The sequence below is a fragment of the Xenopus laevis genome, chromosome 9_10L (assembly GCF_017654675.1).
Source record: "Xenopus laevis strain J_2021 chromosome 9_10L, Xenopus_laevis_v10.1, whole genome shotgun sequence".
Classification (NCBI taxonomy): domain Eukaryota; kingdom Metazoa; phylum Chordata; class Amphibia; order Anura; family Pipidae; genus Xenopus; species Xenopus laevis.
The window spans coordinates 41,221,673-41,293,761 of record NC_054387.1 but is presented as its reverse complement, the minus strand read 5'-3'; positions in this window follow the sequence as shown (position 1 = coordinate 41,293,761).

The following is a 72,089-nucleotide window of genomic DNA, read 5'->3' as shown; positions in this document are numbered from 1 at the left end:
TATAGGACACATACACAAAGGCTACGACACATACACACATTATAGAACACATACAGTCATTATTGGATACATACACACATTATGGGACACATGCATACCCTCTAGGAAACATGCACACCCTCTAGGACACATGCACACCCTCTAGGACACATGCACACCCTCTAGGACACATGCACACCCTCTAGGACACATGCACACACTCTAGGACACATGCACACCCTCTAGGACACATGGACACCCTCTAGAACACATGGACACCCTCTAGGACACATGGACACCCTCTAGGACACAATCACACATTATAGGGCCCAGACACACATTATAGGGCCCAGACACACATTATAGGGCCCAGACACACATTATAGGGCCCAGACACACATTATAGGGCCCAGACACACACTATAGGGCCCAGACACACATTATAGGGCACATACACTCATCATAGGACACATCCACACATCATAGGACACATCCACACATTCTAGGACACATCCACATACTCTAGGACACACACATTATAGGACAGAAAAACACATTATAGGATAAAAACACACATTATTGGACACGCACATAATAGGACACATGCAATATAGGGCACATACACACATTATTGGCCCCTTATACACATTATTGGACCCATACACACTTTATTGGACACATGCACACATTATAGGACCCATACACACATTATAGGACACATACACAAAGTCTACGACACTTACACACATTATAGAACACATACAGTCATTATTGGATAAATACACACATTATGGGACACACTCATGGGACACATACACATACTATAGGACCCATACACACATTATTGGAACATACACTTTATTGGACACATACAGTTATGATTGGATACATACACACATTATGCGATACATACACACCCTCTAGGATACATAACACACATATGACACAGTTATTATTGGACACATACACACATTATGGGACACCTACACACCCTCTAGGACACATACACACATTATAGGACACACTCATTATAGGACACATACACACATTATTGACACATACACAGATTATTGGGCCCATACACAGATTATTGGACCCATACACACATTATTGGACACATACACACCCTTTAGGACACCTACACACATTATAGGACACCTACCTACACACATTATAGGGCACCTACACACATTATAGGGCACCTACACACATTATAGGGCACCTACACACATTATAGGGCACCTACACACATTATAGGGCACCTACACACATTATAGGGCGCCTACACACAGTATAGGGCGCCTACACACAGTATAGGGCGCCTACACACAGTATAGGGTGCCTACACACAGCATAGGGCGCCTACACACAGTATAGGGCGCCTACACACAGTATAGGGCGCCTACACACAGTATAGGGCGCCTACACACAGTATAGGGCGCCTACACACAGTATAGGGCGCCTACACACAGTATAGGGCGCCTACACACAGTATAGGGCGCCTACACACAGTATAGGGCGCCTACACACAGTATAGGGCGCCTACACACAGTATAGGGCGCCTACACACAGTATAGGGCGCCTACACACAGTATAGGGCGCCTACACACAGTATAGGGCGCCTACACACAGTATAGGGCGCCTACACACAGTATAGGGCGCCTACACACATTATAGAACACATACAGTTATTGTTGGATACATACAGTACACACATTATGGGACACATACATACCCTCTAGGACACATACACACATTATAGGACACGCACACACACGTTATAGTACACATACACCCTCTAGGACACATACACACATTATGGGACACACACATTATAGGACACATACACACATTATTGGCACATACACATTTTATTGGACACATACACACTTTATTGGACTATTACACACATTATTGGCACATACACACTTTATTGGACACATACACACTTTATTGGACACATACATACATTATTGACACATACACACTTTATGGGACTATTACACACATTATTGGCACATACACACTTTATTGGACACATACATACAGTACATTATTGACACATACACACATTATGGGACACCTACACACCCTCTAGGACACATACACATATTATTGACACATAAACAGATTATTGGGCCCATACACAGATTTTTGGACCCATACACCCATTATTGGACCCATACACACATTATTGGACACATACACACATTATTGGACACATACACACCCTTTAGGACACCTACACACATTATAGGACACCTACACACATAGGGCACCTACACACATTATAGGGCGCCTACACACATTATAGGGCGCCTACACACAGTATAGGGTGCCTACACACAGTATAGGGCACCTACACACGGTATAGGATACATAAACAAAGTCTACGACACATAAACATATTATAGAACACATACAGTTATTGTTGGATACATACACACATTATGGGACACATACATACCCTCTAGGACACATACACACATTATAGGACACGCACACACACACACACGTTATAGTACACATACACCATCTAGGACACATACACACATTATGGGACACACACATTATAGGACACACACATTATAGGACACATACACACATTATTGGCACATACACACTTTATTGGACACATACATACATTATTGACACATACACACTTTATTGGACACATACACACATTATTGGCACATACACACATTATTGGCACATACACACATTATAGGACACATACACACATTATAGGGCACATACACGCCCTCTACAACACATATACTCATTATAGGACACATACACATATTATAGGACACATACACACATTATGGGACACATACACACCCTCTAGGACACATGCACACCCTCTAGGACACTTGCACACATTATAGGACACACACTCACACACACACACATTATAGGACACACACACTTTATTGTACACATACAAACTTTATTGGACACGTGCACACATTATAGGACACGTGCACACATTATAGGACACGTACACACACACACATTATAGGACACACATTGTTGGACACATACACACATTATAGGACACCTACCCACATTATAGAACACATACACAAAGTCTACGACACGTACACACATTATAGAACACATACAGTTATTATTGGATATATACACACATTATAGGACACATACACACATTATTGGCACATACACACATTATTGGACACAATCAAACTTTATTGGACACATACACCCATTATAGGGCACATACACCCATTATAGGGCACATACACCCATTATAGGGCACATACACCCATTATAGGGCACACACATTATAGGACACTTACACACATTATTGGACACATACACACATTATAGGACACATACACACATTATAGGGCGCATACACACCATCAAGGACACATACATACATTATAGGACACACTCATTATAGGACACATACAGATATTATAGGACCCATACACACATTATTGGACACACGCACACATTATTGGACACATGCACTCCCTCTAGGACACATGCACTCCCTCTAGGACACATGCACTCCCTCTAGGACACATGCACACTCTCTAGGACACATACACACCCTCTAAGATACATACACTCTCTAGAACACATACAATATAGGGCAAATACACATATTATAGGACACCTACACACATTATAGGACACACACAGTCTAGGACACACACAAAGTCTAGGACACATACATACATTAGAGGAGATTTCAAATAAAGGAATGGGTGCGGCTCACCAAAAATCTTTGTTGGTTTAATTCCACGGGTTATCCTGTGTTCGATATCCCGAATCAATGCATCAATAATGCAGTTAGTTGTGGAACAAACCTAAGGCAGCAAGTTGACTGCAATACTCTTTATTGGGAGGTAGAGTTACACTATTAGAGGAGACACACCTACCTTCTAGTACACACACACTTTCTAGGGCAGATGCGCACTCCTGCGCAAGTTGGCGCTTCAGTACATGTGTAAAGTGGGACCCGAGCACGCATACCGTCATCGTCATGCATGCGCAGTAGCGCAATTAGTGTGAGAAATAACAGTAACAATCGTGGAGAGGAGGTGGACATCGGGTAGGCGCACATGCATAACCTATATAAAACATACACACCCTATATAACTTTCTAGGCCACATACACAACCTCTAGGACACATGAATACATTAAAGGACACATACACACATTATAGGACACACACACATAGGACACATACACACATAATAGGACACACACAAAGTCTAGGACACATACACACATTAGAGGAGACACACACACCTACCTTCTAGTACACACACACTTTCTAGGGCACATGCACACATTGTAGGACACATACCAGAGCCGGGGCTGGTGCCCTAGGCAACCTGGCGGTGGTGGTGCTGTTTGAGCGCGATCCTGTGCAAGTTGGCTTTCCAGTGCATGTGTGAAGTGGGACCCGAGTGTGCATACGCTAAACTCCACGCATGCACGGTAGCGCAATTAGTGTGAGAAATATAATCGGGTAGGCGCACATGCATACCCTATATAAAACATACACACCCTATATAACTCTCTAGGCCACATACACAACCTCTAGGACACATACACACATTATAGGACTGTCAGGCAACCAGTCTCTTTATTTATCGAGGAAATCTCCTCCACGATTTAATGCCACCTAGACTTATGAGATAAATCAGATAAGGTTTATTCGCGCGGGGAATGACACGTATGACACAAGAAGTACATAAGCATTCCAAATTGGTCTTCCAATACATGTCCTTTTATACCCCTTTGGAAGGGGGTTTCCACGGCTTGTTACTCTCAGTTCATGTTCTGTACAAACTTCTGTTCTTGGGCGATAGACAAGATTCAGACATGTCCCGAACAGCAAGATCGGGAAGGAATGATAAATGACTCAGCTAGTCCATCTTCTAGATATTGAGAATTGATAAACATACATCAGGGTACACTGCAAAGAAAACAAGTTGATTATAAGTTCATGATCCATGACATAAAATGCTCAGGCCTGAATCTTGTCTTCCCTATTAATGATAAACAATTTAAACCATAGTTAATACTTATTCTTATTCACACACTTGATATTTCTAACCTATCCTCACAGGACACATACACACAGTATAGGACAAGTACACACCCTCTAGGACACATACACACATTATAGGACACATACACACCCTCTAGGACACATACACACATTATAGGACACATACACACATAATAGGACACACACAGTCTAGGAAATGCACAAAGTCTAGGACACATACACACAGTAGAGGAGACACACACACCTACCTTCTAGGGCACACACACGTATGAAAAGTATTGGTGAGCACTCCGTATCCATCCATAAAGGTTAAAAACGTAACTTTATTTCAAACATGTTGAAATCATCTACATACAAAAGCAGCTAACGGCTTTTTAAACCAATCCACCGGACATGACTTCAGTGATTACATTAAAAACAACAACCTGGGTTATTAACCCTTGTGCTACAAACAGTATTTAAACAAGTGTAAAATAAAAGTTACTTCCGTAGATGCATTCTAGGACACATACACACAGTCTAGGACAAGTACACACATTATAGGACACATACACACCCTCTAGGACACATACACACCCTCTAGGACACACACACACCCTCTAGGACACACACACTCCATCTAGGACACACACACTCCATCTAGGACACACACACATTATAGGACACATACACACATAGGACATATACACACCCTCTAGAACATATAACCACATTATAGGACACATGCACACATTATAGGACACATGCACACCTTATATGACACCTAAACACCTTATAGGACACATACACACCCTCTGTGTGTGGGGGTGGGAGCATATGTAGAAGAGGGTGGGTGTGAATGTGTTAGCATATGTAGGGGTGTGGTAGCATATATAGAAATGTGTGGCTGGGTGTGAATGTGGGAGCATATAGAGAATTGTGTGGGAGCTTATGTAGAATTGTGTGGTGGGTGTGAGCATTGGAGCTTTTGTAGAAGTGTGTGGGTTTTTGTTAGTATGGGAATATATGTAGAAGTGGGTGTGTGAGAGCATATGTAGAAGTGTGTGGTGGGTGTAAATTTTTAAGTATACCGTATGTAGAAGTGTTGGAGTATACTGTATGTAGAAGTGTTGGAGTATACTGTATGTAGAAGTGTTGGAGTATACTGTATGTAGAAGTGTTGGAGCATACTGTATGTAGAAGTGAGAGTGTTGGAGAATATGTAGACGTGTGTGAGTATGGGAGAATATGTAGAAGTGGGTGGGTGTGAGCTTGGGAGAATACTGTATGTAGAAATGTTTGGGTGTGAGTGTTGGAGCTTATGTAGAAGTGTGTGGGTATTCGGGTTGCCACCTTCTCTGGAAAAAATACCGGCCTTCCTATAGATTTATCTTTTTTGGGATCAACATTAATTTATACCCAACAGGCCGGTAAAATACCAGCCAGGTGGCAACCATAGTGGGTATGAGTGTGGGAACATATGTAGAAATGTGGGGATAACTCAATCACCACACGATAAGCATGACTGCGCTCTGGAGGATAAGTTTTATTGGCTCTTCAATCTCAGTAAAACCCCCACCTCAGGTGTAGAATAATTCACAATAATACGGAGTTACTGAAAGAATCAGCCGACAATGCAGTACTTGCTGGTTTATCAAGTGTTATACCGTACAAGTGAAGACACAAACATTTATACGTTAGTGTGAAGAAGACCTCCCCCTATGGGGTTGTGCACCAGTCCATCATAGTCTGTTTAGTCCAATAAATTCCAGTGTGGTTGTGAAAAAAGTACAAAGTTGGAGTTTCAATCAATTAATTAAAAACCCTGGTACTGCCATTTTATTGGCCTACATTGTATATTCACACCTGAATACACATCAGTTATATTGTAAAATTAACAATTTTGCAACTAAACATTGTTGCACTCATAACATTGTTGCAATAGAACTTTATGCATTTTGTTGCCACCCTTCTGTTACAAATAACATTTTACATTCCAACTATCATTTATAACTAGTGGATGTAAGGTATCAAATTTTTTTAAAAACCCTTCTTTTTGTAGTAGGTATTGTCTCATGTTACCTCCTCTTTGTGGGGGCTGAATCACCTCTAAAACCATCCATTTCAACTGTGTTTGGTTATGGTTTGCATTGTTAAAGTGCCTTGATGCAGTAGTGTCTGTATAAGAGCCTTGCTTACAGTTACAGATGTTTCCCATATGTTCTTTAATCCTGGTTTTTATGCTCCTGCTTGTCTGCCCAACATATCCTTTGCCACATGGGGATTTTAAAAGAAATATAACATTCTCTGTATCGCATGTGGCGTAGTGTTTGATTTTTATGGGGGTACCCTGTGTCGGGTGTCTCACTGTTTCCCCTTTGATGATTGAGGAACAACAAACACATCCCATGCATGCGAATGTACCTTTCTTGGGTTTCCCTAAAAATCTTTGGGCACCTGGACGTTTCAGGGGGTATACTTCGGCTGGACATAGTGTATCTCTTATAGTTTTACCTTTGGTATAGCTAAACAATGGGGATGTGGGAATTTCTTGTTTCAATATTTTGTCTTGCATGAGTAGGGGCCAGTATTTGGATACAATACCTTCAATAACGGGCACATCAGCACCAGTTTGTTCAGAAAAGAAACAGAAACAATATTCTCTTGTCATCTACTTTTCACCCCCAAAGGGGTGAAAAGTAGATGGAATACAGAAAGGGCAATTTATACGAGCTCGGAAAATCTCATCAAATAAATCGAGCTACACAAAAGCAGCCAATATCCTAAAGACAAGGTTCCAAACCAGGGTTTACAGCAACTTTGAGATTGAAAATAGTGAGAAAACAGCTAAATCTATTAAAAGGGATGAATTGTTGAAATATATACCAATAGGGACAAACAAAAAAGAGTGCCTAACATGTGTGAGTCAATTGTGTGAAGTAAATGAATCAAAGGTATTGTATACAAATACTGGCCCCTACTCATGCAAGACAAAATATTGAAACAAGAAATTCCCACATCCCCATTGTTTAGCTATACCAAAGGTAAAACTATAAGTGATACACTATGTCCAGCAGAGGTATACCCCCCGAAATGCCCAGGTGCCTAAAGATTTTTTGGGGAACCCAAGAAAGGTACATTTGCATGCATGGGATGTGTTTGTTGTTCCTCAATCATCAAAGGGGAAACAGTGAGAAACCCGACACAGGGTACCCCCATAAAAATCAAACACTACGCCACATGCGATACAGAGAATGTTATATTTCTTTGAAAATGCCCATGTGGCAAGGGATATGTTGGGCAGACAAGCAGGAGCATAAAAACCAGGATTAAAGAACATATGGGAAACATCTGTAACTGTAAGCAAGGCTCTTATACAGACACTACTGCATCGAGGCACTTTAACAATGCAAACCAAACACAGTTGAAATGGATGGTTTTAGAGGTGATTCAGCCCCCACAAAGGGGAGGTAACATGAGACAATACCTACTACAAAAAGAAGGGTCTTGGATTAAAAAATTAGATACCTTACATCCACTAGGTATGAACGATAGTTGGAATGTAAAATATTATTTGTAACAGAAGGGTGGCAACAAAATGCATAAAGTTCTATTGCAACAATGTTATTAGTGCAACAATGTTTAGTTGCAGAAGTGTTAATTTTACAATATAACTGATGTGTCTCTGTTTCCGTTTTCAGATAACTAGCTTGCCCTTATTTAGAACACTATATTACTTCCCAAAGAATGCTAGAATACTACGTAATGGTAAGATGGGTAACTACATATAATTATATTTATATTGTAGCAATTAGACAGGGACCCGCACTCCAATGTTGAGTGAAGAAAATTCGTTTTTATTCAAACTTGAGCATTCAACGTTTCGGCCCATGCTTGGGCCTTTATCAAGGATAAATTGCAAGTGTTAGGGGTGCATATTTATACACATAGCCCATCCCAAAAAAAGGCTCCTAGTTATGACGTCATACATGTGAATCAAATCTCATTGAATTAATTATTATTGAACATATTACATCCAATGTGACACGTAATTAGCATTCTCACCACAAGATGCCACTAACGAGTGGGGTAAGTGAAAGTTCATAAAACAGTCCATGTGCTGAGATTCCTTCCATGAATACCCTGCAAATCCATACAAAGTATATGTTGTACTATTATCAGAAGCGACATACACAATAAAGAAGTTTTGCCATAAACAATGTGTCATTTTCGTACTAAAGACATTTCAATACTCATGTTACTTTGTTGCCTTTTCTGTCTACTTATATTTTTTATCTACTTATATTTTCTTACATCATGAAAAATGGTTGGTTTTGATTTTAATTTAAAAAGCAGCTCAACACCAACTGACCATATAACCCTTTCAGTGCCACACAGTCTAACTCATAGTTCCAATAGGCTTCCCTCTGGAGTAAAGCCTTATCAAAATCACCTCCCCGTATTCTCTCTGGAACATGCTCAATCGGCATGCATCTGAACGCTGCAGGACTATGTTAAGCCTCTGCTTCACCACCAGTTGCTGTGCTATATCTTGTTTTCTGCTCTTTTCTTTATTCTTATCCTCTCTCTCGGGGTCGAATGCAGCCCTTATGCTGGCTCTATACATTCCAATTCTCTCTTTAAGTTGACGTATCGTCTTCCCGCATTATAAAAGACCACATGGGCATTTTATGATATAGACTACCATAGTGGTGGTACATGTCATACGATGCTTTATCGCGGATTTTTTACCAGTGTGGGGGTGAGTGCAACTTGTACCCAAAATGAGACTGCTGCACATTATACAGCCAGTGCATTTAAACACGCCTGGACGCGGTGTTAGAAAATGCTGTTTCAGGAGCTCAGTATATTTAGTTACCGGGTAAGCAGAACTCAGATTTTCTTTCAAACTCTGGCCTCTTTTGTAACTAAATTTCGGTCTGAGGGGGAGCTTTTTAGCCAGCACCCCATCGCTTTGAACCAAAGGCCAGTGTTTCAATACGCACTTACGCCTGTCGCTTGCTGCTACATTATACCGACTCAAATAATACATATCGTCAGTATGGTTTTTTTCCAATTTTTTCATCTTTTCACTCAAGCAGCATTTCATCCCTATGCAAATCTAGGGCCCATTGCATTGTCTCTTGTATCAATTTTGGTGGATATCCCCTCTCTAGGAATTTCTTAGACATCACCATTAAATCATCTTTTCTTTTTTGCCAACTGCTGTCAATGCGGACCACCCTAAGCATCTGAGACTTCGGTAGGGAGGTACCATAGGGTGGTTGCTATGGTAGTGCAGGATGGTGTTTCTGTCTGTGGGCTTGACAAAAATGCACAAATTCAATTTGCTCCCTTCCTTGTATATTTTAACGTCAAGAAATTCAATACTGTCCGTATGATATTTCAAGGTAAATCTGACTGGACTGATTTCACTGTTCACTTGTTTAACAAATTTTTCCAAGTCCTCAGTCGTACCTAACCACAGAAAAAAGACCTCATCAATATAGCGCTAATAGAAAGCGCCAAATTGTCTAAACACAGGGTCACTCAATAACAATATACATGTAAGCATTTGCATAAATAGGGGCCACTTTCGAACCCATTGCTGTCCCTGTACATTGTACGTAAAATTGCTTTTCAAATTTGAAGTAATTTTTATATAGGATAAACCTCAACAAGGACAATGTAAATTCAATAGGCGGGCCTGTGTATAGCAAATTGTCGGTAATTAATTGCCTCACAGCCTCTATACCTGCTTCATGAGGAATGCAGGTATAGAGACTTTGCACATCCATAGTTACTAAAACCATATCAGACACTGGTAATTCAATACTCCGCAGTAGTCTTAAAAAATCATTTGTATCTTTAAGGTAAGTCCCAATTTCCTGCACACACGGCTGCAATAGTGAGTCTACGAACTCAGCAATACCCTTATTCAGGGACCCATTGGAAAAGATTATAGGTCTCCCTGGAGGCTTAGACAGGCTTTTATGTATTTTGGGCAGAGTATACATTACTGGTCTGACTGGGTATTTAGGCACAAAATAATCAAGCATTTCTTTCATCACCCAACCATTAGTAACAGCTGTACCCAATATGCCCTTCAGTTCCTCCTGGAATTTCTCCGTGGGATCAAAAGTCAATTTGCCATAATTGGTTACATCCTCCAATTGTGTCAGTATCTCCTGTCTATAGTAGCTGTAATCAAGGATGACAACCGCCTCTCCTTTGTCAGCTTTCCTAATAATTATTGCATTATTGTTCTTGAGGGACCGTATGGCTTCTCTCTCCACTGCCAACAATTTACCCCGCCATTTACTTTTTTTCTTATACCAGGTGGCCATATCTGCGTCCAACATGCAGTTAAATGTCTTGATGGAGGGGTTAATGCTAATGGGGTCGTAACTGCTTTTTAGTTTAAATTTGCTGTGGACTGTATCCATATTGTCAAAGACCTCCTCTGTTTCTGCCTCCTGTACACCCACGGAGCCCTCCATAATTGGCCCCCTATTTGGTCCAAAACGCTCTTTTAAGCGCAGTTGTCTGGAAAATTTAAAGTTGTCAACGACCTGATGAAATTGAATGTCACTCACAGAGGGCACGAATCCTAAGCCTTTCTGTAGCAGCGTCTCCTCTGCTGGATTCAGCTTGTAGGCAGAGAGCTTAAAGATCATATTCTCTTCTTCGGCTTGGCCTGCTGCCCCTGCGACTGAGTCTTTACAGAAGGGTGGCAACAAAATGCATAAAGTTCTATTGCAACAATGTTATTAGTGCAACAATGTTTAGCTGCAGAATTGTTAATTTTACAATATAACTGATGTGTCTCTCTGTTTCCGTTTTCAGATAACTAGCTTACCCTTATTTGGAACACTATATGACTTCCCAAAGAATGCTAGAATACTACGTAATGGTAAGATGGGCAACTACATATAATTATATTTATATTTACATATCTGGCTAGATGTATAAAAATAAGTTTGCTTGCTACAAAGGTATTGTTAAAAAAGCAACAATTTAAAGCAAATAATGCATTGTTTCAGGTGTGAATATAAAAGGTAGGCCAATAAAATGGCAGTACCGGGGTTTTTAATTAATTGATTGAAACTATTTTTCACAACCACACTGGAATTTATTGGACTAAACAGACTATGATGGACTGGTGCAAAACCCCCATAGGGGGAGGTCTTCTTCACATGACCGTATAAATGTTTGTGTCTTCACTTCTACGGTATAACACTTGATAAAGGACATTGAGCCCGAAACATGTTGTGGCAATAAAAAGCACATTTAGCAGCAAGTACTGCATTGTCGGCTGATTCTCTCAGTAACTCCGTATTAAGTGTGTGGGTACGTTTGGAAACATTTAGAAGTGTGTGATTGTGCATGCATACAGTATGTAGAAGTATGTGAGTGTGGGAGCATATGTAAAAGTGTGGGTGGGTGTGAGTGTGGGAGCATATGTAGAAGTTTGTGTGTAAGTAAATGTAGAAATGTGTGGGTGCGTTTGATGAAGTGCAGGGTTGCGTGTGAGTGCAAGCATTTGTAGTGTGGATTGTGTCGGTGTTGGATCATATGTAGATGTGTGAGTGCACATATGGACGTGTGATGGGGGTGTTTGTCAATTTTGGATGTTTGAAATAAACTGTTATCTTGTTGGGAAATTCATATTTGGAAAAGTGTACATTTTTCTTTTCATTCCTGTGAAAGATTGGAAAGAAATGTCAGTTTTGCAGAAATAGATTTGAGTTGGCATGAAAAGTAGCGAGTGTGTGTGTAAGTGGCTCAGAAACGGAACTAGAGGGGGGCGGGCCCTGGCGCAGGACGCGCAGCCGGGCCCCTGCCCCCCTTCGTAAACCCGGAACTGGCCGGGATATGCACGGCACGCGGACTGCCGGGGGGCCCTGAGGGGGTGCGGGCCCTGGCCCGCTCGCACCCCCTGCTCCCCCGGTAGTTCCGCCCTTGAAGTGGCTACAAAACGATTAGTGTGTGTTGGTGGGTGGAGTCATTGATGTCATATCGGCTAATCGGCTCTTGCGCAATCGCTCATTATAACCAGATATTTGGCGACAGCACAAGGACTGAATAGTGAAGATTAGAAGTCAGCAATCACCCATAGGGTATAATAGCCCGAGGTGCAAGTCTTTGGTGGCCGCTTCCACCTGTTCTGTAGACACGATCATCAAGCAGACAGCACCACACGTGAGTATTTTCTTAAAAGGCCTTTATTGCAAAAGGGCTTTTCTTTGGACAGAAATACAATAGCGATGTTTTAGGCTCACAATCCCCTTTCCTCAAGCTACTGAACTCGTGTTATTGAACATTTTATACCCTTTATCACAGTGCCATCTAATGGGCAATTAGTATACAAAACACAGCTGAATTTCCTTAAAAAAATAATAGTAGTGCACAATGTTGTAACATCAATATGTGACATATAAAACAAGTCTAACCATCCATAGATACTAGTGATGTGCTGGTCATGGTTTTCCTGACCAGCACCCGACCCTAACCCGCCCTGCTCCAGCCCGCGCCTGCCCGCACCTGTGCTTCCGGGGTCCTAATCAGGGATGTTCCGCCAATGAGGCGAGTTGAGGCACAAAAATGCCACTCCTGGTAACTAAGAGCCGTATTGAAGGTGAGTGCCGTGGGGAGGCAGGGGGGTGGCAAAAACAAAGGCCGCTTCAGGCGGCAAATTGGGCAGGATTGCCCCTGGTCCTTATATAGACCCGCACCAACCCACCCGCCAATGATGTCACAAAAGGGGTGGGGCGAGCAGACGCGGGACTATAAAACTGGAACCCAGAAGTAGGAAGCTGGCATTTGAAGCGGGGGAGAGAGCAAGAGAAGTGCTCCACCTGCACCCGGCTGCCACCCGCGAGGAGCAGTGCAAGGTCGACCGAACCCGCCCGACCCAGGGGTAAACCCGCGGGTATTGGGTCGGCCCGCACATCACTAATAAATACATCAATCCAAATACCTGAAACAAGAAATAATATAAGAACACTCTTTAAAATAATATACTATACAAAATAGATAAAATTATCGAAAAATGTTATGTAATTCATACTCCCCATAAGACCAGATAGTGTAAGTGTACCTAGCATCTGTATCCACATGGCTTCCCTTTTAAGCAGTTTTTTAGCCTATCTTCCCATCTGTGTAATATTGGGACCCCGTCAACCACTTGATATTTTAATTGCTGGACTCCATGTCCTTTCTCAATGAAATGACAGGCCACAGCTTGTTCTATCTTTTTGGTCTATCTTTAACCATGCGGGACGTCTGTCCCACATACTGCAAGCCGACACGGGCACTTTATCACATAGACAACAAATGTGGAAGAACAGGTAAAATGTCCCTTAATTTTTATCGGGGTGCCTTTATGTGAGTGATAAATCACCTCACCACGCTGGCAATTAGAGCAGCAATTGCATATGAGGCAAGGGAAGGTGCCATTTTTAGTTGGTCTTAGTACCTGCTGTGATTCCTTACTACCCCCTAGATCTGATCTTCCAGACACGACGCCACTGTCTTATTCTTTTTGAATGCCATCATTGGCGGTGACTTAAACTCCTGTACATTTGGAATGCCATCTCTGAGGAGCCCCCAGTGTTTATAGTTTAATTTTAGTAATACGTGAACTCAGGGAATTTAGACAAAAATTTTAATCGGCCACCCTCTCTTTTTGGTTTACTCGAATTCTTTTGGCTCCATTCAGGGTCCTCCACTTGGGAGGGCTGTTCCTTTAATAGAGGATACCCTCTCTCTCGGAATTTGATAGTCATCTCATCCATTTTTTCCTTAAGAGTACACTGGTCCGATACAATACGTTTTACCCTTGCAAATTGGGTTAAACTTGTACCTTTTGACTTCTGGGAAACGTGGTGATGATAAAACATGTTAAGCACTGAGAGAAACAGATTGACACGAAGAGAAACAGACTGACAGATGGATAGACAGAGGGATAAATAGAGAGATGAAAGGTAAGGGACAATCCTCCTTTAAGTGCCACAGATTGTAATTTCTATGATCTGCAGTACTTCCAGGAATGCCAGCAGAGGAATAGCTTTTAAAGCCACTTGCTCTGTCCCTGTTCATTCCCCAGTCTCTAGGCAACGAGCAATTTTGGGAAGTCATTGTAACGCAGTACTAGAAAGACATGGTAACTCAGTAGAAAGACATGGTTACCCATTTTGGATTCGGTTGAATGTGCATTTTTCAAAAATATATGGTCTTGGGGGGGTCTTTGTGTTTTTAACCCCCCCCCCCAAATTCGGAAGCAGACCCTGTAATCTGGGGCCCTTGTTCCCTGCCTGCACTGTGACCACGGGGTCTGCCTCTATAGCAGGGGTCTTCAACCTTTTTTATACCTGTAGAAATAAGTCAACTCGACTTATTCAGACTTGGTTTTTCAGTTTTTTACACAAAGATGAAGCCCATTGGATTTGTGTGTTAAATGCGTCATGACTAGGGATTAATTGAAGAATCTGTGTTATTTAATGTCATTTTAACTCATTTAATGCATTTAACCTTTTCATTAGCATCCCAAAGCACCATTGTTAAAAATGGTGAACACTTGAATTAAATGGGATGTTGTGATGCAATTTTCTGTGTTAAATGGGATACGTAAGTTAAATGTGTTTAAATATTCCATGTTAAACACACAAACCAAAGTGGTTTAATCTGTATATGGCTTTTTAATACCTCTTTTGAACCAGTCGTTCTCCCGGTCTAGAATCTGGACTTGGCAATCTTTAATCATGTGTCCTTTTTCTTTTAGATGTAGGTACACAGCTGAGTTCTGACCAGATGAGCTGACTCTTCTGTCCTGTGCCATACGCTGGTGTAACTTTTTGGTTTCTCCCACATACAAATCAGAGCACTCCTCACTGCACTGCATACACTATGTTACTCTTCTTGTGTTTTGGGGTTGGGTCTTTGGGGTGAACCAGTTGCTGCCTCAGTGTGTTGCTGGATTTCAAGCAGACTGGAATGTGGTGTTTATCAAACATCTTTCTATGTTTTTCTGACACCCCAGCTGCATATGGGAGGACCAAGTTATTTTGCCTGTCCTGTTTTCCACCTTCACCGGTAGTCTTGGTGTTATTACTTCTCTTTCTACACACAAAGGCCCAATCTGGATACTCACATGTCTTCAGGGCCCTCTGAGATGTTCCATCTTTTCAACTTAGCCTTTGTGTTGGTGGGGATCTTGTCTGCTCTGTGATGTAGAGTTTTAATAACCCCCAGTTTGTGATCTAGTGGATAGTGGGAGTCAAACAGCAGGTACTGGTCTGTGTGGGTTGTTTTCCTGTAGACTTCTATTTCAAGCTTTCCACACTCTCTGACTCTTGCCAATCAGTCCAAAAAAGTCACTGTGTTATCTGCTTTTGTAAACCTGATGTTGTGGTTCACTGTGATGTGTTTAGTGAAAGTCTGTACCTCCTGTGTGTGTATTTTAACCCAGGTGTCATCCACATATCAGAACTAATGACTGGGAGCGATTCATTTGAAGCTATCAGGGCCTTTCTTTCCACATCCTCCATGTACAGGTTTGCCACAATGAGCGAAACTGGTGATCCCATGGTGCAGCCATTCTTCTGTCTGTAGAACATATCCTTGTACTTGAAATAGGTGGTACTTAGGCATAGATCTAGTAAGGAACATACTTGCTCTGGGTTACCGTAAGTTTTGTTCTGTTGTCAAGGATGTAATCTTTTAACAACCATTTTTTCACTGTTTCAACTGCCTCTGCGTATGGAATGCATGTAAAAAGAGCTGTAACATCATAGGATACCATGGTTTCTTCTGTGCACAGTACCAACCCATGGATTTTGTTTATAAAAACCTGGGAGTTCTGGATGTAATGCTCAGTATTTCCAACCAAAGGGGCTAGGATGTTGACTAGGTAATTTGCCACATTGTAAGTCACAGAGTTAATGCTGCTAACCATAAGTCTGAAAGGGGCCCCTTCCTTGTGTATCTTAGGGAGTCCATATATACATGGAGGTGTTTCCCCAGGGTAGAGGCGATAAGTGGCCCAATCACCTCAAAGCTCCACTCATGCTAATACAATCAATACCTAACTTCATGACATCCTTGCTGATTATGATAAACAGATTATGCTGATTGGAGCAACATTCTAGTGTATTTATTCACGAAAGATCTTATTTACAAGTTTTTCTGAATTGAGAAAGCCAGTTGGATGACTGGTGAAAATCTTCAAGACAAACACAGCAAGTCCAGTTTATTTCACTTATTTATACAGATATACCATGACCTGAATGAATGAGCTTCACAATCAACCTTTTTTTTTTTTTTTACTTTTGAGACACATTCATGAAAAAGTTCCTGGGGGGGCTACAATATAAGCATTGTCATTGGCTATTTGGTGGCCACAATGTGGATTGCCTTCAGGAAGCTCTGTGTAGCAGTACAACTGTTTTTATGCAGCCAAAACTTGCTTCCAAGCCAGGAATTGATAAAAAAGCACCTGCATTGAGGCTACTGGGAGCAAGATCTAAGGGGTTGGTGAGCGATATGTTGCCCGTGAGCCACTTGTTGGGGATCACTGCTCTATAGTTACGCCACTGGACTGACGGTTCATCAAACCCCACCTAATCTGTTTACGCTGACCCGATTCAGTGCAGAAAAGTTTTCTGCCCCCCATGTGGCCCTGGCCTTAGGCTCCTTTTGTCTGTCAAATTGATAGCTCTTCTGACTAGTGCATAGACAGTCCAATGGTGAAAGGGAATTCAGGGGGTTGGACTCAGCTGATTTTTTTTCTTTACTAGATTTGTTTAGCTTATCTCCATTTATTTTTTCTCTGCCTTGCTTGTGTTACAGTGGTCTGTCTTTGCATAGCTGTCAGCTTTTTCTGGCTGTTCTTGTCACTGATTGTGAGTTTAGGGTGCATATTACATAGTGCTTTGGAGAAGTGCACACCCCTTCCAAAAACATTTGTATAGATGATTCACTTCTCTTTTTAAAGGACCAGTAACACTAAAAATCCATCCCCCCCATGAATAATAGGTCTACCCTGCATAAAGTTTATTAAAATCAATACTTTATTAAAAAAATACTGTTTGAAAACACTACTTCCTGTGTACTGCAAAATGGCGATAAGGCGACTCACTCTGCAGCTCTGCGCCAGGCAGTAAAAAGGAGGCAGAATGCACATGGAGGCTGGATTGCGGCTGTGAGTCGCTGCATTCTCTCTGGAGGATGTTGAAGTGTCGTGTCTGAGCTGGCTTTGCGAGGTTGTGCAGTGCGGCAATGGCCGGCTCTGGTCCTGCTTTTTTCTTCTGATGCGTGAGGCTCTGTTTTTTGTGGCTCTAACTGTAAAGAGCAGCCGATTGTTGCCAGCAATCCCGGGTCTTCTGTTCCTCCACTACTTTAGGTTCGCCGGGGGGCTTTGAGGGCTCTTGTTGGAGCTGGGGTCAGAGTTGCTGCGGACTCTGGGCTTGGGTGCGGGGCAGAGGTGCCGACTTCTTATTTTCCTCAGGCTTGTCATCAGCTGCCTGCTAGCATGGGAGAGAGCACTGGGGCAGCGCTCAGTGTTCCACAGTCCTGCACTACGAGGTAAGCTGGGGGAAAAAAGGAGATCGCTGCCACTTCCCACAAAATCCGGCTTGTATGCTGTGTAATAGAATGGGCTGCTGTCACAGTTGTAGCGCTTAGCTTCCGGTTTTGGCAGAAGTCAGGTTAGGGGGAAGATGCAGAGCAGCAGAGTGAGTTGCCTTATCGCCGTTTTGCAGTACACAGGAAGTAGTGTTTTCAAACAGTATTTTTTGGTATTGATTTTAATAAACTTTATGCAGCGTAGACCTATTATTCGTGGTGGGGGAATGGATTTTATAATACAAAATTTTTTAGTGATACTGGTCCTTTAAAGAGCGCATAACATTCTGACAATACATGCTAAACATGCCCGCTTTAATATCAAATCTGCAAAAGCAACTTGTAGAACCAGCTATTTCATAATTTATGAGGGCAGGGACTCCCAATTAGACCCCCCTGGTTGTTCACTTGATTTGACTGTCAGTGGAAAAATTGTATGGGAGTTTCTCTCCACTTCTGGGCTGAGGTTACCACTAATATGTGTATAACTTTTGCATAAGTATTCCCCTCTTTAGAGTCCTATATTCATTGGGCACCTCAGCCTGTGGCACCATAAACTGTGTCCAAAAAGGATTTCACAGGGATCTGATAAACAAAAAATCGAGTCATGCTTATGCTCAGAGAAATAATGAGCTCCTTGCCTTTAAATATATGACACAAAAAAGTACTGTTATTCAACACAGCACTCCTGGAAAACACATGGCTTTTGATGTGCGACAAGTGCAACATTTGTGGCCTGTTCCTGGCCCTTATCGAGCTTGATAAAGGGGTGGAAACAGGCCAGAAATGTTGAACTTGTCACAGATCAAAATCCATGTGTTTTCAAATAAAGGCTTTTTAATTATATTCTCCACCCATGCTGTGTTTAATAACAGAAGTTTGTAATCCTGTTGGTGGGTGCACCACAAGTCACATGAACCGAATGAAAAAAATTGTGGAACTGGTGAGTGCTGACTGAAATATATTGTAACACAAAATATTTATTCATACTGATGTCAATCCACAACAAGTCAACAACTGCAGAACAGAGAGCTGGGAGGCCCCCTAAAAATAAACCTCCTGTAGCAAGGAGTAGAATAAGTACCTGGGTGGTGTTGATAGAACTGACCAACTCTAATATATATATATATATATATATATATATATATATATATATATATATATATATATATGTATATATATGTATATATATGTATATATATGTATATATATGTATATATATGTATATATATGTATATATATGTATATATATGTATATATATGTATATATATGTATATATATGTATATATATGTGTATATATGTGTATATATGTGTATATATGTGTATATATGTGTATATATATGTATATATGTGTATATATATGTATATATATGTATATATATGTATATATATGTACATATATGTATATATATGTACATATATGTACATATATGTATATATATGTACATATATGTATATATATGTATATATATATATATACATAGAAAAGAACGGTAGCGCACTCCAGGGACTTGAATAGAAATATAATTTATTAGAACATGGTATACAATCGACGTTTCGGCTCCCCTCTAGAGCCTTTATCAAGACAAACCACCATTGCCATTACACCCCTTAAATAACCCACATAAAAGCCGCTCCTCCCCTTGTGCAAAATACCACCCACAAATTAGACACTTTCCCACTGATACTTTACATAAAATGTATCCTAAATAAATTATTTAAAAAATCTTTTTATAAATACTGCACAAGTAATGTCTTATCACTGTAGCAAAGGACAACCTGAAGCTCTAGCGTGTATTTAAAAAACAATTGAAAAAGCATTGCTCATTAAGGCCCTTCGGTGCCATAGTGTTTAATCTTCTAATCCAATAGGTTTCACGCTGCAGAAGCAATTGTGATCTATTACCCCCTCTCCTAGGTTCAGGTACATGATCTATTCCAATATACTTAAAGGTGGGTAATCTATGGCCTTTTTCGAGGAAATGTTTGGCCACCGGTTTAACTGACTTCCCATCCCTGAACGCCGTGCTAATCGCAGACCTATGTCCATCCATTCGGATTCTAAGCGTCAGGTCTGTCTTGCCAATATAGGCTAAACCACACGGGCAGGTAATCATGTAAATCACATGAGTAGTCGTACAACCTATGTGTTGCTTGATCTTGATTTTCTGTCCTGTGTGGGGGTGACAAAATACTTCTCCTGGAGACCTATATCTACATGAAATACAGCTAGGACATCGGAAACTCCCCGGCTTACCAGCTGACAGCCAAGTTGACTGCTGCCGCTGGTAACATTTCACCGGATCCGTCGCCACTAGTAGATCACGGAGATTTTGTCCACGAGTATATGCCATAATAGGAGGGTCCGGGCAGATTTTAGCCATATCCTTATCAGCTTTAATAATCGACCAATTATCTCTCACTAACTGGCCTATTTGGCACGAGGAAGTATTAAATCTAGTGGCAAACATCATCCTAGTGTTGAATGACTCAACACGTGATGTTTCCACTTTCCTTTTAGCACGATGTAATGCTTTATGTAACACATTGGCCTCATAGCCTCGTGCTTTAAATTTATCCCACATTTCACTAATTTGCACTTGGCATTTTTTTGGGTTTGAATTATTACGCAAAACACGGCAAAATTGTGAAACTGGTAATGATTGTTTTAGAGTGGCAGGGTGACAACTCGACCTATGAAGGAGAGTGTTACGATCAGTACTTTTTCTAAATAAGGAATAGTGTAATTTGTCTCGTTCACGCCAAACATCAACATCCAAAAATTGGACCTTATACTCATCACATATGGCCGTGAACGTGATCGGAGTTTGTAAATTATTGAGATACTGAAACATCTCCCCAAAGGACGACATGTCACCATCCCACACCACAAAGACATCATCGATAAATCTTTTGTAGCAAATAAGCTGCTTACCAAATTTCTCTCGGATGTTGACACTTTCATAATGGTGCATATATAGATTGGCGTATGCAGGGGCCATCGAAGCCCCCATCGCCGTCCCAGTCTTCTGCAAATAAAAATGTTTTTCAAAGCGGAAATAATTAAATTTCAAGCATAACTCTAACAGTGATAACACAAACTGTATTGGTGGACCCATAGACCCATTATGTTGTTCTAAGGCTAGTCTTACTGCTTCAAGTCCTTCTTGGTGAGGGATACAAGTATATAAGCTTGCCACATCTATTGTGGCTACACAAATCCTTCTCTCAACAGGTAGTTCTAGTTCCTTAATGCATTCCAAAAAATGAGGAGTATCCCTAAGGTATGACCATGTACCCTGGACCACTGGTTGCAACAGTCGATCTAGATACATTCCCAGTGGATGTAACAAACTATCTCTGGCCGACACTATGGGCCTCCCCGGGGGGGGGGGATTCAGACCCTTGTGTATCTTCGGCAAGGTGTACAAAATTGGACACTTCGAAATGGTTGTAATAAGAACGCTTTTTCCTTCTCAGTAATCCACCCGTTGATACAAGCCTCATTAATAAGTGAATCCACCTGTCTTTTAAAACCTGCAGTGGGAACAAAGGTTAAGCATTCATATACATTAACGTCATGCAATTGGCTTAATATTTCTTTCTGATAATCAGTATAATTCAAAAGCACTATGCCTCCGCCCTTATCGGCAGGGCGTATCACAATGTTCGTATCGTCACATAACGACCGTATTGCTCCTCTCTCATCCTTTGTTAGATTCAAGAAATGACTCTTGGTCTCTTTCTCAAGTTCAGCAACACCATTCTCAATCGCAGTTTTAAATAATTTGATGGACGGATTTACTGTTTTTGGACAAAATGTACTTTTTAGGCGTAATTCATCGCCACCTCTACTGGATTCCTCATGATCCTTGAAAAGATCCTTAAGATCCAATAATCTTGTAAACTTAAAAAGTTCAATTTCAAATTGAAATGCATCAAAGGACACTGTTGGAACGTACGATAGTCCCTTACTAAGCAGTGATTTTTCACCCAGTGATAGTGTGTGGGAAGATAAATTGAAGATGTGGATATTTATTTGTTGGACTGTCTTCCTCTTCGAGCCCCTCCTGATCGGGTGTCTTTGCCTTTTTCTACGCCCGAAGGGGGCAGAGATGCCACCTGGGGAGCCTCTAAAAAATGATCAGATTTATTATGGGTTGAAGCGCTACTAGTTGCGCTAATACCTTCAGTATCAATGGCCGTGTGGTGTGTACTAGTGGCCCCTCTTAGGGTATCATCCCCCTCCGAATCACCGGAACTATTATCAATGGTATTTCTGGGTTTCACCAACCGTGATCTGGGGGCCCGTCTAAATCTCGGTACATTGTCTCTCACACCACTAAGCCATAGATACACCCGGTGTTGTATATAATCCTCTTTAACCCTTCGCAATTTCTCACGTTTAAATGCAACAAATCATTCTTATAGTTCTCAACCCGCAAATTTACCTTCTGTAGCATCTCACTAGAAGATTCCGAAGAAATGGCGTCCTGGTGTTCCAATTTGTACACAGACCTTTCCTTGCGTATCCTGGCCTCTCCAATAACCAGGATCATTAAATCTAATGAGCATCTGTTCAAGACGCCTATCCATTTTTTGCAGAACTCAGGATTTGTTCGTCCGATGGTAGGGACATTGCGGCTGCGGAATCCTTTAGGTATGTGCTTCTCCCGATAATAATCAGAAGGAAACAGTCCGTGCAAATCTAAATCTATCTCACGCTGTCTCAACCGCGTCAATTCATCGCAGACATCTTTGAGCGTGTTGTTAGACGGAAGATCCGCCTGTGAAGATTGCCACAATACCTGCTCCACTTCTTCCTCCGTTACATGCCAGGTCTCCGCAAGTCCAGTCAGTGCACTGAAGCTTTCCGCCATTCCTTCTCGCTGGGGAAACAACTGCTCCCAATTGTAAAGCTTTGAGGGGGTAAGTTCTCTTGCTCTTTCACATTAAAATTGCCGGGTGCCGGATCCAATAGTGCCTCCCACTACACAAATTCACATCAGCCAAGCAGATCCGCACTCACTTAGTTAACCCTTTCGAGGTCCGCCCGGGTGCCGCTCCTGGGATCCAGATAAACATAGAAAAGAACGGTAGCGCACTCCAGGGACTTGAATAGAAATATAATTTATTAGAACATGGTATACAATCGACGTTTCGGCTCCCCTCTAGAGCCTTTATCAAGACAAACTTTTTAAGTTTACAAGATTATTGGATCTTAAGGATCTTTTCAAGGATTATGAGGAATCCAGTAGAGGTGGCGATGAATTACGCCTAAAAAGTACATTTTGTCCAAAAACAGTAAATCCGTCCATCAAATTATTTAAAACTGCGATTGAGAATGGTGTTGCTGAACTTGAGAAAGAGACCAAGAGTCATTTCTTGAATCTAACAAAGGATGAGAGAGGAGCAATACGGTCGTTATGTGACGATACGAACATTGTGATACGCCCCGCCGATAAGGGCGGAGGCATAGTGCTTTTGAATTATACTGATTATCAGAAAGAAATATTAAGCCAATTGCATGACGTTAATGTATATGAATGCTTAACCTTTGATCCCACTGCAGGTTTTAAATGACAGGTGGATTCACTTATTAATGAGGCTTGTATCAATGGGTGGATTACTGAGAAGGAAAAAGCGTTCTTATTACAACCATTTCCGAAGTGTCCAATTTTGTACACCTTGCCGAAGATACACAAGGGTCTGAATCCCCCCCCCCCCGGGGAGGCCCATAGTGTCGGCCAGAGATAGTTTGTTACATCCACTGGGAATGTATCTAGATCGACTGTTGCAACCAGTGGTCCAGGGTACATGGTCATACCTTAGGGATACTCCTCATTTTTTGGAATGCATTTAGGAACTAGAACTACCTGTTGAGAGAAGGATTTGTGTAGCCACAATAGATGTGGCAAGCTTATATACTTGTATCCCTCACCAAGAAGGACTTGAAGCAGTAAGACTAGCCTTAGAACAACATAATGGGTCTATGGGTCCACCAATACAGTTTGTGTTATCACTGTTAGAGTTATGCTTGAAATTTAATTATTTCCGCTTTGAAAAACATTTTTATTTGCAGAAGACTGGGACGGCGATGGGGGCTTCGATGGCCCCTGCATACGCCAATCTATATATGCACCATTATGAAAGTGTCAACATCCGAGAGAAATTTGGTAAGCAGCTTATTTGCTACAAAAGATTTATCGATGATGTCTTTGTGGTGTGGGATGGTGACATGTCGTCCTTTGGGGAGATGTTTCAGTATCTCAATAATTTACAAACTCCGATCACGTTCACGGCCATATGTGATGAGTATAAGGTCCAATTTTTGGATGTTGATGTTTGGCGTGAACGAGACAAATTACACTATTCCTTATTTAGAAAAAGTACTGATCGTAACACTCTCCTTCATAGGTCGAGTTGTCACCCTGCCACTCTAAAACAATCATTACCAGTTTCACAATTTTGCCGTGTTTTGCGTAATAATTCAAACCCAAAAAAATGCCAAGTGCAAATTAGTGAAATGTGGGATAAATTTAAAGCACGAGGCTATGAGGCCAATGTGTTACATAAAGCATTACATCGTGCTAAAAGGAAAGTGGAAACATCACGTGTTGAGTCATTCAACACTAGGATGATGTTTGCCACTAGATTTAATACTTCCTCGTGCCAAATAGGCCAGTTAGTGAGAGATAATTGGTTGATTATTAAAGCTGATAAGGATCTGGCTAAAATCTGCCCGGACCCTCCTATTATGGCATATACTCGTGGACAAAATCTCCATGATCTACTAGTGGCGACGGATCCGGTGAAATGTTACCAGCGGCAGCAGTCAACTTGGCTGTCAGCTGGTAAGCCGGGGAGTTTCCGATGTCCCAGCTGTATTTCATGCAGATATATGTCTCCAGGAGAAGTGTTTTGTCATCCCCACACAGGACAGAAAATCAAGATCAAGCACCGTATAGGTTGTACGACTACTCATGTGATTTACATGATTACCTGCCCATGTGGTTTAGCCTATATTGGCAAGACAGGCCTGACGCTTAGAATCCGAATGGATGGACATAGGTCTGCGATTAGCACGGCGTTCAGGGATGGGAAGTCAGTTAAACCGGTGGCCAAGCATTTCCTCGAAAAAGGCCATAGATTACCCACCTTTAAGTATATTGGAATAGATCATGTACCTGAACCTAGGAGAGGGGGTAATAGATCACAATTGCTTCTGCAGTGTGAAACCTATTGGATTAGAAGATTAAACACAATGGCACCGAAGGGCCTTAATGAGCAATGCTTTTTCAATTGTTTTTTAAATACACGCTAGAGTTTCAGGTTGTCCTTTGCTACAGTGATAAGACATTACTTGTGTAGTATTTATAATTTATGATTTTTTAAATAATTTATTTAGGATACATTTTATGTAAAGTATCAGTGGGAAAGTGTCTAAATTGTGGGTGGTATTTTGCACAAGGGGAGGAGCGGCTTTTATGTGGGTTATTTAAGGGGTGTAATGGCAATGGTGGTTTGTCTTGATAAAGGCTCTAGAGGGGAGCCGAAACGTCGATTGTATACCATGTTCTAATAAATTATATTTCTATTCAAGTCCCTGGAGTGCGCTACCATTCTTTTCTATGTTTATCTGGATCCCAGGAGCGGCACCCGGGCGGACCACGAAAGGGTTAACTAAGTGAGTGCGGATCTGCTTGGCTGATATATATATATATATATATATATATATATAAAATTCAAACGGCCCTTATAAATTCATATGTTGTATATAAGGCAGCAGAACCAGACCCTAAATTGTCCTATTATAAATATCAGCTGCAGATACTCCTGCAGCTGTTTGGTGCCTCTGAGATTCTGGAGATACCCGCTAGTGACGATGTGGCCCCACTGATTGGGAACAATTTATAGATATGCTTCTACCCACACTTGGCAAACAATTTGCCCAAAAAGCCTGAAAATGTGCCCAAAAGAGCCGGGGCCCACCGGGTTTTTTCCTGGTGTCCTCACGGCTCAGTCCAACCCTGATTTCATCTCTGATGCCACAATATTTTTTTTTTTTTACAGACACCTCATAAGCTCCCCTATCAGTGCAGTAGCTGAGGCTGTATTTCTGGGCAACATTTCATATTTTACTAGTATATTTGGTTTCCCTGGAATTGCATCCCCAGTTCTGTAATTAGTAGGGATGTCGCGGACTGTTCGCCGGCGAACTTGTTCGCGCTCGCCGAATGTTCGCGAACGTCGCGCGACGTTCGCCATTTTGGGTTCGCCTTAGCTGGCACTTTTTTGTGACCTCTCACCCCAGACCAGCAGATACATGGCAGCCAATCAGGAAGCTCTCCCTCCTGGACCACCCCCACACCCCCTGGACCACTCCCCTTCCATATATAAACTGAAGCCCTGCAGCGTTTTTTCATTCTGCCTGTGTGTGCTTGGAAGAGCTAGTGTAGGGAGAGAGCTGTTTAGTGATTTGAGGGACAGTTGATAGTAAGTTTGCTGGCTAGTAATCTACTTGATACTGCTCTGTATTGGAGGGACAGAACTCTGCAGGGATTTGAGGGACATTTTAGGTTAGGTAGCTTTGCTGGCTAGTAATCTACCTTCTACTGCAGTGCTCTGTATGTAGCTGCCTGCTGTGGGCACTGATCTCTTCTGATCTCATCTGCTGACTGCTGTAATAACCCAATAGTCCTTGTAAGGACTGCTTTTATTTTCTTTTTTGTTGTTTTACTTTGCTACTTTAACAGCCCAGTGCTATTAGTCTAGCTGTGTTGGGGAGTGGGACTGGTGTGCTACTGTGCTGCTCCTAGTAGTTCAGCAGCAGCAACCCGAGAATTTTTTTTTTTTTAATATACATATATTTTTTTTTTCTTTTACTTATCTTACTGTTCTTTAACGTGTACAGTGCTGTTGCTGTTCTTCATAGTAGTGCACCAATAGTAGTGCACTTGCAGGCATTATTTGCCCAGTGTGTTCTTCAAACAACAACCATCTAGCTGTGTGAGCTAGGGACGTCGCGGACTGTTCGCCGGCGAACTTGTTCGCGCTCGCCGAATGTTCGCGAACGTCGCGCGACGTTCGCCATTTTGGGTTCGCCTTACCTGGCGCTTTTTTTTGACCTCTCACCCCAGACCAGCAGATACATGGCAGCCAATCAGGAAGCTCTCCCTCCTGGACCACCCCCACACCTGGACCACTCCCCTTCCATATATAAACTGAAGCCCTGCAGCGTTTTTTCATTCTGCCTGTGTGTGCTTGCAAGAGCTAGTGTAGGGAGAGAGCTGTTACTGATTTCACTGATTTCTTTGAGGGACAGTTGATAGTAAGTTTGCTGGCTAGTAATCTACTTGATACTGCTCTGTATTGGAGGGATAGAAGTCTGCAGGGATTTGAGGGACATTTTAGGGTAGCTTTGCTGGCTAGTAATCTACCTTCTACTGCAGTGCTCTGTATGTAGCTGCCTGCTGTGGGCACTGATCTCTTCTGATCTCATCTGCTGACTGCTGTAATAACCCAATAGTCCTTGTAAGGACTGCTTTTATTTTCTTTTTTGTTTTTTTACTTTGCTAGTTGCTACTATAAGCCCAGTGCTATTAGTCTAGCAGTGTTGGGGAGTGGGACTGGTGTGCTACTGTGCTGCTCCTAGTAGTTCAGCAGCACCAACCCGAGAAAAATATTTTTTTTAATATACATATATTTTTTTTTCTTTTACTTATCTTACTGTTCTTTAACGTGTACAGTGCTGTTGCTGTTCTTCATAGTAGTGCACCAATAGTAGTGCACTTGCAGGCATTATTTGCTCAGTGTGTTCTTCATTTTCAAACAACAACCATCTAGCTGTGTGAGCTTGTTCACATTCTGTCTAAATATCAATAATAATACCGTCTCTAGAAACACCACCCGAGTGACGTTTTTCAGGCAGCAATAATATATTCCGTATCCACTGCTGTAGTAGTGTATACGTTAACCTTGTAGGCATTATTTGCTCAGTGTGTTCTTCATTTTCAAACAACAACCATCTAGCTGTGTGAGCTTGTTCACATTCTGTCTAAATATCAATAATAATACCGTCTCTAGAAACACCACCCGAGTGACGTTTTTCAGGCAGCAATAATATATTCCGTATCCACTGCTGTAGTAGTGTATACGTTGACCTTGTAGGCCTTGTTTGCCCAGTGTGTTCTTCTTCTTCATTTTCAAACCACTGCCACTTAGCTGTGTGAGCTTTTTCACATTCTGTCTAAATATCAATAATAATACCGTCTCTAGAAACACCTCCCGAGTGACGTTTTTCAGGCAGCAATAATGTATTCCGTATCCACTGCTGTAGTAGTGTATACGTTAACCTTGTAGGCATTATTTGCTCAGTGTGTTCTTCATTTTCAAACAACAACCATCTAGCTGTGTGAGCTTGTTCACATTCTGTCTAAATATCAATAATAATACCGTCTCTAGAAACACCACCCGAGTGACGTTTTTCAGGCAGCAATCATATATATCGTATCCACTGCTGTAGTAGTGTATACGTTAACCTTGTAGGCATTATTTGCTCAGTGTGTTCTTCATTTTCAAACAACAACCATCTAGCTGTGTGAGCTTGTTCACATTCTGTCTAAATATCAATAATAATACCGTCTCTAGAAACACCACCCGAGTGACGTTTTTCAGGCAGCAATAATATATTCCGTATCCACTGCTGTAGTAGTGTATACGTTAACCTTGTAGGCATTATTTGCTCAGTGTGTTCTTCATATTCAAACAACAACCATCTAGCTGTGTGAGCTTGTTCACATTCTGTCTAAATATCAATAATAATACCGTCTCTAGCAACACCACCCGAGTGACGTTTTTCAGGCAGCAATAATATATTCCGTATCCACTGCTGTAGTAGTGTATACGTTGACCTTGTAGGCCTTGTTTGCCCAGTGTGTTCTTCTTCTTCATTTTCAAACCACTGCCACTTAGCTGTGTGAGCTTTTTCACATTCTGTCTAAATATCAATAATAATACCGTCTCTAGAAACACCACCCGAGTGACGTTTTTCAGGCAGCAATAATATATTCCGTATCCACTGCTGTAGTAGTGTATACGTTAACCTTGTAGGCATTATTTGCTCAGTATGTTCTTCATATTCAAACAACAACCATCTAGCTGTGTGAGCTTGTTCACATTCTGTCTAAATATCAATAATAATACCGTCTCTAGCAACACCACCCGAGTGACGTTTTTCAGGCAGCAATAATATATTCCGTATCCACTGCTGTAGTAGTGTATACGTTGACCTTGTAGGCCTTGTTTGCCCAGTGTGTTCTTCTTCTTCATTTTCAAACCACTGCCACTTAGCTGTGTGAGCTTTTTCACATTCTGTCTAAATATCAATAATAATACCGTCTCTAGAAACACCACCCGAGTGACGTTTTTCAGGCAGCAATAATATATTCCGTATCCACTGCTGTAGTAGTGTATACGTTAACCTTGTAGGCATTATTTGCTCAGTGTGTTCTTCATTTTCAAACAACAACCATCTAGCTGTGTGAGCTTGTTCACATTCTGTCTAAATATCAATAATAATACCGTCTCTAGAAACACCACCCGAGTGACGTTTTTCAGGCAGCAATCATATATATCGTATCCACTGCTGTAGTAGTGTATACGTTAACCTTGTAGGCATTATTTGCTCAGTGTGTTCTTCATTTTCAAACAACAACCATCTAGCTGTGTGAGCTTGTTCACATTCTGTCTAAATATCAATAATAATACCGTCTCTAGAAACACCACCCGAGTGACGTTTTTCAGGCAGCAATAATATATTCCGTATCCACTGCTGTAGTAGTGTATACGTTAACCTTGTAGGCATTATTTGCTCAGTGTGTTCTTCATTTTCAAACAACAACCATCTAGCTGTGTGAGCTTGTTCACATTCTGTCTAAATATCAATAATAATACCGTCTCTAGAAACACCACCCGAGTGACGTTTTTCAGGCAGCAATCATATATATCGTATCCACTGCTGTAGTAGTGTATACGTTAACCTTGTAGGCATTATTTGCTCAGTGTGTTCTTCATTTTCAAACAACAACCATCTAGCTGTGTGAGCTTGTTCACATTCTGTCTAAATATCAATAATAATACCGTCTCTAGAAACACCACCCGAGTGACGTTTTTCAGGCAGCAATAATATATTCCGTATCCACTGCTGTAGTAGTGTATACGTTGACCTTGTAGGCCTTGTTTGCCCAGTGTGTTCTTCTTCTTCATTTTCAAACCACTGCCACTTAGCTGTGTGAGCTTTTTCACATTCTGTCTAAATATCAATAATAATACCGTCTCTAGAAACACCACCCGAGTGACGTTTTTCAGGCAGCAATAATATATTCCGTATCCACTGCTGTAGTAGTGTATACGTTAACCTTGTAGGCATTATTTGCTCAGTGTGTTCTTCATTTTCAAACAACAACCATCTAGCTGTGTGAGCTTGTTCACATTCTGTCTAAATATCAATAATAATACCGTCTCTAGAAACACCACCCGAGTGACGTTTTTCAGGCAGCAATAATATATTCCGTATCCACTGCTGTAGTAGTGTATACGTTAACCTTATAGGCATTATTTGCTCAGTGTGTTCTTCATTTTCAAACAACAACCATCTAGCTGTGTGAGCTTGTTCACATTCTGTCTAAATATCAATAATAATACCGTCTCTAGAAACACCACCCGAGTGACGTTTTTCAGGCAGCAATCATATATATCGTATCCACTGCTGTAGTAGTGTATACGTTAACCTTGTAGGCATTATTTGCTCAGTGTGTTCTTCATTTTCAAACAACAACCATCTAGCTGTGTGAGCTTGTTCACATTCTGTCTAAATATCAATAATAATACCGTCTCTAGAAACACCACCCGAGTGACGTTTTTCAGGCAGCAATAATATATTCCGTATCCACTGCTGTAGTAGTGTATACGTTGACCTTGTAGGCCTTGTTTGCCCAGTGTGTTCTTCTTCTTCATTTTCAAACCACTGCCACTTAGCTGTGTGAGCTTTTTCACATTCTGTCTAAATATCAATAATAATACCGTCTCTAGAAACACCACCCGAGTGACGTTTTTCAGGCAGCAATAATATATTCCGTATCCACTGCTGTAGTAGTGTATACGTTAACCTTGTAGGCATTATTTGCTCAGTGTGTTCTTCATTTTCAAACAACAACCATCTAGCTGTGTGAGCTTGTTCACATTCTGTCTAAATATCAATAATAATACCGTCTCTAGAAACACCACCCGAGTGACGTTTTTCAGGCAGCAATAATATATTCCGTATCCACTGCTGTAGTAGTGTATACGTTAACCTTGTAGGCATTATTTGCTCAGTGTGTTCTTCATTTTCAAACAACATCCATCTAGCTGTGTGAGCTTGTTCACATTCTGTCTAAATATCAATAATAATACCGTCTCTAGAAACACCACCCGAGTGACGTTTTTCAGGCAGCAATCATATATATCGTATCCACTGCTGTAGTAGTGTATACGTTGACCTTGTAGGCCTTGTTTGCCCAGTGTGTTCTTCTTCTTCATTTTCAAACAACTCCCATCTAGCTGTGTGAGCTTGTTCACATTCTGTCTAAATATCAATAATAATACCGTCTCTAGAAACACCACCTGAGTTGTTGTTGTTGTTGTTTTAAAAATAATGCCAGGCAAAGGCAGGCCGCCACGCAGAGGCACTAGGGGCCGTGCTGCTATGCTATCCTGTGGCCCTAGGAAATTGCCCAGTTTTAAAAAGGCAATGACCCTGAACTCCCAAAATGCTGAAGAGGTAGTTGACTGGCTTACACAGCACACCCCATCCTCTACCGTTTCTAACTTTACCACAACATCCTCATCCTCCACTGCTATGGGCACCCCACGTAACACTTCCTCCACCACCGGCGCCCCTTCTTCACTGGAGTCAGAGGAGTTATTTTCACATGAGTTTCTTGAACTGAGTGATGCGCAACCATTATTGGCAGAAGAAGATGAAGGAGATGAGGACGTTACACCAGATTTAATTCTGGCAGAGAACACAACAGAGATGGACATAATGAGTGATGACGAGGAGGTCCCCGCTGCTGCTTCCTTCTGTGAGCTGTTAGAAGAAATTGATGCATCTGAGGAGAATGAGGATGAGGAGATTGATGTTTTATGGGTGCCCAGTAGAAGAGAGGAAGAGGAGGATAGTTCAGATGGAGAGACGGAGAGTCAGAGAGGCAGGAGGAGAATAAGACTTAGAAGAAGCAGGGAGGACAGCTCGCAGGGAACAGTAGGGCAACAACATGTATCGGCACCTGTGGTCAGCCGGCCAACGCACCCGCCATTGCCGCCAACGCCGCCGACTTCTACTGTTACCGCCAGATTGCCAGCCTCAAAAAGGTCAGCAGTGTGGGATTTTTTTAATGTGTGTGCCTCTGACAAAAGCGTTGTCATTTGCAATGAGTGCAGTCAGAAACTGAGTCTTGGGAAGCCCAACAGCCACATAGGTACAACTTCTATGCGAAGGCACATGAACGGCAAGCACAAAGCACTTTGGGAGCAACACCTCAAAGGCAACAGGCAAACTAAAAGCCACCCTCCTTCTGGTCCAGCATCTTACTGCTCTACCTCTGCTGTCCTTCACCCGTCTGAACCACCCTCCACTCCGCCTTCCACCTTGACCACCAGTTCCCATTCCCAGTCATCTGCCCCCAGCCAAGTTTCTGTGAGGTCAAGATAGAAATGTCGGCTCGCACACCCAGGCCTTCAGTCAGGATAGCCAGGTGCTCAATGCTGGAGGGATCGGCACCCTCCCCAAGGTCAAATAGTAGAAATACACTGGCACACACGGCAATTCAAACAGGGAAATCCCTTGTGTCTTTATTTGCAGAGAAGCAACGTTTCGGGGTGATACCCCTTTGTCAAGCATAAAAATGTGAAAAGTGAGCAAACATTTAACAACCCACAGGCAACGTGATTGGTTAATTACCACTGTGTGCGAAAGAGAACTTACACAAAAGTCCAAACCTATCGCCACCTACTGGTGACCACTATAATAATAAAAAATTACCATATTTAAAAATTGGAAAATACATTCACATACAAATTCGTTATAAATATTTAAATAGTGCAAATAGGTGAAAAGACTCATTTAAAATTTTTAGGTAAAAAGTGTTATCCAAAACAAGCATTTAAGACAAACCCACAATATATGGTGATATAAAACATTTTACAAAATCGTTATAAAATCAAAGGATTAAAGGGTTAAACCCGATCAGAGGTGAAAAATGTCCAGCAGCCAAGAGAAAAATATTGTAAAAAGGAAACACATTCCTTTTTACAATATTTTTCTCTTGGCTGCTGGACATTTTTCACCTCTGATCGGGTTTAACCCTTTAATCCTTTGATTTTATAACGATTTTGTAAAATGTTTTATATCACCATATATTGTGGGTTTGTCTTAAATGCTTGTTTTGGATAACACTTTTTACCTAAAAATTTTAAATGAGTCTTTTCACCTATTTGCACTATTTAAATATTTATAACGAATTTGTATGTGAATGTATTTTCCAATTTTTAAATATGGTAATTTTTTATTATTATAGTGGTCACCAGTAGGTGGCGATAGGTTTGGACTTTTGTGTAAGTTCTCTTTCGCACACAGTGGTAATTAACCAATCACGTTGCCTGTGGGTTGTTAAATGTTTGCTCACTTTTCACATTTTTATGCTTGACAAAGGGGTATCACCCCGAAACGTTGCTTCTCTGCAAATAAAGACACAAGGGATTTCCCTGTTTGAATTGCCGTGTGTGCCAGTGTATTTCTACTATTTAAAGTTTCTGTGAGGGCCATGTTTGAGCGTAAGAAGCCAATGTCTGCTAGTCACCCCCTTGCCCGGCGTCTGACAGCTGGCTTGTCCGCACTCTTAGCCCGCCAGCTTTTACCATACCAGCTGGTGGACTCTGAGGCCTTCCGCAAATTTGTAGCAATTGGGACACCGCAGTGGAAGGTACCCAGCCGCAATTTTTTTTCAAAAAAGGGAATACCACACCTGTACCACCATGTGCAGAGCCAAGTCACCGCATCTCTGTCACTTAGTGTTGGGCCAAAGGTCCATATGACTACTGACGCATGGTCCTCCAAGCATGGTCAGGGCAGGTATGTCACCTACACTGCCCACTGGGTGAACTTGGTAATGGCTGGGAAGCAGGGAATGTGTAGCTCAACAACGACAGTGGAGTTGGTGTCACCGCCACGGATTGCACGCGGTTCTGCCACCACCTCTACTCCTCCTTCGCTCTCTACCTCGTCTTCTTCCTCTTCTTCGTCCTCTGCTGCTGGGTCCTCCTCCTCCTCCACACCTGTGCACCCCCAGCTCCCCCTAGGCTATTCGACGTGCCAGGTACGCCGTTGTCATGCTGTCTTGGGGATGACGTGCCTGGAAAGCAAAAACCATACCGGATCTGTACTCCTGTCATCTCTGCAGTCACAGGCCGATCGGTGGCTGACCCCACACCAACTGAAGATCGGAAAAGTGGTGTGTGACAATGGAAGCAATCTGTTGGCAGCACTGAGACTGGGCAATTTAACACATGTGCCCTGCATGGCACATGTTCTGAATTTAATAGTACAACGTTTTGTCTCAAAGTACCCAGGATTCCAGGACGTTCTCAGGCAGTCCAGGAAGGTGTCGGCCCATTTCAGACGGTCCTACACAGCCATGGCACGCCTTGCTGACATTCAGCAGCGGTACAAAATGCCAGTCAGGCGTTTGATTTGCGACAGCCAGACTCGCTGGAATTCAACGCTCCTCATGTTGGAACGTCTGCTGCAACAACAAAGAGCCGTCAACGAATACCTGTTTGAACTGGGTGGTAGGACTGGATCTGCAGAGCTGGGGATTTTTTACCCCGTTACTGGGTGCTTATGCGCGATGCCTGCAGGCTCATGCGCCCTTTTGAAGAGGTTACAAATATGGTCAGTCGCACTGAAGGCACCATCAGTGACCTAATACCCTTCGCTTTCTTCCTGGAGCGTGCCGTGCGACGAGTGACAGATGAGGCTGTAGACCAGCGTGACGAGGAGCAGGAAGCGCACGATTTCTGGTCGGAATCACCAGAACGAACCCAGGCACCTGCTGCAACGCAGGGAGAGGTGTCAGAAGTGGAGTCAGAGGAGGAAGGTGGCTTTGTGGAGGAGGAGGACCAACAGGAGCAGGCTTCCCAGGGGGCTAGTGGTGACCTTTTGGGGACCCCTGGTCTTGTACGTGGCTGGGGGGAGGAGACCGTGGATGATGCAGTCCTTGATAACGAGGAAGCGGAGATGGATACCTCTGCATCCAACCTTGTGAGAATGGGGTCTTTCATGCTGTCATGCCTGTTGAAGGACCCCCGTATCAAGAGGCTTAAGGAGAAGGACCTGTACTGGGTCGCGACTCTACTAGACCCTCGGTACAAGCATAAAGTGGCAGAAATGTTACCAACATACCACAAGTCTGAAAGGATGCTGCATTTAGAAACCAGCCTGCAAAACATGTTGTACAATGCTTTTAAGGGTGATGTCACTTCAGGAACTCATCAACATTCCAGGGGCAGAGGTGCCAGTAATCCTGCCACGAGCGCACCTGCAAGGACAAAGCACTTTGGCCACTCTGTAACGTCAGACATGCAAATGTTTTTCAGTCCAAGGCAGCGGCAGAACCGTTCGGGATCCACCCTCAAAGAACGCCTCGACCGGCAGGTAGCGGACTACCTGGCATTAACTGCAGATATCGACACTCTGAGGAGCGATGAACCCCTGGACTACTGGGTGCGCAGGCTTGATCTGTGGCCAGAGCTGTCACAATTTGCCATGAACCTCTTGTCTTGCCCCGCCTCAAGTGTCCTCTCAGAAAGGACCTTCAGTGCAGCAGGAGGGATTGTAACTGAGAAGAGAACTCGCCTAGGTCACAAAAGTGTGGATTACCTGACCTTTATTAAAATGAATGAGGGGTGGATCTCGGAGGGTTACTGCACGCCGGAAGACTTGTGCTGAGTTTCTGATTCTGACTCCCCATGCAGCTGTCCTTCTCTGCACGCCTCATGACTCCACATACAGCTGTCCTTTAGCGTCCTCCTCCCTCCACCACCGTTACAAACTAGGGTGCAAACCCTACTGGTTTAATTTGAATCCAGGTAAATCCTGAGTTTTTCTGGCCTCTGTGCTTCAGTGGCTGTGACAAAAAAATTGAATATTTTCAGCATTTATATGGCATATTTTTTATGGCCTCTGTGCTTCAGTGGCTGCGACCAAAAAAATGAATATTTTCAGCATTTATATGGCATATTTTTTCTGGCCTCTGTGCTTCAGTGGCTGCGACCAAAAAACCAGAATATTTTCAGCATTTATATGGCATATTTTTTATGGCCTCTGTGCTTCAGTGGCTGTGACAAAAAATGAATATTTTCAGCATTTATATGGCATATTTTTTATGGCCTCTGTGCTTCAGTGGCTGCGACCAAAAAAAACAGAATATTTTCAGCATTTATATGGCATATTTTTTCTGGCCTCTGTGCTTCAGTGGCTGTGACAAAAAAATGAATATTTTCAGCATTTATATGGCATATTTTTTCTGGCCTCTGTGCTTCAGTGGCTGTGACAAAAAAATGAATATTTTCAGCATTTATATGGCATATTTTTTCTGGCCTCTGTGCTTCAGTGGCTGCGACCAAAAAAAACAGAATATTTCAGCATTTATATGGCATATTTTTTATGGCCTCTGTGCTTCAGTGGCTGTGACAAAAAAATGAATATTTTCAGCATTTATATGGCATATTTTTTATGGCCTCTGTGCTTCAGTGGCTGCGACCAAAAAAAACAGAATATTTTCTGCATTTATATGGCATATTTTTTCTGGCCTCTGTGCTTCAGTGGCTGTGACAAAAAAATGAATATTTTCAGCATTTATATGGCATATTTTTTCTGGCCTCTGTGCTTCAGTGGCTGCGACCAAAAAAATCAGAATATTTTCAGCATTTATATGGCATATTTTTTTCTGGCCTCTGTGCTTCAGTGGCTGCGACCAAAAAAAACAGAATATTTTCAGCATTTATATGGCATATTTTTTCTGGCCTCTGTGCTTCAGTGGCTGTGACAAAAAAAATGAATATTTTCAGCATTTATATGGCATATTTTTTCTGGCCTCTGTGCTTCAGTGGCTGCGACCAAAAAAAATGAATATTTTCAGCATTTATATGGCATATTTTTTCTGGCCTCTGTGCTTCAGTGGCTGCGACAAAAAAAACAGAATATTTTCAGCATTTATATGGCATATTTTTATGGCCTCTGTGCTTCAGTGGCTGCGACCAAAAAAATTGAATATTTTCAGCATTTATATGGCATATTTTTTCTGGCCTCTGTGCTTCAGTGTCTGCGACAAAAAAAATTTATATTGTTAGCATTTATATGGCATATTTTTCCTGGCCTCTGTGCTGCAGTGGCTGCGACCAAAAAAAATTAATATTGTTTGCATTTATATGGCATATTTTTTCTGGCCTCTGTGCTGCAGTGGCTGCAACAAAAAAAAAATAATATTGTTTGCATTTATATGGCATATTTTTTCTGGCCTCTGTGCTGCAGTGGCTGCAACAAAAAAAAATTAATATTGTTTGCATTTATATGGCATATTTTTCTGGCCTCTGTGCTTCAGTGGCTGCGACAAAAAAAACATAATTTTTCAGGAAAGTACACATGCCTAATTTTTTCAGGGTTCTGCAACAGTGGCAAAATCGCATCTTTTATGGTCACCGCAGGTGATCAATAAAGTAGACCAAAACTGGGCCCACACTGCAGAATCAGTGTTTTTTGGTTCACTTCACTGTACATTGAATTACCTCTGCCTGACAGTGCACGTGCGCACAAGCACGGTGACTGCTAAACACACCACTACAGAAATATTGCACCAACAGGACGAACATCCTGGAGTGACAAGCTCAACTAGTAATTAAAAACTATTATTTGCTCACTTGACGGTATCATTCATTAAAGCTCTTTGCGTCTTTTTGCGTTGCAGTAAGCACCGCGTTTCGTCTTTGCGTGTGAACAGGCTGTAACCTTTACACGACTTGATTGGCATGTAGACGCCGGACGTTTTAAAGCATTTTATTACACAGGTTTAGAAATGTAGTGTGATTTCTGCCCTTTACAGCACAAAACGCAGCGCTGTGTCAACAATGGATTTTTTAGAAACATTTTTGCCCTTGATCCCCCTCTGGCATGGCACTGTCCAGGTCGTTGCACCCTTTTAAACAACTTTAAAATCATTTTTCTGGCCAGAAATGTCTTTTCTAGCTTTTAAAATTCGCCTTCCCATTGAAGTCTATGGGGTTCGCGACGTTCGCAGACGTTCGCGAACCGTTCGCATTTTTGACGCAAGTTCGCGAATATGTTCGCGAACTTTTTTTTTCCGACGTTCGCTACATCCCTAGTGTGAGCTTGTTCACATTCTGTCTAAATATCAATAATAATACCGTCTCTAGAAACACCACCCGAGTGACGTTTTTCAGGCAGCAATAATATATTCGCGTATCCACTGCTGTAGAAGTGTATACGTTGACCTTGTAGGCCTTGTTTGCCCAGTGTGGTTTCTTCATCTCATTTCAAAAACTCCATCTAGCTGTGTGCAGCTTGTTCACATTCTGTCCCTAAATATTAATAATAATAACCGTCTCTAGACACCACCCGAGTGACTTTTTCAGGGGCGCAATAATATTATTTCCGTATCCACGTGCTGTGTAGTGTTATAACGTTGACCCTTGTAGGCCTTGTTTTGCCTCAGTGTGTTCTTCATCTTCATTTTCAAAACAACTCCATCTAGCTGTGTGAGCTTGTTCACATTCTGTCTAAATATCAATAAATAATTACCGTCTCTAAGAAACACCACCTGAGTTGTTGTTGGTTGTTGGGTTTTAAAAATAATGCCAGGCAAAGGCAGGCCGCCAAGCGCAGAGGCACTAGGGGCCGTGCTGGCTATGCTATCGCTGTGGCCAACTATGAAATTTGCCCAGTTTTAAAAAGGCAATGACCCTATGAAACTCCCAAAATGCTGAAAGAGGTAGTTTGACATGGCTTACATACAGCACACCCGCATCCTCTACCGTATTCTAACTTACCACAACTCCTCATCCTCCACTGCTATGGCCACCCCACGTAACACTTCCTCCCACCACCGGCGCCCTTCTTCAGCTGGAGTGCAGAGGAAGTTATTTTCAAACATGAGTTCTTGAACTGAGTGGATGCGCAAACCATTATTGGCAGAAGGAGTGAGGACGTTACACCAGTTTAATTCTGGCAAAGAGAACACAACAGAGAATGGACATAATGAGTGGATGAGGAGGTCCGCTGCTGCTATCCTTCTGTGAGCTGTCAGACAAGATATTGCAATGCATCTGAGGAGAATGAAGATGAAGGAGATTGGATGTTTTGTGGGTGCCCAGTAGAAGAGAGCAAGGGAGGAGTAGTTCAGATGGAGAGACGGAGAGTCAGAGAGGCAGGAGGGAATAAGACTTAGAAGAAAGCAAGGGAGGGACAGCTTCGCCAGCGGACAGTAGGGAACAACATGTATCGGCACCTGGTGGTCAGCCGGCCAACGCACCCGCCATTGCCTGCCAAACATTGGCCGCCCGACTTCTACCTGTTTACCGCCCAGATTGGCCAGCCTCAAAAAGGTCAGCAGTGGTGGGATTTTTTTTTAATGTGGTTGTGCCTCTGACAAAAGCGTTGTAATTTGCAAAATGAGATGCAGTCAGAACTGAGTCTTGGAAGCCCAACAGCCACATAGGTACAACTTCTATGCGATGGCACCATGAAGGTCAAGCACAAGGCACTTTGGGAGCAACACCTCAAAGGCAACAAGGCAAACTAAAGCCACCCTCCTTCTGGTCCAGCATCTTACTGCTCTATCCTATGCTGTCCTTGGCTCCCGTCTGAACACCCTCCACTCCGCTTCCCACCTTGCGCACCAGTTCCCCATTCCGCAAGTCATCTGCCGCGCAGCCAAGTTTTCTTGAGGGCCATTTTGAAGCGTAAGAAGCAATGTCTGCGGAGTCACCCGCCTTGCCCGCCGCTGACAGTGGCTTGTCCGCACTCCTTAGCCGGCGCCAGCTTTTTACGCAATATGCGAGCTGGTGACTCGAGGCCTTCGTCAAATTGTAGCAATTGGACATGCCGCAGTGGAAGGTACCCAGCCGCAATTTTTTTCAAAAAAAGGGAATACCACACCTGTACCAAACCATGTGACCAGAGCCATAGTCACCGCATCTCTGTCACTTAAGTGGTTGGGGGGCCAAAGGTCCATATGAATACTGACGCATGGTCCTCCAGCATGGTGCAGGGCAGGTATGTCACCTACACTGCCCACATGGGTGAACTTGGTAATGCTGGGAAAGCAGGGAATGTGTGGCTCAAACAACGACAGTGGAAGTTGGTGTACCTCCTGCCACGGGATTGCCACGCGGTGTTTCTTGCCACCACCTCTACCTCCTCCTTCGCCCACCTCGTCTTCTCCTCTTCTTCGTCCTCTGCTGCTGGTCCTCCTTCCATCCACACCTGTGCACCCAGCTCCCCTAGGCTATTCGGACGTGTCCAGGTACGCGTTGTCATGCTGGTCTTGGGGGACGTGCCTGGAAAGCAGAACTGCATACTCATGTGTGTATGTCCCCATCATGTGTGTATGTGCCCCATCAATGTGTGTAATGTGCCCATCATGTGTGTATGTGCCCCATCATGTGTGTATGTGCCCATCATGTGTGTATGTGCCCATATATGTGTGTAATGTGCCTCCATAAGTGTGTGTATGTGTCCTAGAAAATAGTGTTTGTGTCCGAAGAGTTAATTACCTATAATATGTGTATGTATAATGTGTGTATGTGTTTCTGTGTATGGTGTGTGTGTCCTAGAGGGGTTTTGTGGTGTCCTAGAGCGTGTGCATGTGTCTGAGAGGGTGTGCATGTGTCTGAGAGGGTGTGCATGTGTCTAATAATGTGTTCTGTGTCCTATAAATGTGTGTATAGTGTCTATAATGTGTGTATACGTTGTTCCCTATAGTGTGTGTGTGTGGTCCTATCATGTGTGTGTATGTGTTCTATCATGTGTGTATGTGTTCTATCATGTGTGTTTGTGTTCTAAATCATGTGTGTATGTGTCCTAGAAAAATAATGAGTGTGTCCTATATGTGTGTAAGTGTCCTAGAGGGGTGTGTATCGTGTTCCCTAGAGAATGTGTAATGTGCCCCATCATGTGTGTATGTGCCCCATAATGTGTGTATGTGTCCTAGAAATAGTGTTTGTGGTCCGAGAGGGTAATATCCTATAATGTGTGTATGTGGGGTTTGTGTGTTCTAGAGCGTGTGCTATGTGTCTGAGGGGTGTGCAGTGTCCTTATAATGTGTTCCTGTGTCCTATAATGTGTGTATATGTTCCTATTAATGTGTGTATACGTGTCGCTATAGTTGTGTGTATGTGTCCTAATCGTGTGTGTGTATGTGTTCTATCATGTGTGTATGGTGTTCTATCAGTGTGTATGTGGTCCAGAGAATAATGAGGGTCGTTCTATAATGTGTGTATATGTTCCTAGAGGGTGTGTGTGTGGTCTAGAGGGTGGTGTATGTGTTCTATAATGTGTGTGATGTGTCTAGAGGGTGTGTGTGTTCAGAGAAGATGTGCGTTTTGTCCTAGAGGGTGTCGGTGTCGTTGTCCTAGTGGTGTTTTGTGTCCTATAATCGGTGTATGTGTCCTAGAGGGTGCGTATGTATCAATAGAAGTTGTGTTATGTGTCAGAGAGTGTGCATGTGTCCTATAATGTGGTGTATGTATCCTAGAGGGTTGGTGTGTTTGTGTGTGCCTATGAGGGTGTGTATGTGTCCAAGAGGTGTGTCCTATAATGTATGTGTTTCCAAATGTGGGTAGGTGTACCATCATGTGGGTAGGTGTCATCATGTGGGGTATTTGTGTCCCCAATCATGTGGGTAGGTGTCCCATCATAGTGGGTAGGTTGTCCCATCATGGTGGGTAGGGTGTCCGATCATGTGGGTAGGTGTCCCATCATGTGGGTAGGTGTCCCATCATGTGGTATGTGTCCCATCATGTGGGTAGGTGTCCCATCATGTGGGTAGGGTGTCCCCATATGTGTCTAGAGAGGGGGGGTGTCTTAGAGGGTGTGTGTTTTGGTACTATAATGTGTGTATGTGTCCTCTAATGTGTGTAATGAGACCTATAATGTGGGTATGTGTCCATCATGTGGGTAGGTGTCCCATATGTGTCCTAGAGAGGGGGTGTGTGTCTTAGAGGGTGTGCGTTTGTCCTATAATGTATGTATGTGTCCTATAATGTGTCGTTTAATGTGTGTATGTGTCCTATAAGGTGTGTATGTAGCTTTTAATATGTGTATGTGTCCTATAATGTGGGTATGCGTCCTTTAATGTAGATATGTGTCTTTTAATGTAGATATGTGTCTTTTAATGTGGAAATGTGTCCTATAATGTGTGTATTTATCCTACAGGGTGTGTATGTGTCCTAGAGGGGTTGTATGTTTCTGTGTCCTAGAGGGGTTGTGTGTTTGTGTGTCCTAGAGGGTGTGTATGTGTCCTAAATGTGGGTATGTGTCCTTTAATGAGGGTATGTATCCTAGAGGGCGTGTATGTGTCCTAGAGGGCTGTATGTGTCCTAGAGGGCGTGTATGTGTCCTAGAGGGCGTGTATGTGTCCTAGAGGGCGTGTATGTGTCCTAGTGGGCGTGTATGTGTCCTAAAGGGCGTGTATGTGTCCTAAAGGGCGTGTATGTGTCCTAGAGGGCGTGTATGTGTCCTAGAGGGCGTGTATGTGTGTCCTAGAGGGCGTGTATGTGTCCTAGAGGGCGTGTATGTGTCCTAGAGGGCGTGTATGTGTCCTAGAGGGCGTGTATGTGTCCTAGGGCGTGTATGTGTCCTAGAGGGCGTGCATGTGTCCTAGAAGGTGTGCATGTATCCTAGAGGGTGTGCATGTGTCCTAGAGGGTGTGCATGTGTCCTAGAGGGTGTGCATGTGTCCTAGAGGGGTGTGCATGTGTCCTAGAGATGTGTCCTAAATTACCTCAAAGCTTCCACTCTACAGCATCATATCTCCCACACATCATTAGGTATCAATGTTAAACACACCAAATATGAAAGCCTGGGGTCCACTGAACAGTTTGATGCCCAATATGTATCGGTTTACCTAAACATGTGGTATATAGGGGCCCTAAAATGTAGACACCCCATTTGAGCTATCAGTTCTGTAATTCCAGATACTGCAAAATCAACACATTTGCATAGATGGGGGGGGCAAAGTTAGAAAAAAGTACATTCACCCCAGAAAAACCATATATTTTTGGAAAGTACACATTCCCCCGAATCCAAATTGGGTATGTATGTCTTTCTACTTCAAAGCACCAAGCTGCAAAACTTTCCTAAGTTTGGCAATTTTAGGGACATTTTCAAAAATCACCTCAAATTTTCCACCCTGCAGCATCGTATTACCCACATACTTTTAGGTATCAAGAGAAATCCCCCAAATATGAAAGCTTAGGGTCCTCTGAACAGTTTGATGCCCAATATGTATAGGTGTACCCAAGCACGTTGCATATAGGGGCCCCAAAAGGAAGACCCCCATATGGTCTGTCATTTCAGGTGCTGCAAAATCAACACATTTACATCGTTTTGGGGGGCGGCAAAGGTAGAAAAAAGTATGTTCACCCCAGAAAACCATATCTTTTTGGAAAGTACACATTCCCCGAATCCAAATTGGGTATGCATGTCTTTGTACTCCAAAGCACCAAGCTGCAAAAGGTTCCTAAATTTGGCAATTTTAGGGACATTTTCAAAAATCACCTCAAAATGTCCACCCTGCCGCATCGTATGTATAGGTGTACCCAAGCACGTGGCATATAGGGGCCCCAAAAGGAAGACCCCCATATGGTCTGTCATTTCAGGTGCTGCAAAATCAACACATTTACATTGTTTTGGGGGCAGCAAAGGTAGAAAAAAGTACGTTCACCCCAGAAAACCATATATTTTTGGAAAGTACACATTCTGCCGATTCCAACAAAGATAACGACGTCTTTCTACACGAAACTACCAAATTGCAAAGCTTTTCTAAACATATAGGTTTTTACAACATTTCTGAAAATAGCCTAAAAATGTTGCAGTTTGCCGCATTTATCACATACAATGTTTTACGTACAAAGAAAAATCTCTCTAAATATGGATGTCAGAGGTCTAATGAATAGTTTGATGCCCAATATGCATAGATTTAACAAAGTATGTGTTGTGTATGGACCCCAAATGAAAAACATGCCTATGAATTTTCACGCTAGCCAACTAAGCTGCAGAAAAGAGAACCCTAACTGTGCGTTATGTGCCATAAGACCCCCCAAACTGTAAAAAGACCCCCAGAAACCCATATATTTTTGGAAAGCACATATTTTGGCGGATCAAACTAAGTAAAATCTAGCTTTCTATACCAAAGCACCAAACAGCAAAACTATACCTAAATATACATAAGGAACAATAATGCAGGGACAAAAATTGCAATAAAACCACAAAAATAGCGTAAATCAATGCAATAACAAAATAATTGTTCTGACAGCGTAATTAGTGGCCAAAATCGATTATCCAATAGTCACCACTGCCAAAATAACATGTTTTTTAGGCAAAAAAAACAAAACAAAAAGATAACAAGTACAATGAATACAGTAAAAAATAAAAAAAAACAACCTGTTTGTGTTTACATACTTGTGCACTAATAAAAGTTGTCTGCCAACGAAGCAGGTGATAGCAAAAAGCTTGGGCTTGACGCCGACCTTGGCTTTTTCTGAGTGAAAAACTAGGATAAGATGGAGTATTTATTATGGGTAAAAGTAACGTGTAAGTATTAGACAAGCAGACCAATTTGCGAAGTTTGGGACCCCTGGATCACCTACCGCTATCTCCGACTGGGGTTTAATCGATCAGCACTAGTCTATTGAGAATAGGTTGCAAAGACTCCTGGGTGGGCGGATACGACTAATTAGTCCTTGTTTATATTGCCTAGTGTTGATAAGGCAGTGGGAAACCTTACCCCCCCCCTCCTTCTCCTTTCTTCTTTTTTTTTTTTTTTTTTTACTCTCTCTCTTTTTCTTTTCTTTCTTCTGTCCTGTCCTTTGTAGTTTCCTTTTTTTCTCTTGAATTCTATGTAAAAAAGGGAAAAGTGTACGGTCTACTTTTAGTATTATTTAGCCTTGACACATGTTCAGTTTTCATGTCATATACTATGCTTGTTTGTTATCATTGGACTTAATCGCTTTGATGTTTGGCTACAGAAACGTTTTCAACACTATCTGTATTTGTGAAGTAACTGTAAACAATGCTACTGACTTTGTTGCTATGCACTGATTTCCTCAATAAAAATTATTGATACAAAAAAAAAAAGTTGTCTGAGTTGCAAATACATGTAAATAAGTGTAAATAAACTGTACAAAAGGGACCAATGTGCGCTAAAATTAAAAAAATACCAATCTTTACTAAAAATGTGTGTGTAAGTGTATAAATGTTACTGTAAAGTATGTGTAGGTGCAGGTAAAAGTTAAAAAAAAGTGCACTTACCGGTTTTTGGAGCAGAGGATCGCTGTCATCGCTGGAGATTGTCCTGGCAGAGTGTCTGCAGAGTTTTGCGCAGCAGGAAGTAACGTGGGTGGCTCTGCAGGCAGGCAGGAATGGTGAGTGTAGTAGCAGAAGCTCCATGCGATGCGTCTGCTACTTTGAAGTCGGATCTGCAACAATTGAGTCACAGATCCGACTTGACAGCCCCCCAGCCTCATTGGCCTAGGGGGTTGTCTTCTCTCTCCCACTCTCTGCGGAGGAGGCAAAAAGCCGCCGAAGTAGAGAGAGAGCTCAGCTGCTAAAGAACGTACCATGTACGTTCTTGCAGCCTGAGCATTTGCCTGCCAGCATGTATCGCCATACATGCTTGGCAGGCAAAGGGTTAATAAATTAGTGTATAGGGTTAAAATCATGTGTGTATGTGTCCCATAATGTGTGTATGTGTCCCATAATGTGTGTATGTGTCCATAATGTGTTTATGTGCCCTATAATGTGTGTATGTGTCCTAGAAATATGTGTTTGTGTCTGAGAGGGTAATTGTCCTATAATGTGTGTATGGTGTCCTAGAGTGCTTGTGTGTTTGTGTGTCCTAGAGGGTGTGTATGTGTCCTATAATGTGGGTATGTGTCCTATAATGTGGGTATGTGTCCTATAATGTGGGTATGTGTCCTATAATGTGGGTATGTATCCTAGAGGGTGTGTATGTGTCCTAGAGGGCGTGTATGTGTCCTAGAGGGCATGTATGTGTCCTATAATGTCTGCATGAGTCCTACAATGTGGGTATGTGTCCCATCATGTGGGTATGTGTCCCCATCATGTGGGTATGTGGGTATGTGCCCCCTCATGTGGGTATGTGCCCCTCATGTGGGTATGTGCCCCCTCATGTGGGTATGTGCCCCCTCATGTGGGTATGTGCCCCTCATGTGGGTATGTGCCCCCTCATGTGGGTATGTGCCCCCTCATGTGGGTATGTGCCCCCTCATGTGGGTATGTGCCCCCTCATGTGGGTATGTGCCACATCATGTGTTTATGTGCCCTATCATGTGTGTATGTGTCCTAGAAATAGTGTTTGTGTCCAAGAGGGTAATTGTCCTATAATGTGTGTACGTGTCCTAGAGGGGTTGTGTGTTTGTGTGTCCTAGAGGGTGTGTATGTGTCCTAGAGGGGGTGTGTGTGTGTCCTAGAGGGAGTGTCTGTGTCCTAGAGGGTGTGTGTGTGTCCTAGAGGCTGTGTGTTTGTCCTATAATGTGGTTATGTGTCCTATAATGGGTGTATGTGTCTCATAATTTGTATATGTGTCTCATAATGGGTGTATATGTGTCTTATAATGTATGTGTGTCCTAAAATGTGTGTGTGTGTCCTATAATGTGTGTGTGTCCAGTGGCGTAACTACCGGGGGAGCAGGGGGTGCAATTGGGCCAGGGCCCCCCGGCAGTCACGCGCCCACTGGATTCTGCTGCAGTCGCACCGACGATGGTGGGGGCGGGGCCGGCTGCACGGCCCGCACCAGGGCCTGCCCCCACCTATGTGTGTCCTATAATGTGTGTGTCCTATAATATGTGTGTGTGTCCTATAGATGTGAGTATGTGTTCTCTAATGTGTGTATGTGTCCTAGAGGGTCGTGAACGTGTCCTAGAGGGTGGTGAACGTGTCCTAGAGAGTGTGTGTACGTGTCCTATAATAATATGTATGCTGTTTTATAGGACACATTATAGGACACATACACATCATCATGATGCTACCACACCCTCTAGGACACACCAAATTATTAGTCCACGCACACCGCTCTAGGAAAAATAGACACATCAATAAGGACCGCCATTGCGCACGCCCTCTGGGACACATACAGAACATTAAAGGACCTATACACAAATGATAGGACAGAAACACATATAGGACGCATACACACATTATAGAACACATTAGAACAGCACATTATAGGTCACAAAAGAAACATTATAGGACATACACACCCCTCTAGGATACATACTCACATTATAGGATACATACACACCCTCTAGATTACTTTCACACTATAAGGGCAACATAATCACTATAGGACCCCATACATACCTCTAGAACACATACACATAATATAGGACACACATACCGTCTAGGACACACATAATATAGGACCCATGACATACCCTCTAGAACACATACACATAATATAGGGACAAACATACCGTCTAGGACACCACAGTAATATAGGACACATACATACCTCTAGGACACATGCACACCATATAGGACACATATACATTAAAGGACACATGCACACCATCTAAGATACATAAACTCATTAAAGGACACACACACGTTATAGGACACATACACACACTCTGGGACACACACTCTGGGGACACACACGTCTCTAGGACACATACACACATGAAAGGACCCATACACACCCCTCGGATCACATACACATATTATCGGACACATAACACAAAATAAACAAACACACATTATCAGACACATACACACATTAAAGGATACACACTGTCTAGGACACATACAGACATTATACGGACCCATACATAACCTCTAGGACACATACACATAATATAGGACACACATACCATCTAGGACACACATAATATAGGACACATACATACCTCTAGGACACATGCACACAATATAGGACACATATTCACCCTCTATGGACATACACACATGAAAGGACCCATACACACCCTCAGACCCATACACACATTATCAGACACATACACACATTATTAGACACATACACACATTATCAGACACATACACCACATTATAGGAGACACACATTAAAGGATACACACTGTCTAGGACACATAACAGTCATTATAGGACCCATACACAACCTCTAGGACACATACAGCATTATCAGACACATACACACATTATAAGACCACATACACACATTATAGGAGACACACATTAAAGGATACACACTGTCTACGGACACATACAGTCATTATGGGACCCATACACAACCTCTAGGACACACACATTATAGGACACATACACACATTTTCGGACACATACACACTTTATAGGACACATACACACATCTATAGGAACATATCACAACATTGGACATATACACACCCTCTAGGACACATACACACTTTATAGGACACACACACATTATAGGACACATTGACGACATAGGACATATACACACCCTCTAGGACACATATACACCTTATAGGACATACACATTAAAGGAGAAACAAACCTGTAACATAAAAAAAAAACCGCCTATGCCCCTACTCTTTGTAGACCCCCCTCCCTCCTAGCTTAGGTGGTACCCAGGGCAAATGCTCTAAATTTTTACCTACTCCATGGTGCAGTTTCTGTCCCCCGCAAGTTCCACGGCAGCCATCTTCTTTTCCTCTCTAAAATTTGGTAGGCCCGACCTTCGCTTTCGGCACATGCACAGTGGAGTAATTTTCCGGGAAATTTACCAGACTTTCGGTGCCATGCACAGTTGTTTCTGGACCGAAAATCACTCCAACTGCGCATGTGCCCGAAAACAAATGTCGGCTTCCGAAGTTTACAAAGTAAAGAAGATGGCTGCCATGAACGGCAGAGGACAGAATATTCACCGAGGGGTAAGTAAAAAGTTAGGAGCATTTGCCCCGGGTACCACCTAGGCTGGGGGGGTCCTATAAGGGTTAGAGGCGTAGGTGTTATGTTACAGGTTTGTTTCCTCATTTTAAAGGACACACACATATTATAGGGCTGCATACACATGTTATATGACACATACACACGTTATATGACAAATACACACATTAAGAGACACATACACACATTAAGAGACACACACACACCCTCTAGGTCGACACATATAGACATTATAGGATGCATATACACCTACTTGGACACACACATTATAGAGCATATACACACATTATAGGACACATACACACATTAAGGGACACATAACACACATTATAGGACACATACACACCTTCTATGATACATACACACATTATAAGAAACATAATTACCCTCTAGGACACATACACATATTAATAGGACTCATACACACATTAGAAGACTAGGGATGGGCGAATTTTTTCGCCTTGTTTTGCTGCAGAAATGATGCCCATAGACTTGTATTGCGTCATGCGGGCAAAAAAAAAAAGACGCTCGTCAAACTTTTTTTGATGCCCATAGACTAATGGGCATCTGTAACATTTCGCCAGCAGCGAATTTTTGGCAAAACAAAACGTGTCAAATTCGCCCATTCCTGTTAGTATGCTGTTTACACAGGCTGGTTTATGTATACTTCCAAGTCAAGCATCTCCTACTATGAGCCATCCGAGGTCTAGTTTCTGGGCATAGGGTGGGTTGTGAGGGCCATTTATTTGGTCCCTTGCTTGTCGACCCACTAGGATATCCCTTCCAAGGAGTAGCATTATTTTAGCCTTAGGGTCAAGTTCTGGAGTCAAGTATTTATGCATTTAAGGAGTGCTTGGGCCATTGACATTAAATGCCATCAAAGAATGCTGGGCAGGCTAAATATCTGTTGCTCTGATCATCCAGCATTGCAAAAAGCTTAATGACTTTATCCCTTTGGCCTGTTGGGTATAACTGGCCTGTTGAGTATACTCTGACTAGGCAGATTTTGGAGCAGGACCTGCTGCCTATAGCACCTTTGCAGAATTCTGTGCATTGAGAACTTACCTTTGATGTAGCTGTAGCAGTGTCCCCTTTCCTCCTCTCCATGCTTGCTGGCGTTCTTGGTGTGAGGCAAAACCCACGCAAGTAACCCAGGGTGTGCTGTGCTGTGTACGGTCACATTCTGTGCATTTTACACAGACCTTACAGTCCTTGGCAAGGTGAGATGTCGATGAACCAGCACTTGTAGCAGATGTTTTCCTTTAGGATGCTTTGCAGGCCTCTATGGACTTTTCCTCTGAAGGCACTGCATTTCAAGAAGAGGATGAGCCTTTCCGCATAGGGGACACTTCTTTCCAGAGTCTTTGTTCTTTGTCTTTTCATGAGAAGGTTCTGCAGATCTGTGAAAAGAATCTAAAGAGGAAGCATTAGTTTTGTGTATGGTTACTGCTACTTTGCGAGTATTAGGTACTGAAGGGGTTGCATGTGGCCAAGTGAGATCCAAAACTGGGGCCATTCCTTATCTTGGCTTGTTGGTATACAAGATCCATAATCACGGTCGAAGGGGAGGAAATAGGACATTATGTACCTCTTTGAATTAGACCCGTGTCATCCACCGCTCTTTAAAGTTGTAAGGCAGCTTTTGCATGATGAGTTAACACCTCTGGCTATCTCAAGGAATGCAAGACTGGTAGGTTCCCCTCTGCTTTTGGCTATTTGTAGTACCATTACAGGTCACTTATTTCCCTAAGTTGTTGGTAACCTTTATGAGATATTTTGGAATGTCATTGATTCTTAATAAAAAGTGGCATTTTCTCTGCTGAGCCACTCCACTCATTAAGTCTGTGCCAGATCTCTGGGTGGTTTATGTTTGATCACCCTGATCCTTTTGGTGTGCTCTGCAGACTTTGTTCAAAGATATTTGATTAGGAGTTCTATCTCCTCACTACAGTGAAAGGTCTAAGTATTTGATAGTGTCCTTTAGTGACCTAGCTCACACGTTGCAAAGAACTTGGCAAAGTCCATTGTGTCCTGGTTGGTACTAGGATAGGAAGGTGGATGATTGCAATAGTGAGAAGGTGTTGCATAATCATAACTGTCTGAAGATTCTCCTTTAGGCTGGTTTGTGAAATAAGGCCAGCATCACATCCATCCAACAGGGGAGCGGATAAAATGTATATCTCCTGAAAAAGGTAGATAAAAGGCAAGAACATGAACAACATGTCCTAGGACATGGTAAGCGATTGACAACAAGAGCTACAAAATCAACCACTAAATTACAGAGACCGGCACTTGAGGATCAAGCATCGCAGATTAAGAATAGCCATATTCTGCTTAAAAAAGTTCCCTCAGTGATTAGAGGGGTAACCTGCAATATGGGAATGGCAATATTGGACATAAAACCCCACCTGGGGATGAACAAAAATCCTGCAACTGTTAAAACAAAAGGTTCCCTAGGACATAACCAGAATGATGGCAACGGCTATCTCAGAACTAAAACACCCTAGAAACCACCAGGATCAATAGATCAGATCAGAAAATTGGGACCCAAGCCAATTACAGTTCTAGAAAACACCCACAAAAGCTGCACAATACTGCACAATACTAGAGTGGAACTCTAATACACAAGCAATAGTACCTAAACCAGCTATTGTGAATGCCACCCTTGGAGACAAGGTCACCAACTGCACTGGTACCTGACACAAAAGTCAATTTCCACACATGCAACAACGGAGCACAAGCCAGTTGCAGTGGCGTAACTAGACACCTAGGGGCCCTGGTGCGACAATTTGCAAATGGGCCCCCCCAAAAAACTCAGAAGTATGGTGCGGTGGCATATCCATGTATAAATACTCCAAAACTAATAGAAGGACTCTTGACTTATGACTCTTGGGGCCCTTGAGTAAAGTATCCCCTGTATCCCTTGAAAAGCAAAAAGTGCGTATATTAGTGTGTGTGTGTGTGTGTGTGTGTGTGTGTGTGTGTGTGTGTGTGTGTGTGTGTGTGTGTATATATATATATATATATACAATATATCAAAACAGGGGGGTTGTGGGAGCACTCTAAAGGCTTTAAAGTATATATATAAGTATAATAAATGCTATTGCATATGTACCCAAATAGGGGTTATTTTGTTACAAAGTTATGATCATAAAATTGATAAGCCACTATACCACGTCAAGGTAAACCCCGAATGGCGGTCCCTAACTTGTTTTATTTTTTATGTGCATTTAGCATTACCTGTAATCAATGTCCATTGAACGCTGTTTTTTCACTGAGGGCTAAATATAAATAATAATGTTTATATAATATAAAAACAGTATATTCAGAGAGGACAGTATATGCAGGACTGTGCAGGTGTATACAGGTGTACTGTGCAAGGCCCCCCCCCTCTAGACACGAGGTCTCCTTACCGCCGCGTTGTGGGATGATCTCTGGTGGGCCCTGAGGGGGAGCGGACCCTGGTGCAATTGCACCTCCTGCTCCCCCGGTAGTTACACCACTGGCCAGTTGTTGAACTTGCAAAAACCCTGGTCCACAAGCCAGCCTTATTGATAATAAGCATTGGCATACCAGACCAAAAACAATGCATGTAAGGCAGAAGCAAAGATTAGTTATAGACGACAACATATGACCAACCGCAGCTGCTGAATACCAATCAGCAACAAAATTAGCTATGGGCTCATGAAACTCAGAGCAAACACCAGCTGATGGTACAACCCATGATAGATCCAACCAAAATAACCAATCATGCCTACTGCTGGTGTAACCAGAACCATGCCTGCAAGGATTGTAAACAAGACAAAACCAATGGCTGTTGTCCTGCCAACGGCAAACACACATGCCCACAAGGGCCACAGCAAGATCAGCCGCCACCGCCTAGCCGTAGGTCACAGCAAAGGCTGGCAGCCAAAAGCCCCCAAGGACTATAATAAAAACTAGCGGCCACCTTAGCCAGGGCCACGGAAAAAGGCCAACAGCCCAAGCAACCCTGGTAAAAGGAAAGCAAGCCACCTAAGTTAAGGGCCATGGAAACAGGCCGCAGCCACAATAACCTGGTAAAAGGCCAACCTAACAAATGTGCCAAGGGTAAAAGACCACATGAGCCAAAGGCTTATGCAACAGGCCAGCAGAACAAGGGCCCTTTGTAAAAGGCCATCAGAACCATGAGCCGAGGGCCATGGAAAAAGGCCAGCAGACCCATTAGCCATGGACCAAAACAAGGGCTCTAACCCAAGCCAAGGCCATAATGAAAGCCAGAGGCCACAACAACCCAGTTCCCTGCAAGAGGCCCAATGCCTGTTAAGAGCAGAGTCATAAGAAAGGAAGGAGGTGCCATACTGCTTGAGCAGTGCAACCTCTAGCACAATCCTGGAGGTGCTTTAATAACATGAGCCAATATAACTTCTGTGTCTGCACAGAAGATGCAGGTTCACCCATACAAAGCTTAAAATATTAAACAGCAATAGCAATGGGGCCAAAAGGCTCACCTGCACCTTACCATATAGTGGACGAATTAGCTGGATGGAAATTCCAACCAAAGCCCTGATAGCTCTCAGCTGAGGGACATAATTAGCTAATTAGCATGCAGACTTCCCAGTGCACTGAACATTTTAAAACTCAGTGGAGAATCATACTCACCAGCTTCAGGCTGTTATAACTAGCCCCTATGCAGACCCATTGCCCTTTTGCAGAAGTTCTGTAAAGCCTCATGTAACTCAAAAGAAAAGGGGAGCCCCAAAAGCTCACAGGTAACCATGTGGGAAGCCCACACCTATGTCTGTTTCCCAAAAAGCACTAGATTGAATCTTGTGCCTCGCTGGGCATATAGCAGGGGGGCTATTTTAGCACAGGGCTAGGACCATGGATATGCCCACACCTGCACTTCTTCCCAATAAGTGATAATTTACAGATTATGTGTCTTGAGGCATCAGGTAAAATCTTCTCCATTACCTGGGAATCATCCCTCTGTGTCCACATAGAGGTAAAAATAAACAAAAAATACAAAGAAAAAACAAAAACTGTGTTTGATTTCTCTCAAAATTCACCAAAAATAAAAAAGAGTGAGGAGGGAGAATCCTACCTCCCTGTCCAGTAGGACCAAAAAAAAAAAAAATGTGCTGAGGAGGAAGTCATGTGGTCTTATAGGTCCATGATTATTTTGATTGGTATGTTATATGGTCCTACCCCCAGGTCTGGGAGGAGCAATGCACCTGTGTACTGACATGGAGGGACATAGAAGAAAAATTGTTTCTGTCCTACAGTACAGTGAGCTGAGAGCTGTCGGCTCCCCTGCACAGCCTGGGAATTCCAGGGAGCAGGAAGTGGAAGGGAAGTGAAAGGGAGAGATAATTAGTTTTTTCTGCATAAATATTCATAAAACAGTCTGAAAACACTACTTTTTTAAGCACAATTCTTCTATACGTACGTTCTTATTAGTGAGCAAGATGCTTCCTCTGCTGGGCAAGCTCTGGTTATTGCATTATAGGTGAAAAACGAGTGCAGTATAGTGAAAATCCGGATTATTCATACCCCTGGCATGGCACATTTTTTTTTTTTTTTTTTTTTTTTAAAACATGTTTTTATTAAGAGTTTTTAAGCATGTCTTACAAATATTGGATCATAAGTATCTAGTTGGTGATCATCATTGTAAACGAAGAATGCATGCTATTTAATAAAGTAAAGTGAAAGAGAAGGAAGAAATAACATAAACATAAACAAAGCTAGCATAATATTACAGTCCTGTTATTTTGCAACATTCGACTATCAAGTTTCTGAGAACGAGCATAAATATCCAGATTCAAGTAAACAGGTCAGGCTTATTTACCATAAATACGATGACAAAAGCCTATTAGTACGGTGACTCCTGGGGGTGAACTTGTGGATGGTCTGGCGCCCTGAAGTGAGTTTTGAATGTAGTCGTTAGCTTCTTGTAGTAAGGAGTTACCCTTTAAGATTTCATGTCATAACCATGTAGTGTTTATAAAGGTGTAAGTGGTTAAATATCTGAGTGGTAAAGGAAGGCTATTTATGTATGTGGTCCAGATGGAGGAAAATTGTTCTGCTTGTAAGTCTTTCCTCAGTGTGGCCTCCAGCCAGTCCATATGAAAGATTGGTGTAATTTCTGTTTCATGAGTGTGGTCGATGGGATTTTCTATCGATAGCCATTGGTGTAAGAATTGTTTTCCGAGACGCTGCTGCCAGCCTAGCCGCCAAATGTTTCCTCCCCCCTTATTCAAGTCGGGTAATGTTGAGTAATACTAAATAGAGCCCATTCCAACGTTGGTTTGAATCACTTTGTTTGTCATTTGCCTCCAATAGGAGATACTTTCCAGCCAGAAGGTTTGAACTTGAGGGCATGACAGAGCATGTGGAGAAGATCCGCTTTAGGGGCTGAGCATCGAGTGCATCTATCTGAGGGAAGCGTTCCATCTTAAAGCGTTTGTCAGGTGTTAGGTATGAGTTGTGGAGAAGTTGTAGGGTCATTTCCTGGTATCTGCTGGTCGGTAACATCTGAGTAGTACGTGTATATGCTTTTAAAATGTCCACAATGGGGATATGTGGTGTGATAGTGGTCCACTTAAATAAATGGGAGTCCTGGTATCTAGGTTTATGGTCGTTCGAATGATATGATATATTTGTGCAGTAGAGCGCACGGTCGATTTGTCTTTCCATAAGTTATCTATCGGATTATCACTGTCTGTGTGTTTCATATTATGGATTGCGGTTCTCGCGAAATGAAGTATCTGCATGCTGAGAAATATGTGTAGACGAGTGAAGGGGAACTTCTCTTTCATTCCTGTAAAGAAAGCCAAGTTCTCGATTTCGTTTGATAAGGTTATGAATTGTGGCTAATTCCACCTTCCCGCCAGTTATACAAGATCGGTTTCGACAGTCCTATGGGAAAGTTTGTATTACCTACCATGTTAGATACGGGGAGTGATGTTGAGGTAGGTGATGTTTCAGTCTAAGCAATTGCCAGATTTTATGTGTGTCCGAAAATAACGGGTTTTCTTTCAGCTTTCGAGGGATCGCCGAAAGCGGGGAGTGTAGAAAATAATTTAAAGTAAGGCCGTCCAGGTAAGATTGATCTAAGTCAGTGTTAGCAAACCAGTTTCTATTTGTTAGCCAGTCACCAGCGTATCTGAGTAATGCCGCTTCATTGTACTCCTTAACATTAGGCAGGTTAACACCGCCTAAGTGCCTTGGCTGTTGCAATTTGTAAGTACCGAGTCGGGGGCGTTTGTTCTGCCAAATAAAGGTACGAAATATATGATTTATTCGTTTAAGGTCAGTAGGTTAATACGATATGGCAGCATTTGTATTGGGTATATCAGTTTCGGAAAAAGGATAATTTTTATAAAGTGGATTCTGCCTAAAAAGTTAATTGAGGTGTTTCCATTGTTGTGTTTCCTGTTGAATCCTATCAATAATTGAGCGAACATTCAAACCATAGAGATCTTTGTGATGTTTTTGGTATTTTTATGCCTAAATATGTTATATGATGGTGGGCTTTCTTGAAAGGAAAATTGGTGAACAATTTTGTGGCGTGGTATCATGAAGGTGTAACGCCTCAGATTTTCCTGCATTAATTTGGAAGCCAGCAATCAAGTCCGAATCTACTTATGATTGACAAAATGGTTGGGATTTTCTGTTTGGGGGTTTTGTACAAAAGCAATATGTCATCAGCAAATGCGTGACTTTCAGCCGCGTTTGGTCAATTGGGGATACCTGAAAAGTTGGGGTTTTTCAAGAAGTGTCGAAGTAAGGGGTCTATGGCTAAGTTAAATAGTAACGGAGAGAGTTGGACAAACCTTGTCTCGTTCCCCTTCCGATCATAAATTGTTCTGAGTTTCTGGCTGTTCACTGTGATAAATGTGCTAGGAGTAGAATATAAAGTCTTGAAGAGATTTAAACATTTGGATACCAATATGTTGATATTTTAGCAGTCGTCTAATATGTATAATGTGAAATCCTGTCGAAAGCTTTATCAGCATCTAAGCTTAACAATATTCCTGTTTCCTTTTCTCCGAATTGCAGTGATATAATGCTGTCAGAATCTTGCGGATAGCCTGTACCGATTGCCTATGTTTGAGGAAGCCTACCTGGTGTTCGGTGAGTATATTGGGAAGAATGAGCTGTAATCTGTCCGCCATTATTTTGGTCAGGATTTTAATATCTTGGTTCAATAGTGATATTGGACGGTAGGAGGTACAGTCAGTTGGATCTCTACTTCTTTTGGAATTAATATTATTCTGGCAACAATTGGCCTCGTGCGCATAATGGTGAGCCTTGCAAGACTTTATTATAGAGATCAGTTAAAATAGGAGAGAGTTCAGCGACTAGTAATTTATATACTCCGCAGAGAGACCATCTGGTCCCGGTGTTTTGTTATTTTTCAAATGTTTGATAGTTCTCGAAATTTCCTCTTCCGTGACAGGGGCATCAAGAATCTCTCTATCCTGAACCGAAAGTTTTTGGAGTCCAGCTTCCTGTAAAATGGCATGGCACATTTAAAGGGAAACTACTGTATATCCATCTTAAGAATGGGGATTAAACAATCATTATTTCCTGTTAAAGGGAAAATTAAACTCTTGGCAGGAACCAGACAGTGTTAAGGCAATTTGGCAATTGGTCGGTCTTAGAAATGAGGCAGCAGCGGTTTAACTGTCAATCTAGAAAACATAGACAATAAAATATGTAGCTGCGGTCAATAAATATTTTTTGCTATTAGACACTAACCCCAGCAACCTAACAGAAGTTTTCACGCAACTGTGAATATTTGTAGATTTTTTATAGATGCTTGGAATTGATAGTTTCCTATTTACACACAAAGGAGAAGATATATGGTCTTTGTTTATTAACAAAAATACAAAAGAACAAAGTAAAATAGATCTTCATTTAGAAGTATTACAGGAGGTACAACTGGGGGATCATCCAGCCACTCTGGGATACAAAATACCAGCGTAACTACCGGGGACGCAGGGGTGCGATTGGGCCAGGACCCGCACCCCCTCAGGGCCCCCGGCAGCTCACACGCCTCTCTCTCCTTAGGGAAATGCAGCATTTCTGGCCGTAACAGAGGGGGCGGGGCCCGGCTGCACGTCCCCGCCAGGGGCCCGACCCCCTCTAGTTAAGTCTCTGCAAATACAAACAGATGTTCGGATACTCATACTAAACGGTCCCCTTAGCAGAACTGGCTAGTCAGGACAGCTTATAGGCTAGTTCGATCTGTGCTAGTCACTAATGCAAAGTCATGATGAGAACCTCTATAGATTTATGAAGTGAACCCTATCTCACAAGGCCAAATAGACCTATCTGAATATTTACCACTAGCCTCTTTGAGGTCACTCACCAGATATAGTGCCTGTGGTTTCAAAGGCACATAACCTCAGCAGTACCTGGGCCAGCCCCATCCTATCTGCTGACCTCTCTAGAGCTAGCAGTGGACCTGGATATGACATAGTACAACAATTTCAAGACTGCCACAGGGCCCTGCAGTGGCGAGTAGATTGATCTCTGTCTCTGGTTAAGGGGAGGTGCGCTCATGGAAGCAGCCTTGGGCAGCTGAATTGCACAAAAGCATGTTGGAAGCCAAGTGCTCCTCAAGTACTCTCCCCCATCTCCTCATATTCTTGCGGGCTGACCCATCCCTCCTCACAGTTCACATTCTGCAAGGGCCCAACCTGATGCACCATGCCAGGTGCCCAGAACAGGATGAGAAGCCAGGGAAACCTGGAGACCAAAAACAACGGTTATTGGGGAAGAACATTTCAAGACTGTACAATGGTTACTGGAAATACTACAGTACAAGTACATTGCTCTGTGAGGACAAAGCACTATACTCCGTATTTTTCTATTTAAATGTGGTGTTTTAGCCCTTTAGTGAGTTTGGAGCAACGACTAAAGGCCCGGCATGAAAGTGATGAAAAACTATATTCTTAGCTATGCTATTCTATCCTATAATTAATGTAAGGCAATGGTTTCCAGACCCCTTGGATTCAGGGTCACCCTATATTTATATATTTGGTTTACTGGTTACATGCTTTAGTGGGAGTGTTTGAGATAATCTCCCCTTTAAATAACTATCTGGTTTGATAAGAGCACTTAAAGAAGGCCCCTGAACCATTTACTGGGTTTATAATAAACCCAGTTTATACATATATATATTTTTTTGTGCACATTGTATTGCTGTGAGTACCATCTGGGAATATGGTAAATAGAAGTGACCCCTACAGCTGCCCTGAGCTAATATCAAGGTTACAGATATTGATCACTCAATCACCCTGCTAAAGCTCCAGGGCAGCAACATGCAGTCACCCCAAATTTCATAAATCCATATTTTGTGCATGCAACAGTACCATTCTTACTCCTAGACATCAATGAAATCTGACTATTGTACCTGAAAACTGGAGCCAAATGGTCTCATTTGCAGCAACTCTTTCTCCATCTTGCCCTTTATCCCAGGATACATAACATTACCCCCTTTCAGGAACCAAAGCCAGACTGGGAGTAAAAAGCAGCCCACACACACAGACGTTGCCTTTCCCTGACTGGTCTGATAGAAAGGTGCATTGGATATTGGTCACTGGTACTAGACACTGCACCTAATTTTAGGTGAGATTTTGTGATTAGAAAGTGATTTTCCTCTTGCCGCTCTAGCACCTCATCTTACAAGGAAGCAACACGTACCGATCCAATATATACTGCATCGTTTCAGCCAGGCCAGCCTGGTCTTCTCCTATCAGTAAAGCTGAAACAGGATTTCTGGGACATGGATTCTCTCTGTGCCCAAATACATCTGGTGGTATTCTGCCACGTTAAACATATTCTGGCAGAGAAAGAAACATCTGTTATAGAAAAAGGCGAGACACACATTCAGGCCCTTGCACCACATGGTATCCATCCATGTATGTACTCTACTCCTGACCACTGTAAATAATAATAAGCAGTCCCTGGATAAACGGAGTTACAGGAAGCCAGCTGGAGAATGGCAGATTACTCACTACCAAAACACAAAGATATTGTACCTGGACAGCAGAAGCTGCTTTCTCTGTCTCCACCTGGTCCTCATTATAGGCAGTTTCCAGCTCGGAGATCCCCTCCATTGTGGAGCGGCTCTTCCATCACTGCAGGACATCTTCCACAAGCGCTGTGCAAGAAAGGCCTCCTGCATTGCACTGGACTCCACACACCCCTCACACGGACTGTTCACGCTGCTCCCATTCGGCAGACGCTTTCGCAGCATTAAAGCCCGAACAACCAGGCTGCGCGAAAGCTTTTTTCCACAAGCGATTAGACTCCTCAACTCACTGCTTGCCCTCCCACTACATTCCAGACACACCTGAACTGTGAATTTAACTTTGTGAACTGTTAATTTATTTGCACAATTCTAAAGGTTTACACATGTATATATCCAATTTCTGCCAATATATTGCACATTTCAAATGTTTACATATTTATTGTGTATTTTAAGTGCCTTTTTCTGATATGTACTAGCTGGAGCCACGTTGTCTCGCGTCACTGTGTATTCGTATATTGCTGAGATGACAATAAAGTTTACTTTGACTTTGTTCCCTTCCAAGATACCCATAATCCCATCAACTGGCACTGAAAAATTCCATTTCACACCAAATGCTCCTGAGCATGCACCAAACTGAGGTTTGCTGTCCAACGCTTCCCCCAGTACTTGCTGCTTTCCCTGCTTAATGGCCATGCCTAGCTTGTGTATGTAAGACTGGAGCTCCTCTGCAGAGTCCATGTTCAACTCCATCAGAGACTTGTGGAACTGCTCAACCTGACCATATTCCCAAAAAAAGACTTTTTGAAACTACTTTCCGTTTATTATTTTTTACCGTTTTTTTTTTTAATCAAAGTTTCCTGTCTCTGGTGTTTGAGTCTGGCAGCTCAGTAATTCAGGTGCAAATTCTAAACTGTTACAATTTTTTAACATTCAGTTAATACATTTATAGCAACTATTGTATCAATTGTAACAGCTGCCTGTAATGAAACCCAGCGATTCTGCTCAGCAGGGACAAAGATAAGAAATGTCTCAACTTAATGTTTCAATTTATAACAGTTTACAGGGTCGGCGACCCCCCCTCCCAAAGCTACTTTAGAAGGTGAAAAATGACAGTTTACACTTCAATATTAAAAAAAGCATCACACATAGAAAATAGAAAGTAATTGCAAAAGGCTGGTATTTCAGGTGAACTATTTGAAAACAATTACATGTTTGAACGTGAACAACCCCTTTGAATTGAACTGTCAATGTAAAACAGTCTGATGTTTCTTAGAGGAAATACAATTTCCCACTGTGCAATGTTTGCTTAAAGGGGTAGTTGACGAAGCTCCTGTCAAGGAATGAAGGGATTAGAAAGAAGGATCTGGACCCATTCAAATGAAATTCTTTTCTTACCCACCATCCTAGTTAAAGGATTACCAGCACTTGACATTAATGGTGATCAGTCCTGTGCATTGTGAGACGATTCCTCTGATCTGAATACCCAGTCGTTAAGTGCAGAAGGGAAGCCTATAAATGCAGTTTTTAATACACGGCCCTTTCACAGAATAGACTGTGTGTATTGCTAACTGCTTAAAGGGGTTGTTCACCTTTCCAAACGCTTTTTTTTCAGTTCAATTGTTTTCAGACTGTACCCCAGAAATAAAGACTTTTTTAAAATTATTTTCCATTATTTATTTATTTTACCATTTTTTCCAAAATCTAAGTTTAAAGCTCCTGTCTCTGGTGTTTGAGTCTGGCAGCTCAGTAATTCAGGTGCAGATTCTAAACTGTTACAATTTGGCAACATTTAGTTGATACATTTCTCGGCAGCATCTCTATTAGTAACTATTGTATGAATTCTAACAGCTGCCTGTAATGAAACCCAGAGATAAGAAATGTATCAATGTCAATGATGTTTCTTAGGGGAAATACAATTTTTTGCTGTGCAATGTTTGCACAAAGGGGTAATTGACCTTTAAACAAACTGTTAATATGATGCTGGCAGTGATAGTCTGACAATTTGCAACCTTTATCATCTCTAATGGATCTCCTAATTCAGTTAATGGGGAAAGAATGCCCCATTTTGCTTGGGTTATTAAACAAAAACACTGACAAAAACATCTCAACAGTCAAAAAATTTGGAGAACCAAAAAATCTAAAAAGCAAGCACAGGAGGGAGAGGAAATGAATGAGAAGAGCAGAAGAGAAAGTTTTATGAACAAGAGGTGGTGCAGATCATCATGCCACAGACAGAGAGGGCAATATAGACATCAATTTCAAAAAGTTGTGTATTTTATAAGATGTGTCTTTAGTTTAAAGTATACAGTACCTGTTGTCTCAGTTACCTGCACATACAGCAGTCTCTCTAGCCTGGTCTTGCTGCAACTTCTCTTCCCGACGGCGTGCGTTCCTGCTTCTCCTCGGAGGGAATGGCACTAGCGAGCAGCTTGGTGGAAAACGGCAGCTGCATTTTATACACATTTTCTTCATAGTAGTTAGGGCAGCGCCACTTTCCGAGCTCTGTCAAAAAAAAGTGATTTGCTTCTACTGTAGATTACTAGGTGCAAAAATTGAATAATAAAGAACTCTTACCTTCCAAGTAATCCACTAGAACATAGCAGTGCTCCTGCAGGATCTCTTCCAACGAGACTCAAAGGGATGGCAGACAGATGCCCCGGGTACTTTAACTGAAGCAGGCAGGGGCGGATTAACGCATAGGCTAGCCTAAGCTATAGCCTAGGGGCCCATAGTGGTCAGGGGTCCATGGGTTTTTTTTTTTGCAAATTTTAATTTTCTTTAAAAATAAAAATTCACCATAGCCAGTGGCGGGTGCAGTGAGTGCAACCACACCAAGGGCCCGCAACCCCGCCCTCGGGGTCTGCCGGCAGTTCGCGCTATTGCAAATCCTAGTTACTTTACTGAATGTACCAGGAGAGAGTAGTTGGCAAAGTGTTTAAAATAAACCGCAGACCGTAGTTTGCTGTGTAAGAATGTCAGGATATGGTGTAATCGACTGGTGACCCCTAACAGAAAGACCAATCAGTAGGCTCATTGCATCAGCAGGAAGATGTGTCCGCTGCAAGTGTTGGTTGCTATGGTGGCTGTGGGGTACGGCATTGACTGCAACAGTTTGGTTAGTGTGACCGAGGTCGCATTAGGGAGGTAAGTAAGTGCGCTCATTGCTCACCATATTAGCAGCACTTTCCCGCACTGAGGCGGTCAAAAGTGGAAGTTGGTGGGCGCCCTAGTAGAGCTTGAGGTTGTCATGTCCTTGTCAGTGGCCACAGCGTCTGTTTGTGAGCAAAGCAGATGGTACAGCTTAGCGGACACTGGCGTGCCTTTAGGTTACAGTTGCTGGGGGCATGGATCCGTGTGCGCTTGTGCATTCTCTCAGGCAGGAGTCCTTGGTGCTTGTGTGTATGGAGCTCTGGCAGGCTTAACCTTCAGTCGCCGGCTTTCTCTCTCTCTCTCTCTCTCTCTCAGGGGCCAGAATTTCCACCCAGCCACAGGCCACTGAGCTCCATATGACATAGACTGGTTCATAATTAAAGGGAACACCAGCAAAATAATTTTCCCGTAATAGAATAATGTATTTTCGAGCAACTGATCAGGCAAGAGCAGAAGGAGCGGGATTTCCCTTATATGATTCCCCTTCTTATTTGATTCCTCTCCCTTATATGGTTCCCTCTTACATTCTCACCTTTTATTCGCCTTATATGACTCCCCTTACAAGGCTTAACTACCAGGGGTGGAGGGAGTGCAACTGCACTGCATTAAAAAATACATTATTCCAAAAGTTAAAAGGGGCACTAAAATTATTGCCTGATACTTGAAATTGCCATTGCCTACATCTTGCTTCACGTTCTGGGGATATTACACATGAAATTGCCACTGTGGCGCTGGAGGTAGGTAACAGAATGGAATCCTACAATATTAATCCTTTTGCAATTCTTGGCATCCAACTTACAGGCAAATCAGAATACTCTTGATGATAAAACAAAGGCAGCTAAAGGGTAATATACATGTTGAAGAAACACAGAATCATGCAAGAGATCTAGGGGGGTGCTGGTCCCAACCGTCAGGTGACTTAGGTCCCATCCCTTCCTGCCATCTACAGCAAATAAGCAGGCAGGAGGCAAAGTTTAAAGTGCTGGGATTGATTTGGGAACCCCCCTGCAAAGTACTCCACTGCTTTATGTCTAAAAGCAATGGCGAATGGAGTGGTTTTGTATGTCATCATTTTTAGTAGATAAGGGATAGTGTCAGAGGGCCGTCTATAGGGTGTTGTGTCAGACTAACCTGTATGGCGTTTAAATGGCCACTAAAATGTCTACAAACCCCTAAAGTGCATAACAGGTGAAGGGATAAAGAATACATACAGCTGTGTAATAGACAGATCATGCCACATTGAGCCTAAACTGATTTCTCACCTCCCTCTCAGTACAGACAGTATGTGAGTGCAATGGTAACCTGAGGACACTACAAGCCCACTGGCTGGCGACAGCTCCTTGTTCTTGTGATAGAAACTGTACAAGCCATCGATTCCAAAAGCCACAGTTTGGGCCCAAGGTAACACCATCGGATACCAACTGCCTCACGTGAAGGGGAGTGAATGGCGCCTCTGTGAAAACTATAGGAAAATCCACACGTCCCTGCATATATGCTAGTAACACACACAAATACACCTTTATTCTCTGATAAACCACTTTGGATATGCACCCTATAGTTATCTGTTCTTTTGCCCCAACAATGCAAAAACTAGTTGAAAACAAGGAATTATAGCACCTAGTTTTTCATGAAGCAAGCTTCCTCGGCTGTGCAAAGTTGCGCGCGTCCATAGTTGCGCACGCGCGTCCTCGGTTGCGCACAGTTACGCACGCGCGTCCTCGGTTGCGCACAGTTACGCACGCGCGCCCTCGGTTGCGCACGGTTGCGCACGGTTACGCACTTGCGTCCTCGGTTGCGCACGGTTACGCACGCGCGTCCTCGGTTGCGCACGGTTACGCACGTGCGTCCTCGGTTGCGCAGGGTTACGCGCGCGCGTCCTCGGTTGCGCACGGTTCCCTTGGGCGCCCGGCACTGCCTGCTATACAGTCATACCTCTGTGCTGACGCCTAGCTTCTGGAACACGTGATCACACAGTAGCTCCTATAGTTCTAAATTCACCAGCACGTTAAGGTCGAACGGAGTCCGCAGAAGGCAGCAGAGAGGCTCCAGGCTATAGGGATATCATTGCCTATCCGACTTAAGCTGCGGGGACCTCCACGGCTCCGAGCCACCACCGAGCCAATCTGTAACGCCGGCTGGAGTCCAACCCGCCCGCAGTCGAAAGATCCATTATCCAAAAGCAATATAGCCGCTCTTTGGGATACTGGGCTGTGAACCGGGTCTGGAACAGCTGGCATGGGCGCCGCCATATTCAGGTGGGACAAGCTCCTCCTTAAAGGAGGAGGGAAGGAGCGGATGCTGAGCTGCCCCGTTCCATTTCATGTCAACTGTCAGAAATTCTACAATTAAAGGAAAGGTTTTGTAGTATAGGAGCAAATTTATTCTAGTAACCCATAACAACCATTTGCCTGCTTTCATTATTCTTATTATAACTGCAATGGACAGTCCCAAACTGATGAAGACCTAGGTCAGTGCTGGTAGGCAGGAAAGCACAAAGCCCTAAATGAATATGGCAAGAAATGCTGTACTTTATATAGTGAGACCACTGTACCAGCAAAAAGGTGCAGCAGTTCTGTGACAATAATAATGAAGGCCTTCCAAGTTGTCCACAGCAGCTCGCCATCTTGGATTTTATTGGGCCATCTTGAGTGTCAGTGACATTTGCACATGCTCAGTGGGCTCTGGGCTGCTGTCGGAAAGCTAAGCTTAGAGTTGGCAGATAGAATATGTAATAAAAGCTACCGCTAAAGGGATATTTATATACAGTATATTGCAAGTTGGCCCCTAAAATCAGCAGCCCAGCGCATGTGATGTGAATTTGCAGCAGAAAAGAAGATGGGAGCTACTAGGGGCATCCAGAGCTTCACTGCTAAAAGGCTGTGGTCACCTCGGTTAGGAAAAAAAAAGGTTAAAACAGAACATATAGCAGTTTTAGCCTACGCCTTTCTTACGCTTTAGTTATACTTTAAACAAGATATGTTCTGCCTATAAGGGCTGGGTCAAGGTATTTTGGCATCCTAGGCATGGGCTTCAATCAGTGCCCCCCCATCCTGCATTACCATTTACTACTTTACCATTCATATTGCCCCCTGTACCTGTGCCAGCAGTCATCATATTGCCCCCATTTGTACCTGTGCCAACAGCTGTCAATATCTCAGATTTCCCTCAAGCCCCAATCGGTACCTGTGCCAGCATAAGCCAAAACATCCATCATATTGTTAACCCCAATCTGTACCGATGCCAACAGCAGCCAAAAAATCCATCATATTGACCCCAAATATGAACTTTTGCCAGCAGGAGCCAAAAATCCATCATATTGCCCCTAAATATATATCTGTGCCAGCAGCTGCCAAGAGGGAGGTGGGGAGTGCTTTTGCCGCATTACGAATCACTAGCAAGAGGGGTTTGGAAAAGGTGGTTAATAAAATTGAAAAACTATTAAAGGCCAAACAAATCAGGGTTTAAAAAAATAAATCCTCTTAAAAGTGTGTGCACGTATAGGAATAATCACACAACATTAAAGTCAAAGGTCAGCCGTGCCATCCACAACTGGTTTCAGGCTGTTTTAGTAGCCTTGAGCAAAATATATGCATATTTTAAAGGAGACATAGAAGATAAATGAAAAAAACCCTAATTTTATAGGCAATTATAATTAATATATGGGGTTGCTAAAAATGTATATTATCTTTAAAAATTGCCCCTTTAATAGAGCTCCCTATAGATGTTCTCTGGCCCCTGTTGTCACGGTCGGCACCCAACACCAGAACAAATGCCAAGCACCCTGGTCTCGGCTCGTGCTTCACCCGTACTGTGACCACCTTTGGCCTCGGGAGGAGCCCTCAGCTACTTGGATGCCACCAGGACTTAAACGAAAGGTGCATGGCTAGAGGTTCTGGATAGGCAGAGGGGCACGACTGTTAGCTAGAGTCTTTAGGCCGAAGGTCGTGGTACAAATCGTTAGGCAAAGAGTAGTCAGATCAGGCTGGGTCGGGGCAGGCAGAGAACAAACATAGTCAGGCAGGCAAGGGTCAAACCAGGAAGTCAATCAGAGGGTTAAGGCAGAATCGGCGTCGGATATCAGGCAAGGGGTCAGGATACAGAAAGTAGAATCGTCAAGAACAGGCAGGGGTCACAACAGGTAATCAAAACAGGTTTTCAGGATCAGAAATAGCAACAGCCAAGCACCAGGAAGAAATCCTATCACGGGAACTGAAAAATAGAAACTGCCACTTTAAATAGGTTTGAATTTCGCGCCCTTGCGCGCTGGCGTCAACACGCCAAATGGTCTCATCTGTAGCAGCTCTTTCTCCATCCTGCCCTTTATCCCAGGATACATGCACCAACCTGAGGTTTGCTGTACAATGCATCCCCCAGTACTCGCTGCTTTCCATGCTTAATGGCCATGCCTAGCTTGTGTATGTAAGACTGGAGCTCCTCTGCAGAGTCCATGTTCAACTCCACCAGAGACTTGTGGAACTGCTCAACCTGACCATATTCCCGAAGCTCCTGTCAAGGAATGAAGGGATTAGAAAGAAGGATCTGGACCCATTCAAATGAAATTCTTTTCTTACCCACCATCCTAGTTAAAGGATTACCAGCACTTGACATTAATGGTGATCAGTCCTGTGCATTGTGAGACGATTCCTCTGATCTGAATACCCAGTCGTTAAGTGCAGAAGGGAAGCCTATAAATGCAGTTTTTAATACACGGCCCTTTCACAGAATAGACTGTGTGTATTGCTAACTGCTTAAAGGGGTTGTTCACCTTTCCAAACACTTTTTTTCAGTTCAATTGTTTTCAGACTGTACCCCAGAAATAAAGACTTTTTTAAAATTATTTTCCATTATTTATTTATTTTACCATTTTTTCCAAAATCTAAGTTTAAAGCTCCTGTCTCTGGTGTTTGAGTCTGGCAGCTCAGTAATTCAGGTGCAGATTCTAAACTGTTACAATTTGGCAACATTTAGTTGATACATTTCTCGGCAGCATCTCTATTAGTAACTATTGTATGAATTCTAACAGCTGCCTGTAATGAAACCCAGAGATAAGAAATGTATCAATGTCAATGATGTTTCTTAGGGGAAATACAATTTTTTGCTGTGCAATGTTTGCACAAAGGGGTAATTGACCTTTAAACAAACTGTTAATATGATGCTGGCAGTGATAGTCTGACAATTTGCAACCTTTATCATCTCTAATGGATCTCCTAATTCAGTTAATGGGGAAAGAATGCCCCATTTTGCTTGGGTTATTAAACAAAAACACTGACAAAAACATCTCAACAGTCAAAGTCAAAAATTTGGAGAACCAAAAAATCTAAAAAGCAAGCACAGGAGGGAGAGGAAATGAATGAGAAGAGCAGAAGAGAAAGTTTTATGAACAAGAGGTGGTGCAGATCATCATGCCACAGACAGAGAGGGCAATATAGACATCAATTTCAAAAAGTTGTGTATTTTATAAGATGTGTCTTTAGTTTAAAGTATACAGTACCTGTTGTCTCAGTTACCTGCACATACAGCAGTCTCTCTAGCCTGGTCTTGCTGCAACTTCTCTTCCCGACGGCGTGCGTTCCTGCTTCTCCTCGGAGGGAATGGCACTAGCGAGCAGCTTGGTGGAAAACGGCAGCTGCATTTTATACACATTTTCTTCATAGTAGTTAGGGCAGCGCCACTTTCCGAGCTCTGTCAAAAAAAAGTGATTTGCTTCTACTGTAGATTACTAGGTGCAAAAATTGAATAATAAAGAACTCTTACCTTCCAAGTAATCCACTAGAACATAGCAGTGCTCCTGCAGGATCTCTTCCAACGAGACTCAAAGGGATGGCAGACAGATGCCCCGGGTACTTTAACTGAAGCAGGCAGGGGCGGATTAACGCATAGGCTAGCCTAAGCTATAGCCTAGGGGCCCATAGTGGTCAGGGGTCCATGGGTTTTTTTTTTTTGCAAATTTTAATTTTCTTTAAAAATAAAAATTCACCATAGCCAGTGGCGGGTGCAGTGAGTGCAACCACACCAAGGGCCCGCAACCCCGCCCTCGGGGTCTGCCGGCAGTTCGCGCTATTGCAAATCCTAGTTACTTTACTGAATGTACCAGGAGAGAGTAGTTGGCAAAGTGTTTAAAATAAACCGCAGACCGTAGTTTGCTGTGTAAGAATGTCAGGATATGGTGTAATCGACTGGTGACCCCTAACAGAAAGACCAATCAGTAGGCTTATTGCATCAGCAGGAAGATGTGTCCGCTGCAAGTGTTGGTTGCTATGGTGGCTGTGGGGTACGGCATTGACTGCAACAGTTTGGTTAGTGTGACCGAGGTCGCATTAGGGAGGTAAGTAAGTGCGCTCATTGCTCACCATATTAGCAGCACTTTCCCGCACTGAGGCGGTCAAAAGTGGAAGTTGGTGGGCGCCCTAGTAGAGCTTGAGGTTGTCATGTCCTTGTCAGTGGCCACAGCGTCTGTTTGTGAGCAAAGCAGATGGTACAGCTTAGCGGACACTGGCGTGCCTTTAGGTTACAGTTGCTGGGGGCATGGATCCGTGTGCGCTTGTGCATTCTCTCAGGCAGGAGTCCTTGGTGCTTGTGTGTATGGAGCTCTGGCAGGCTTAACCTTCAGTCGCCGGCTTTCTCTCTCTCTCTCTCTCTCTCTCTCTCAGGGGCCAGAATTTCCACCCAGCCACAGGCCACTGAGCTCCATATGACATAGACTGGTTCATAATTAAAGGGAACACCAGCAAAATAATTTTCCCGTAATAGAATAATGTATTTTCGAGCAACTGATCAGGCAAGAGCAGAAGGAGCGGGATTTCCCTTATATGATTCCCCTTCTTATTTGATTCCTCTCCCTTATATGGTTCCCTCTTACATTCTCACCTTTTATTCGCCTTATATGACTCCCCTTACAAGGCTTAACTACCAGGGGTGGAGGGAGTGCAACTGCACTGCATTAAAAAATACATTATTCCAAAAGTTAAAAGGGGCACTAAAATTATTGCCTGATACTTGAAATTGCCATTGCCTACATCTTGCTTCACGTTCTGGGGATATTACACATGAAATTGCCACTGTGGCGCTGGAGGTAGGTAACAGAATGGAATCCTACAATATTAATCCTTTTGCAATTCTTGGCATCCAACTTACAGGCAAATCAGAATACTCTTGATGATAAAACAAAGGCAGCTAAAGGGTAATATACATGTTGAAGAAACACAGAATCATGCAAGAGATCTAGGGGGGTGCTGGTCCCAACCGTCAGGTGACTTAGGTCCCATCCCTTCCTGCCATCTACAGCAAATAAGCAGGCAGGAGGCAAAGTTTAAAGTGCTGGGATTGATTTGGGAACCCCCGTGCAAAGTACTCCACTGCTTTATGTCTAAAAGCAATGGCGAATGGAGTGGTTTTGTATGTCATCATTTTTAGTAGATAAGGGATAGTGTCAGAGGGCCGTCTATAGGGTGTTGTGTCAGACTAACCTGTATGGCGTTTAAATGGCCACTAAAATGTCTACAAACCCCTAAAGTGCATAACAGGTGAAGGGATAAAGAATACATACAGCTGTGTAATAGACAGATCATGCCACATTGAGCCTAAACTGATTTCTCACCTCCCTCTCAGTACAGACAGTATGTGAGTGCAATGGTAACCTGAGGACACTACAAGCCCACTGGCTGGCGACAGCTCCTTGTTCTTGTGATAGAAACTGTACAAGCCATCGATTCCAAAAGCCACAGTTTGGGCCCAAGGTAACACCATCGGATACCAACTGCCTCACGTGAAGGGGAGTGAATGGCGCCTCTGTGAAAACTATAGGAAAATCCACACGTCCCTGCATATATGCTAGTAACACACACAAATACACCTTTATTCTCTGATAAACCACTTTGGATATGCACCCTATAGTTATCTGTTCTTTTGCCCCAACAATGCAAAAACTAGTTGAAAACAAGGAATTATAGCACCTAGTTTTTCATGAAGCAAGCTTCCTCGGCTGTGCAAAGTTGCGCGCGTCCATAGTTGCGCACGCGC